The 60972-nt window shown below is 37.3% G+C and overlaps 1 protein-coding gene across 1 annotated transcript; it reads right to left on the bottom strand.

The window, feature by feature from the left end:
- Window positions 1–5535: 5535 nt before the first annotated feature.
- On the bottom strand, window positions 5536–56458 carry LOC106882507 (charged multivesicular body protein 3). Its single transcript, XM_089365958.1, has 6 exons — window positions 56279–56458; window positions 55544–55604; window positions 35691–35870; window positions 11051–11172; window positions 9472–9586; window positions 5536–7873 (listed from the first exon to the last, which is right to left on the bottom strand). The coding sequence occupies exons 2-6, from the start codon at window positions 55581–55583 to the stop codon at window positions 7716–7718; spliced, it is 615 nt and encodes a 204-aa protein (XP_089222084.1). The 5' UTR covers window positions 55584–55604; window positions 56279–56458; the 3' UTR covers window positions 5536–7715.
- Between the last annotated feature and the right edge of the window lie 4514 nt (window positions 56459–60972).

Raw genomic sequence — 60972 nt, forward strand, 5'->3', positions numbered from 1 at the left:
CTTTGCAAAAGCCTTTGACAAAGTTGATCATGGCTTGATATGTCACAAGCTGCGAAACCTTGGCATGGCTGGTAAATTAGGAGAATGGCTGCATGACTTCCTGAATGGTAGAAGTCAGACAGTTGCAGCCAATGGAGAACTATCTAGGGAAACGCAAATATTGAGCGGTGTTCCGCATGGAACTGTCTTGGGGACACTCCTGTTCATAGTGGCCCTTCTGGACATGCCCATTGTCACTAGCTACGCTGATGACACAAAACTATCTCAGGCAATAAAGAATCCTGATGATATCATAAGCGTGCAGAATGACCTAAATGCAATATACAAGTGGGCAGAGCAAAATAATATGCAGTTCAATGCAAACAAATTTCAAGTACTGCACTGCAAGGCCACAAGTGCCTCCCAACTGGCATACACAGGTCCTGGAGGTACTGCAATCCCAGAACCACAAACAGTAAGAGTCCACGGCATCAACATGTGTAGTGATGCATCATTTCACATGCACATTGTCATGTTGACAGCAAAGTGCAGACAACTGGCAGGGTGGATACTGAGGACATTCCGAACAAGGGATCAAAAAGTCATGTTGACTTTATGGAAGACATTTGTTCTGAGCCGCCTAGACTATTGCTCTCAGTTGTGGTCACCACACAGTGTCAAGCGGACAGCAGAACTCGAGGCAATTCAGCATCACTATACAAAAAAGATCGCCACAGTCCAACAGATGAACTGAAGGCACTAGGTCTCTACTCCCTGGAGTGCAGGCGAGAGAGATATGTAATAATATACATATGGAAAATACTGGAAGGACTGGTGCCAAACTTTGGTATCAAGTACTACAAGAATGCCCGCACAGGTCGCCACTGCATGGTACCAAAGGTGCCAACCACTGCATCTCACATAAGAATGAGGTACTGCAACGGCCTCGGTTTCAGAGGACCTTAGCTCTTTAATGCCCTGTCAAAACATTTGAGAGACTTGCAAGACATGGATATAGAGGTCTTCAAGACAAAACTTGACGCTTTCCTCTCCACGATACCAGACGAATCAATGGCTTGAAATGAGACACAGTTTAGGGCAGCGATGTCAAATTCTCTTATACACCAGATGTGCCATCAAAACTCCTGATTGGACTATATCAGGTGGAGGAGAAGAGCCATGCAAGGAACGTGAAGAGAGCACAGCATAAAGACGGAAAATCACGGTGGTGCTCTAGCATGACCGCAGCCACTTGGCTGAAACCCATAAATAAATATATTAATATATATATATATCCATATATATATATATATATATATATATATGTGTGTGTATATATGGATATATATATATATATATATATCTAGATATATATGGATATATATATATATATATATATATATATATATATATATATATATATATATATATATCTAGATATATCTGGATATATATATATATATATATATATATATCTAGATATATATATATATATATATATATATCTATATATATATATATATATATCTATATATATATATGTGTGTATATATGGATATATATATATATATATATATCTAGATATATATATATATATATATACATATCCATATATATATATACATATCCATATATATATCTATATATATATCCACATATATATATAAATATCTGACAATTATTCGGTAACCATGATAAAACCCCGAGTTTCGGGTGTTAGGAGGGAAACCTACGCCGGCATCTCTTCAGTTATCTGGCCAACAAAAAATGCTATGAAAATGACCGTTAAACAAAGGGAAATTACTGTCTGATTGACCGTTAGTAAGGGAGGTCCATTAGGGAAAAGAAACAGGCATGGGAGGACTGGAAAAATGGTGGTAGCAGGAAATTGTATCAGATTGCCAGAAGGGAAGCTAGGAGACAGGTTTACTTACCCAGAGGGGAAGCAGATTTGCCAATGTTCTGCGTCGTGAGGACCAAAGACTTGAAGTGTTTCGTGTTGCAAGACAGTATGGGAGAGAGAGGGTCATAGCCAAACTAATTAGGGAGAGAGTTAGTTTAGACAAGATGCCATTTGGGTTTGTGCCAGGGAAAAGCACTACTGATGCTATATTTCTGGTAAGACAGCTGTAGGAGAAATACCTAGCCAAGGATAAACCTCTGTACCTGGCTTTTGCCGACATGGAGAAAGCCTTTGACAGGGTCCCTGATCCCTTATCCAGTGGTCAATGCGGAAACTAGGGATAGATGAGTGGTGAGTGAGAACTGTACAAGCCATGTACAGGGATGCTATCAGTAAGGTGAGGGTTGGCAATTAGTGAAGAATTCCAGGTGGAGTAGGGGTCCACCAAGGATCAGTCCTCAGCCCCCTCTTACTCATCATAGTCCTCCAGGCAATAACAGAGGAATTCAAACAGGATGTCCCTGGGAGCTTCTCTATGCTGATGACCTTGCTCTAATAGCTGAGTCACTATTAGAACTAGAGAAGTTTCAGGTATGGAAGCAAGGTCTAGAATCGAAGGGCCTTAGAGTGAATCTAGCAAAAAACCAAAGTGTTAATAAGTAGGAAGACAGACAAATCACATATCCGTTCAGGTACATGGCCCTGCTCGATCTGTAGAAAAGGTGTAGGTAGAAACTCTATAAGATGTACTCGGTGTAAGCTATGGACACACAAGAGGTGCAGTAAAATCAAAGGAAGGCTCAGGGGCAATAAACACTGAAAATGTGCAGAAAACAGCTTCGGTCCAATGCCAGGGGGAAAACCTAGAAGTAGCTGATAGTTTTCATTACCTAGGTGATGAAGTCAGTAGCAGGGTGGATGCTCTGAAAGTGTAGCTGCTAGAGTAAGAATAGCCTGGGAAATTCAGAGAGCTCCTACCTCTACTGGTGACAAAAGGCCTCTCGCTCAGAGTAAAATGTAGACTATATGACGCATGTGTGTGAACAGCTATGCTACATGGCAGTGAGACATGGGCTGTGACTGCTGAGGACATGTGTAAGCTTCCAAGAAATGAAGTATGTTCTGCTAGATGTGTAATGTCAGTGTGCATACCTGATAGAGTGTAAGTGCTCTGAGCAAAAAGCTGGACTAAGAAGCATCAGATGGTGTGTGCAAGAGAGATGACTGTGCTGGTACGGTCATGTGTTGCATATGGATGAGGACAGCTGTGTGATAAAGTGTAACATCCTAGCAGTATGTAGAAGAGGTAAACCCAGGAAGACCTGGGATGAGGTGGTGAAGCACGACCTTCGAACTTTGGGCCTCACAGAGGTGATGACGAGTGACCGAGACCTTTGGAGATATGCTGTGCTTGAGAAGACCCATCAAGCCAAGTGAGATCGTAACTGTGACCTATGCTAGTGCAGCATAACTGGCTCATCTAAGAGTGCCCTTCAATCATTGGGCAATAAACTGTGCTTACAAAGAACTGTTGAGTCAAGTGAAGTAATTGTTGTGGTCGTTGCCAGTACTGCCTGATTGGCCCTCATGCCGGTGGCACGTAAAAAGCTCCCACTACACTCCTGGAGTGGTTGGCATTAGGAAGGGCTTCCAGCTGTAGAAACCTTGCCAGATCAAATTGGAAACTGATACAGCCTTCTTGCTTGCCAGTCCTCAGTCAAACTGCCCAAACCTTGCCAGCATGGAAAGTGGACATTAAACGATGATGATGATGTATCTGTAACAAAGCACATGTCACAACTAGATAAGGAAATTATGGACCTTGGAACCCTTTGCATTCAATAAAACAATGTGTTTGCAGTACTAGTACTCATACCAACATTTGGACACTTGATAAGATCTGAGCCAAATCAATCTTAAGCATTTACTTAACGCGAAAACAAGGAAGCAGAGGCTTAAGATTGATCCAGAAGTCACATCATATCCCTTCAGCAATACTCTTTAATCACCAAGTGTTGAAGTGCATCCCTTGACCAAGCTTGCATACATGAGGTAGATAATATCATGAAACTTGGAAAGCAGCTCCTCATGTAACATTCCTTGAATACGTGCCCAAAAATGTAGCATGACTCTACTGCAATACATCATCAAATGAAAGGATGAGTGTATATTAGCAGAAGATCATGCATGGATATGTTAGCAGAAAGCTCCAGGATGACAGTACCAAGCAGTCTATCATGGACCGAAAACCAAATTACTAACTCTCACTTTGAAGGGTATATGTTTGCAATTCAGGAACAGAAATGTAGAAAAAAAAAATGTGATAACTGATGAAGTCTTTGTGGAGTTAACATCAAAGATATCCCCCACATCATAAGTGTTGTTAAAAAATGTCAGCATGTTATTATATACCAATGAGACATGATGTAGCAAGATACTGTTCAATGAGATCTGTCAAAGAATAATCCTGGAATTTTGTAATATTATTTTATTCACTTAGTTTTACATGTTTACACTTTTATCGCATTCAAAGTATTCTCCATTTGAAGTAATGCATTGGTTCAGACGCATTTTCCACTGTTCAAAGCAGTCCTGGAACTCTTGCAAAGTGATGCCTTTTAACGCCGCCATTGTTTTTTATCTTCACCTCTTCCACATCTGCAAAACATTTCCCTTTAAGGATTTTTTTCATTCAGGGAAACAAAAAAAGTTGCAGGGTGGGTGGGTAAATGGAGCCATGCCATTTTTGGACAAAAACTATCCCACACTCAAGGCGATGTGCAAAGGTGCCTTGTTGCCACTAGTTGGGGCGTTTTTGTCTCACTGTGTCTCACAAATGCTTCAGAAATGCCAAGTAAAATGCCTGCTTACAATTTGACTAGGAGGACAATCCCTTTTGCATCAATGAAACAAATCAGCATCGTCTTGACATTGGACTTCACTTGATGCACTTTTGTGGGGGGCGTGGTGATATTGAATGCTTCCACTGACTTGACTGCTGCTTCATTTCCAGGTCGTAACCACAGCACCAGTTTTTGTCACCTGTGACAACCTTCGAAAAAAGGTTTGGGTCAACTTCCAACTGTTCTTTAAGTTCAGGACAAGCATTCAGTTGTAATTGCTTTTGATCTTCTGTGAGTAAGCGAGGCACAAATTTTGCTGCAACTCTTTTTGTTTGCAATTCCTCATTCAAATTTTGTTGTCAGGAGCTCCAGAATACACCAGTCATATCAACAAGTTCATCAAAATTCCTTAGATCAGTTCACGAATTTTCATGATGATTTCATTCATTCGGGAGGTCAATGGTTGTCTTGAAGGAGGTTGGTTTTCAAGCGACAAGTGACCATTCCTAAAGTGTGAAAACCACTCATAAACCTGTGTTTTATACAATATATACTCATGTGTGTATGTATGCACTGACATTGAATTTTTATTAAATACATTAATCAAAAAGTAGTGCCTGGTGAAATCAATGCAATTAATGTTCAGCTTGAACTTTTGTAAGTCAATATCTGCAACGAAAATGTGGGCATAGAGAAAATTCCAGGGAGTCACAGTTCTAGAGAAGTACTGGTTTGGTTAAGAAGATTGACACTTTTCACCAGTAATATTTTGTTTATATTCTGACAGAAGAAAAAATTAACAAGGCACAATTGCAATTAAAAGGTCTGACAGATTTTATTGCTTGGACTATATGTAGTAAAAGTAAACCAGAATACCCTGTTTTCAATGCTTTATATATAGATGTAAACACACATCCACCCAATAACCACACACACAAAGTTAAACTAGGTTACGAGTTCAAAGCTTGGTACAGCTACTATACTGTATCTCTGACAAGCAAGACATTATTCTGTCTCACCTCAATCTCACATAGCCAAATATTAGATGTCACTTGCTAGTAGGAGAAAAGCAAACATTCAGCTGTGAAGGCACATACTCCAATGATTCAAATGTAAATATAAACATTCTGAGAAATATTCCTACAAATGATAACAAAGAAAACTGAATGCAAAACAGTAAGAAAATAGATGTGTGCATGTGTGTCTATTAATATATTTTGTGTCGATTTGTTAAGTATATGAATGGAAAAAGTTTCCATAAATATGGAAAAGTGCTTAGCGCAAGGTCTAAACAAAGAAACATGCACTCTATGTAATACTAGGGAATAGGTCTCCAAGGGTTCTGGTTCTGGAAGATATACTAGTGATTGCTAAACTGAGAAAGTTCCAAGATGATATAGTAGATGATTTATTATAGTGTCCTGTACCTCAACTATGTTCAATGCAAGAACAATAGCCCAGTAGGAGTTATATGTTTTTGTATCTTGAGAAATAGATTGATTGATAGATAGATAGATAGATAGATAGAGAGAGAGAGAGACTTTGGTGATAATGGGATAAAGGAAGGATTCCAAAGTCTAAAGGTAAAGTGAGTGTGGAAGTAAAAGACAATACAATTGGAGGCTGTTCATGAAAAGTAGCAATTAAGTGAGCAACTCCACATGAGTATTACTTTAAAAAGCAGTTTGAGTTGGTTATATGTGCTATTGTTGTTTAGTCTTAACTGATCAGACCAATGATCAGTCATTCCCATTTTTATATTATATACATAATTTTCTATAAAAACATTATCCAATGTACACATTATTTTATTACAATAATATGTGAATTCAGAAAGATTTGGCTGCTGTTTTAACAGTCAAGCACCTACAAAGAGCTATATATGTGTGTGCATAATAAGAGTGTGTGTATCATGTATTGGTGACATGCTAAGGCCAAGTCACTCAATTATAGCTACTTTTCTTACAAAAGTTTAAACAAAATGCATCATATCAAATAGTTGTGTGAAATAAATTTTAAACAGAGTGGACCAAAATAATTAAAATGCTAATCCTTTCACAAAAGATAAAAATCCATAGCTTCAGTATTTAACTCTTCTTTGTTAAGAGTTCTTACACTTGATAATAAAATAACCACACTCTGGATAGCAAGCCAACATATCTCTGATGGTTTTTCTAGAAAAAAATTGGTATATTTTCCCTAAATTATGTCAACTGAGGTAATATAGAATTAAGTATCCTTCCTGGAAACAAAAAGTAATAATACATAACATCTGCAGCTGATTTTAAATCAGAAATTCTAAATTTTCAGTTCAATACCTAACATTTTCAATAGATACTGGATAAATGTGTATGTGTGACAGAAAATATATGTACAGCTACCAAGGTGTATAGATGTTTGTGTCACTGGATATGTATTTATATCATATGTAGATGAGGTAACCTCTAGGTAGAATCTTCACGCTGTTTCAGAGTTTATATAAGAAAGCAAGCCAGGCTGGATAATAAAATATCATTTCATCTATACACATGCACACTCTGCTATAACCATAACCAAATATTTTCTTAGTGATACTATTGCTGTTGTATGAAGTCCAGAGCAGTGATTGTAATTTTAGATTTGTCAGATAGATTAGGAATATTGTATGCAAAAAAAGTGAAGATGGATAGATAAATAATGGTGGACAATAAAAAAAGAACCCAACAGTCATAAATATTGAGGAAAGGAAATGGAAAGTGATTGAAAGAGTTAGAAAGAATGAGGAGAAAGAGAAATGAAAAGGACAAAAAGATGGAAAGAGCAACAGAGTAAAAGAAAGGTAGAAAAAGAGTATAAGTGAATGCACTTAGGCAATAATCAAGGAATGTGGGTTAAATTACCACATGACAGTTTTGTTATTCTTTTTCTTTTCTTCAACTTTGTGTTCTTATTGAACACATAGACACACTTGAAACTGTGTAGTTGAGGACAAGAGCATTTGCAATGTCTGCCTAGCTGCGAAGAGCTTCTAACCGAGCTCGCATCTCATCTTCCTCTTCATCATTTTCTTCTTCTTCCAACGCACTTGATGCTGTAGCTGCTGTGGCACCAGCAACATCAGTTAATGGCAAAGAATCTTTGACAGCAGAAGGCATTTTGCCCAGTTCACCTGAAACAAAGAGACACAAATCAAAAGTGGAGCATGTACATAAAAATAGACTGGAAGAAGGAACAAAATAGTGTGAATAATAGTCTCTCATATGCACACACACACACACACACACACACACATCTAAATTTCTTAGATAACTAGAAAAGTTGGAGTTAGAGAGTTAATTAGAGAATTAAGCAGTGTTAGAAGCACAGCTAGAACTCAATGGTATATTGCAATCAGGCAACATGCTGTCTGTATATAGGTTTAAGTACTGGCCTAATTGGTTTTGGAGAGTTTATGAAATATTAAATCCAATAGAAATATTTTCAAACTGTTGAAACAACTTTTCTATACTCTTTTAAAAACACATTTCAAATGATTTAGTATTCATCAAATGCCATATGTGTAGATGGGCTGCAATTAACCTTTACAAACATTTATTTTCTAAAGGATTCCAATCAGAAAATATGAAGTTAACAGAATAAACAATTTTACTCTCAATAACAAATTCATCTAAAAACTGATAGGGACAAATCACAAACATAATTACTTTTTTAAACAGTTACAATAGGTGCAGTATGACTGTGTGGCAAGAAGCTTGCTTCCAAACCACATGGTTCTGGGTTCAGTTCCACTGTGTGGCACCTTAAGCAAGTGTCTTTTACGTTAGCCTCGGGCTGACCAAAGCCTTGTGAGTGGATTTGGTAGACAGAAACTGAAAGAAGCCTGTCGTATATATATATATATATATATATATATATATATATGTATATATGTACATATTTGGCATTAGGAAGGGCATCCAGCTGTAGAAACTCTGCCAGATCAGATTGGAGCCTGGTGCAGCCTTCTGACTTGCCAGCCCTCAGTCAAACCGTCCAACCCATGCCAGCATGGAAAGCGGATGTTAAACGACGACGATAATTCGTGTGTGTGTGTGTGTCTGTGCTTGTCCCCCACCATCACTTGACAACTGATGTTGGTGTGTTTACATCCCTGTAACTTAGCAGTTCGGCAAAAGGATTGACAGAATAAGTACTAGGCTTACAAAGAATAAGTCCTGGGGTCGATTTGTTCAACTTAAGGTGGTGCTCCAGCATGGTTGCAGTCAAATGACTGAAACAAGTAAATGAAATGAATAAATTAATAACTGATGTGATGAACTTTTGAAAGAGTCACAAGTATTTAATCAGCTACTCTCTTCTGCCTTATGTTTTTCTACCTGGGAAATAAGTTTTCTACAGAATGTATCCATGTGAGCAGAGAGAGCTTTCGTCACTAGCCTATGGTTGTCTCATACTGAGGATGGGTAACCACCCAGAAACCTATGTCTGTGAGTATCACGTAAAGCTAGAGATGGGAGCGATGACCTCCCTTGCAAATGCTATACAAACACAAACTGTGTCAATAGCCAGCTGGAAAAGATGTTTTCCTGGAGCTAAAATAACAATAACATCATCCTTTATAGGACTGCCACATTCTGTTGGCATATAAACTTTACTATTTGGTACTGTTACTGTATATCTCTTGCTCAGAGATTTAAAACAAGTTGTTTTTGTCTGCATCCATCACTATTTGCTGAAAAAGTCACTGTAACATTTTTTTCACTTTACCTGCAGTTAATTCATAAAGAACTTTATCAACTTCTTTCTGAGATTCATCTTCAAGTTCTTCAGCATCTTCCAGCCCTTCAAATGTATCTTCCAACATTTCTTCAATAATTCCTGCCTGTAAAATGATAACAATAACAGAGTCATAATGTTCCACCTAAGAGCAGTATGTATTAGTTTTTAATTTGCTTCTCTGACAGTTGTAAAAACACCTGTACTAACAATGATAGACAAAAATTATAATTTTCATACTGGAAAAACAAAATATAAACTGCAAACATGATTGCAAGAACATATTTAATAATTGAAAGCAGGTAAATTCTACAGTTGAGTTGCTATTTCTAAACAGTGGTCATATGACATATGGACTTGGTATAATTAGAATCTTATTTCTACTTTAGAGGTTATTATCAGAAGTGTGCTATTTTCCTAGTCACATTACTAAACACTTTATGAAATAGTGGCTTTTCAGTTAATACCCACATATCAGTTAATACCGTCATGCATACTATTATGCAATAGTATAGATTCTTTTGTGCAAAGCTACTTCTATATACTGAAATATAAATGCCTCAAGAGAGCTCAATGCTTTGCTGTTGTTGTAGATCAAACCTGATAGAGCTGACTTACATCAGGTTAATAGGTATGATCTAGAGTTCCAACACTTCATCTGATTTTGTAATAGGTTATAGTATGGATGAAGTGTAAAATTCAAAGCATATCATGTTGTTTAGTTTTGTGTGCTTGTTGATGGCCACAGAGTTAAAAGAAAGGTCTTAGTCAAAATGTGATAGTTCCAGTTCCTCAGTATTTGTCTATAGTAGTGTGCATCCCAGTAGAGAGCTTGGGGTGAATGTTATTGATGCTAATGCTATTTTTGAGTGCATATGATTTTTTAATAATTTTCTTGGCTGAATGGGAAAGATAGTGTTTTGAAGTTTTATAATTACGCTTGGTGTTTAGCAGAAGACTGACCATGTAGTAGCAGGATGTAATTTACTGCAGTAAAAGCTGTGCTCATGCATATCCAGGTAGGTTCTTCCCTTTTGAGTGTCTATGTTTTACAGTATAAATAGCTGATGGGTGAGATCTATTTTGCAGCCTTTGATCATGTAAAGTGCATCATTTTGTATTCTTGTAGCTATATGTGGTAAGATTATGGACCTAGGCAGAACTAGCAAAAAAAATTCATGATGGAGTTAATGCAATTTTTGTATAACATATATGTATAACAATTGTTGTTCTTAGTCTTGAGCAAACTTATGTTTGTTTACTTTTTTTTATCTAATTCTGTCCCCTAATGAGATGTGGATGTTGAAGTTTCTGAGTGTTTGATCCAGGTTGAAACTATGTCAGGTGAAGAAATTGGGATGTCATAACAATTACATATGCAAAGAATAATGGCATGAGGCAGTGACTATATTATTGCCATTGTATATCTACAAGTCAGCTCAAACTGAGCACAGTGATGACATGCAAGTAGGCAGCCTAATGACTAAGTGTAATTTACAGATAGTACATGAGTGTCACTGCTAATATAAAATGATGGTGGCAGTGGTATATAATAATCAAGCAAGCTAACCTTCATCATTTCTTTAGACATCTCCATCATAGTAGAATTAATCTCAGGAATTTTAATCAAAGAATGCATTGCTTTCATCACATCAACACTCTTCTCCAAAGCACCAGCCATGCGTAACTTACCTACAGATAAAGAAAATTGTAAAGTGGGGTAGAAAGTTCATGGAAAGAAAAACTGGTTAGATATATCAAATTATTGCAAAACTTATCTTGAAATTGTAAACTACCGTAGACAGAACATGTAATGAATTATTATTAACATCTAGCATCATTACCACAACTGTCATCAACTTTAGTAGTCATGGATTACTAAAGTATTAACATTTTTAACTTTGATTACTTCTGGCCACCCAAAGTATGCATCAATAATAACAGGTGGCCACACCCTGAACACTTTTGATCATAAGTCTACTCAATCAGGGTTGACTGAGGGTAAATAAGGACAACACAGTCCTTAACATGCAAAATCTAGCAGGTAAATCTCTTCAAATTCTGTCATAGAATGTGATTTTAAGGAATTTGATAACTATTTCTAGCATGTTAAGTAACTGAGGACCCCTTATTGCTTTGTCTTTGTAGGTGGTGCAGTTGGTAAAGAGAAAAAGAGTATGTTTTATACCACTAGAATGATTATAACGCTTGGGCATTTAAAGAGCAAAGTTAAAGGCTGCTGCATTCTAAATACAAATATTCACACACATCAGAACCATTCCAGAAATCATAGACAATAGAGTGAAGCTTGAGAGGATTTGGTTGCTATATCTAACAGTCAAGCTAACATACTGAGGATTCCTTGTGTTCAGAGGTGTTCACTTTGTCTGCTCTCAACATGGTCACCATTGAATTTAAAGCGCCTCCATGTGGATGACAGACCTGCTAAAAATTAGCAAACAGATTTCTTCCATAGTATATCCTACATCTCAAAATGGACCCATTGGATAATATCATTCTAGATATATAATAAGACTAAATAGTCATAGCTGGAACATCTTTAATGATAGGTTACTCACACAGGCTAAACAACAAACATACAGAAATAGACTAAACAGTGAAAAGAACACATGTCAAGACAAAATGTGCATGTGCAAGGGACTTGCCGTCAGCGGAAGTACCCGGGCACGCATGCGCAATGCAACAGGTGGAGAGAGAGCAATAGCGTTCGTCCTCTTCTCTATCTAGCAGCGGTCGTGACAACACGTATCTTCCAGTGCTCTCTCAACTCGATACTGACATGTGGTCGAAGCTTCCTTGGTATTCTAGTGGCATGCCTGTTCACCCAGGAACGAAACGGCTCTACTCAACCTAGAATAAATTATTGATCTGTTGTTACCGTTATCCCTCGTGTTGTATTTCTGGATTTTAATGATTAATATAAGAACTGGGGAGAGATGGCCGAGCCGTCATATCTCATCCAATTCTTATAACTGGTGACCCCGACGTGATTCAGAAAAAACTTCCGGCTATGGGTCCCAGACAAGTCACCTCCCTCTCAAGTGCCAGCAGACATTGAATCTTGGTCTCACGTGTTTATTAGGGCTGATTCTGTCAAAGGATCCCTTGTTTCTCCCTATAAAGGACCCTTTCGTGTGCTTTCTCGCACTCCAAAGATCTTCAAGGTCGACGCTAATGGTCATACAGAGATTGTGTCTGTCGACCATCTGAAAAAGGCGTACCTTGACAAACCCTCAACTTCCGTGGACGACATGCCCGCTTTTCAAACACCGCACACACCACTGCCAACATCATTACCACCACACACACCACATTCAACATCTTTACCAATGCATACACCAACATCAACACCATCACAAACACACACGCAAGAAACCACTCCACCTTCGTCGTTGCGACAAAACTCAAGTGACCCTTATGTCACTAGGTCTGGCCAGACAGTGCATTGGCCAAAGAAACTTTCCAAAACAATATACATTTGACATTTTTTGTGCCGCCGGCATATCATTTCTCTGTACAAACAAACATTGTTTTTCTTCCATTTCTGTGCACAGTAACGTGCTAAAAGAAAATATATACACATTGCATATTGTTTCAACCTTTGCATACACATTTGCTCACGCCAACACCTTCACCACCACCTTCGTTGCAACTTTCTTTCACACAGACCCTTTATCTCTAGGTCTGGCTGAACTTTTCACATTGAACAGAACTTTTTTTTTCTTACTCATATCGTGTCGGATGCAAAAGTTTTGCTTCCGTTACTGCATCCGACACAGCATTGCTTTGCAAATTTATTGAGCTTGTCATTCTTTGTTTTAACAAAACAATTTTTGTTTTTTCATTGTATAATTTTAGCCGTGTTTTCTGGGTTTGGCGGCCATCTTGTTTCCGCACCCTCTACAATCTTTCCTTGTTTCGTGCTATGCATTCAGGGGAAGACATTGTAGTCGCGCGTGTGGCCGCCATCTTGGGAAGTGTCATTGCGCATGTGCAAGAGACTTGCTGTCAGCGGAAGTACCCGGGCATGCATGCGCAATGCAACAGGTGGAGAGAGAGCAATAGCGTTCGTCCTCTTCTCTATCTAGCAGCGGTCATGACAACACATATCTTCCAGTGCTCTCTCAACTCGATACTGACATGTGGTCGAAGCTTCCTTGGTATTCTAGCGGCATGCCTGTTCACCCAGGAACGAAACGGCTCTACACCAACCTAGAATAAATTATTGATCTGTTGTTACCGTTATCCTTTGTGTTGTTGTATTTCTGGATTTTAATGATTAATATAAGAACTGGGGAGAGATGGCTGAGCCGTCATATCTCATCCAATTCTTATAGTCTTAAACTAACTGGATAAATGTCTTAACCAGAACTATGGATCTGTGGATCAAACCTGGTGGTTATCTTTCTAATTTCATTTAAACAAATATACCAAAATAAAGGCACATCAGTTTCCTCACAGTCTGTTGTATTAAATGGTGCTTACTCAGAGAGAGTCATAGTTGTACATGATTTATGTTCAGAAGTTTTATTCAACTGATAGCCCACAGTGTTACATTGAACTAGTAGCCACCTTAAAGAAACCCATTTATGTGCATGCACTCAAAAAGCATGCAATAATATCTGCAGAACAATGACATCTGGAAATTAACTGATCATTTCATTATTCAAGAACTGCAGCTAACACTATTTATTATAGAAGCATCAGTACTAAGCTGTAACGAAGAATAAATGCACTTTAGATTAGTTAAAAATATGCTTGTGACATATTTTAACTTCTAAAGGTAAATTCACTGCAGTTACTGTGAAGAAAAAATTCTTTCTCATGGTAAAAGGTGTAAGAACATCATATCTAGCACATTTCTGGCTCTTTATCCTTCCTGAATGGGAAATACGGAAGAGAGATAACTCCGGACAGATTCAAAGCCATAGCTTTATCTAAATAACAGTCAACATCAGTGACTGAGTTGTGCTAGTCGACTGCCTGGTCAGAATAAAAATAGCTGCATTAGCGCCATGCAGTAGTGAAGAATAACAGAACTTTAGGTTAGTTAAAATAGCCACATGTTCATATGGATCTAATATTAAATTTTAAGGGTGCATACCACCAAGTTTAAACTGAAGATAATTTTAAGAATATCCCCACAACTAACACAATTACTGGTTTACTGTGGTGGATATAGCATTAAAACTGCATGCAACATAGCAAAAGTATATAAAGAATAAGATGTTTATCAGGATATGCACAACAATCTGATACGATCTGAATTAAAGTCAATATTGTGTTGGGTCACTTGAAAGAAACGGGAATGACTATAAATTTGGAAAATGCATGTGCTAATAACAAGATATCTTCTGGAGGATATTTTATTTCAAAGGTAAGTATTTCTGTAGATCAATGCTTAGTCCAGAAGATTTTATACGTTAAACCCTCATTTACAAGGAGTTACGTTCTTTTTAAGAATGTTTAATTTTTATGTTTGTTTCTTGTTAAAATACTCAAGAATGACCAAACTGTCTGCAAATTTATGGAAAAAAAAAAAAAAAATGAAAAAAGATGCTGAGTGTGGTAGGACAATCTTCAAACAGTATTTGATAATTTTAAAAAGTGCCTTAGTAGAGAATCTTGTTGAGCACACTGCTGATGTTAGGCATTTTATCACAAAACAACACCCAGTATTGTAGTTATCAAGAAAATTAGCCACTTCTGAATCTCTAATTATTCAACATCAAAAGGGAAGCTTTAGCAATTATCTAGATTACAAACTGCATTTATACTTTTTTACTTGTAAAGTTCTTGGTCAGATCTAATAATCCTCCACTTGAATTGATTCATGCAACAAACTTCCAATAGTCACATCTTCAAGAATACTGAGGTGTGTCATACGGCTGACAGCATTTAACTTTGGTATTTCATATATTAAGTGAAACTTAATTTCTCATTTTGAACTTGTGACTATATTTCATGATAAAAATTTTTTATTAGTAATCACTTTATTCACTGATGCATTATATCTTGATAGCTTAGATTGAAAAACATTATACCATCCTCTATTGAGTGAAATTATTTCTAGAATTAAAAAAATATCTGGAGTAACTGTTCCAATACAGAGAGACCTTTAAAGCAAGTCAATTATAGATTAATGTATAATGTGGTTTATTTTGTAATTGTAATCTCATTGGTGCATTTGAAATATTCAGAAAACGAATAATAAAAAGTAGTCATGATGATGTCTATAGTGAAAGTACTAATATATGCAGTTGTCTCAGACTTGAAGCAATGTTGTCTGGTTATTTACATGTTGAAGAGGAGTACATCTATAGATGTTATAAATGTGCTGAAATAAAAAAAATTGCAATCCAAAGAGTAACAACCATGGACTCAAATACATATAAATATTGCTAATAATCCATTGGACAGTTGCAGATAACAGTTAACTTATTTTCAAGGAGAATAAAGATTATTCCTGTTACTTATGGAAACAGGTTATGCATGTAATTTTCTTTCAAAAACAGATATACCATAGGTTTTGGTGCTCAGGAACTTCATAATGATGATTTTTGTTCTTGGTTAAAGAACAGCGTTGTTTTATAAGATCTTTTAAAGAACAACATTCTTTATAAGATATTTCCATGTCATCCATAAGTAGATGGAATTACTAACATGTGATATATACAGCTTTTTGCTTCAACTGTTACATAGTTACCATATTATTATACATATATTACAAAGTCCTGCATTGAAGGAACATCAGTGACTGTCATACACCATGAAGGTATAAGTGTAGTATAAGAAGAATAATGTTTCTACACCAAAAATGTGCAAAATTTGTGTTACAAACTGTAAACAGCACCAGAATAAATCTGAAACATCGGTTCATTCTGATCAAATTAGAAATACACAACCTGAAGCATGTGAATGCTATGACAGTGAAAATGAGAATAGTATAAATAGAACCCATAATAATAGTAGTACCTCACCAAAACTGAGGAATACTAATGCTGATATTAATGAGACAGAATGAATAAATGAGTAGTAAAACTGCATTAGAAAAACTGCTTGCTGCCCATGTAGTTTTAAGTTTTTACATTTCAGGGAGATGTGGAAGTTATGACTCTTGTAATTAAATGTTATATATTATATCGTATAACCAAACTTTTCAAAAAAGAAAAAAAACAAATTTATTGAATTATTTACAACTTACAGTTTAATCAGATTTATTCCCTCCACTGTTGTTACACTGCTCCCAACATTTTTCCAGTTTTGGAACACATTTTCAGGAATACTGCAAATTTCTCATGGAATTTTCTTCTATCACTCCTACCTTCCAAAATAGACAACCTTTGAAGGTGGATTTCAGCTTTGAGAACAAAAAAATGTCTGCAAGTACCAAAGCTAGAAAGTAGAGTGCATGGGGAACAAAAAAAGTCAGCTTGTGCTTTCCAAAATGTTATGAATAAGGAGTGGCACATGAACAGGCATGTTTTCATGGTGTATCTAGGTTTTATTTGTTCATGCCTTAGATGTTTTCCTTTGCACTGCCTCTCTCAAATGTTTCATGACATGCAAGTAAAACTTTTTATTGATTGGCTGACTATGTGGAACAAACTAATGAGGAGCAATACCCTTCTTATCTACAAAAGGATGATGAACATCACCTTCATATTTGTATGACTGACATGCTTTTTTTTTTTTGGTGACAGTGTTGATGACCCAACCTACTTTAACAAATTTTTGTTTCAATATTGTAGCTATATCCACTCCTTTCTTAACCTGTTATGACACTATTCAGAAAGGTTTTCTCAGCACTCAAATGATCAACCAGCTCCTAAATGTGACTCAGTTTTTTTTGTTCTTTCTTCTTTCACCACATATAGCACAAATGTTTGGCAACATGATACATTTTCAATTTTCCTTTTAAAAATCATGCTATATAAGCATCCACTTATGCCAATTTCTTTAGAAACTTCACAGACAATCAGGTGATGAGTTGCACAGACTACAACATGCACTTTCACAATGTGATAATTGCCTGTCATCATGGTAAGTTGTCTAGATTTGGAGTTGTCTTCAGTGGATGTTTGTATAAAATGCTGGTCCCACTCGTGGCATAAACAACTCTCCTTAGGCTTGTTATAATATCAGTATAGAGCACCATACAATGGAGACAAAGACAGCTGGAACACACACAAAAAAACACACTTTTTGCTTCATCCTTTTCAAGACAAAATAAATTTTTTTCATGGAAACTTATATATCATTTGAAAGTTCTGAATGTGAACTTTCTTCTCATACAGTTACATATCATGCCAGGTCCCTCAATTACCCTGGTATTTCCATGCATTTACAAAGTTTGTCCCTTTTTTTTTTTTTTTGGACTGCTGAACGGTAACCCTCATTCTAGTTCAATGCACTGGAGCGCTATAACTAGAGCTATGTTGAAAATCATAGTCATGAAGAGGAATGCTTTTGCTTTATTTTGATATAAAAATCGAATGTTAAAAGACATTGTTAATTTTCACTTAGAAAAGAACATATTTTCTTGAAGACTTTTATATCATAAGAAAAAAAAAGTTCCTCTCTATTTCAATATGGTCATTGTTAAATCTGGCCACGATATGGCAGAAAAGGGCAAAGTCAGTCAAACTGATGCATTTGTCCCTGGCAAGAGGTCAAGTGGAACATAAATCCAAAGCTTCAAATATTGATTTTGAGCCAGAATTTCAAGAAATGGACAAACTAATTACTAAGTAAACATATATTAAAAAAAAAAAAAAAAATGCACTAAACTGAGCCCAAACTTAGCATGAATTCATTGTATTGAGAATGTTGTTTATTCCCTCTTGCTGTTTTAACAATGTGTTGCTAGGTAAGCTTTGTGGATATGCTTGTACATGTAAATTTTGTTTTTCTCTGAGAAATATTAGTCAAATTTTGCCAATAATGATATTGTGTAATGGTTATAACTTTGTAGACTATTAGAGTTAGATGTGATGTCTTTTTTTCTTCCAATTTTATATACAGTTGGTGATGCTTACATATTTGTTTTGGGTTTCTTTTCTCTCTCTCACTCGCCTACTAATGAGTTTGCTGTAAGTTACAAATGTTTTTAATGTCTTTATGTTTTTAATGCTTAAAGTAAGGAATTAGTTTTCACAACTTGTTTGTCTTTTAATCTAGGTCTACATACAATTCTGAGAAAAGTATCAGGTGGTCATGGAATGTGTTAGAAACAATAGCTAAATCTCCCTTAAATTTCATTTGAAAATATTTTCGCATTCTTTGTCTTTTTCTACTGAGAAGGTTTTTCCCATCATTTTTAAGTGTTTAGAGCAAAAAAAAAAAAACTGGCCAAAATCAGTCTGAAAGGGAGAAAGGGAAAGGGTGTGTAGAAAAAAAATCATAAATTTTCCAAAAGTTTTTTCATAAAAAGCTTACCCCATTATTTCCAAGACTATGATTTTAAGAGTCACTTCGTGGGTCAGAGTATTGATTTTTTGTAGAACTTTAAAATACTGAATTGTCGCTAACTGAATAATAAATGGGGCAATTTGATTGGTTAAAATTAATATATCAAAAAAACCACACAGGTAGTCCAGATTTTGATTTACCTCACCCAATTGGCAGTTATGTAAGAATTATCATGTACTTGCAAAAAAGGTAGATGTATTAGTTGTCAAGGATGTTACAGATGTGGATGTACATGTCGTGGAGATAATGAACGCAAAGAAAATGTAAACACATGTAGTACAAAGAGAATGTGTTGGAACATGTAAAACAAATATGAATACAAGAAAACATATGTGTATATGGAACAAGAGGATTCTGAACCAGAAGTTAGCGATCCATCACAAATTGTTTCAACAGTGGGGGCATTGTATGAAGCATTTGGTTTAAAATCAGTATCATCATTAGCGGGAAAAGCTAAATGTGAAAGTACCCGAATGGAAGACTTTGACGAAGCAGCTAAAAAACAACTAATGAAACTAACCAGTACCATAATGAAAAAAGTATGCTCTATCATTAGACCGCATGATGCTGAAGGCCTTATGAAAGATGTTGTTAAAAACAAAGGAGACGGTGTCGTCAATGAAGGCAAGTTAGCAGAAAATATCATTAAAGTACGAGATGCATTGCAGAGAAATGTTGTACAAGCTGATGCTGTTACAGCTCCATTAGTGGTATCCTTAGTTTCAAGTGTTTTGAAAGATTGTTTTGGAATTGGTATCAAGAAAGTAGCTTCATAAAGACGAAAGTATAAACATATGGTAAGTGGAAAGCAGCTTACACCTTCCAATAGATCAATTATATGATATGATCACGATCAAATGGAAGCTGCAGTGGAGTTTGTTTTGTCGGATGCTAATGTATACCTAATCTCATGGGGTACCAAAACATTTACGATTAATGGCGAAGAAATACATCTCCCCAAGCTGATTAGGAAAAAAGAATACAACTATAATGCTATGTGATTACAAAGAAACCATAGCTCAAAATAAACAATTAGGCTCTACATCATTCCATAAGATAGTGAAAATGTTACTACCAAGGATCAAATAATTAAACAAGTAGTCGATTATGTGTCAGGAATATTAATGTATAGGTGCAGGAGTGGCTGTGTGGTAAGTAGCTTGCTTACCAACCACATGGTTCCGGGTTCAGTCTCACTGCGTGGCACCTTGGGCAAGTGTCTTCTACTATAGCCTCGGGCCGACCAAAGCCTTGTCAGTGGATTTGGTGGACAGAAACTGAAAGAAACCCGTCGTATATATGTATATTTATATGTATGTGTGTTTGTGTGTCTGTGTCTGTCCCCCCACCATCGCTTGACAACCGATGGTGGTGTGTTTACGTCCCCGTAACTTAGCGGTTCGGCAAAAGAGACTGATAGACTAAGTCCTGGGGTTGATTAGCTCGACTAAAGGCGGTGTTCCAGCATGGCTGCAGTCAAATGACTGAAACAAGTAAAAGAGTAAAAGAGAGTATGATAATTTTGCATGTTTGAAGACTGTTGTTGCTACCAGTGCCGAATCAGAATCTTTGAATGCTATTGTTAATGGTTTAGAAGCTTACATTAAGAAAACCTATGAGGGACAGATTTCTACATGTAATGTCACGGATAAAGAGTTTTCTTTATCTATCTCTGGAGCGGAAATGAAACAATGTAGTGTTTGTTGCTTCCCCAAGCATATAATACAATACATTAAATGGAATGTGAGCCCAGAACATGAAATTCTATTGATGCTATGGAAAAATTATATCTTTTATTTGGTCATTGTGTGAGAGTACTTAATTAACACAATAGGATTGATGAAATAATGTTCAATTTACGTTTAGAAGATGCTATGGTTGTTATGGATTTCAAAATGAAATTCGACACTATATACTATAGGGAAAAAACTACAGATTTTTATGGTAAGAAAGGGTCATTGTGGCATGGAACCATGATGTATACAAGATACACCGATGAAGAATGGTGTAATACTGAAAATATAAAGGATTATCGTATTACTTACTTTGATCACATTTCTACCGGGGATAGTAAGCAAGACTATGTGGCTGTTATGTCCTATTTTGATGCAGTATGTAGATAAATATTGACCAAATATCCATACATTTGAAATCTTTATGTACAATCTGACAACACAAGATGTTATAAGAAGGGAAACTTATTGTTTACATTATATAAAATTGCAGATAAATTCAACCTTAAATTTTGTACTGGTGTACAAGATGGTAAAGGCAGTATCGACGCTCATTTTGCTACAGCTATGAGGTATGTGTATATGCATTGTAATATGGGTTCAGATGTTATAACTCTTGTTGAATTAGTTGATGCTTTAAATGCTAATGGCAGTGTAAGTAATACAGGAGCAGAATTGGTTGGTATTAATGAGCCTGCTGTTGAACAGTTTGAACAGGAAAACTTGGAGATAATAGGAAAATTTCAAAACATAGGTAATCATATGGAAGTACAGTTTGATTCGACAAGAAATTCCGCTATAGTTTATGAAAATTCAAACTTACCATTGACAGCAACATGCAACCTTATCAATGGCACTACGAATGACGTAAACGAAGGAAATTGTTGAAGCGAATCCAATGAAGAAGATTGTGTTTCCAATGAAAATTAAATATTTGATACAGACACTGTTGAAGATATTGGTATTGTAGAGAAAGGTAGAGGCAGCTTAACAAAATGTATTGTTTATGGTGTTGAGCATCATATTGGACTTGCTGTAGCATCAAATATTAATGATTTGGATATGGAATCAGACGATGAAAATCCTCTTCAGTGTAATTTATGTTGTAGGGAATTTGCAACTGCCTACAAAATGGAAATCCATAATTGCAAGGGAGCTTTAAGATAACAAGATTTAATCAATCAAGCTATTGTTTATGCTAAAGATATATATGAACAGCATCAATTTCAGGTGATTAATACTAGTTCAAATGTTGAAGAACTTAAGATGTTTGATCCCATTCATGAAGCGATCCAGCATAATAATGAGTGTTGTGGATTTGAAACAGAATGGGCAAGAACAAGAAAGCACAATGATAAGTATGGTCGAAAGTATGTGGATCCATTTAAACAAGAAATTATTGATATTTTTAATTTGGGTAATGAAAACGAAGCTATGAAACGAGGTCCAGGTAAAATGTTGGTGGAATTTAAACATTGGAAACAGAAATTCGAACCATTATTTCATCCTTGATGGCAAAGAAAAGAAAGGGACAATCAACGTTGTATAATGATAGCCGTGGAATTCATGAGCCATTCAAGTCAACAGTGCTGGAAATATTGCACCACGCAGGGCATGGGAATTGTTCCAACAATATATCCTCCACACGATGATATATCCACGTATCAAACTGAAGCAAAGATAAAGAATAAAATATCTTCTTTAAAGGTTAAGTATAGGAAAACAGGTGAAATACCTTAGAGATTTAAAGAAAACATTGCAACTTTTAAAAAAATTGACATTTTCGAGAAAATAAAGTATTTTCGAGAATTTTATAAATATGCGACACAAAATATATAATACTGCAGCTATAGCACAATTTTACTGAATTTCGGTAGTTTAGATCTCTACAAAACTGGGTCAAACTTCCATACTCTGAGTCGTGTAATGATTCTTAAAAAATAAAAGGGAGAAAATCCCCGTTAAAATGGGGAAGCTTATGTGGGCATCCTGATCTAAAACTCCAACATTTACAGCCATTTTCAATAGTTCGTTGAAATTTTATTGCAATGGTGTCATGTCCCAAAATCTCAGGATTTATTTAGTTCTATACCTACTACAAATGTGCCAAAACTCAAGTTGCTGTGGCTTGTACTTTTGGATCTAGCTAGGTCTGAAGATACTGTGAAATTGACTGTTTGTAACGTGTAACAAAATAGGTTTTACATGAATATTTTTAAAAATTGCCCCAAAAAAGTTTTCTTCCCAAGGACCTGAAAAATAATAAGCAACTGCTATACCATGGTCACTATTAATTTGTGTAATTTGATGATTATCACCTCAGTTTCAAAGATATAACATCACACATATGGTTAATTATTCATTTAGGCCAATTAGGCAAGATTTCAACTGATTTGCTGATCATTCAAATTGTCACATTTCCTAAAATATTCATCCAAATTTCACAAATTACATATCAAAATGTTTCTTTTTGGATGCTCTCTAAGAAAAAGTGCAGTAGAAATTATCAGGTTGTAAGCAACATTTTGAACCATGAAGAATTTGTACTGGATTTTCACAGATTTTTGAATTTTTTTAAACACTTTTTAGAAATTATCTGATAATACAGACATCAATAAATGCATCAATAAATTAACATGAATATTTTTTTCACCATTGCTACAATCATCTGAAATGGAACTGTGAAAGCACAATATTTGAGCAATTTTGCTATTCAACTTCAAAAACGGATATAAAGGAGCTGAAACTGCTCGTGATATCAATGAAATGTTTGGTAAGGAAATGACCAGTGAGTAGTCAGCGTGAAAATGGTTTAAACAATTTTGCAGTGGAGACCTGAGCCTTGAAGATCATGAGCGTAGTGGATGCCCATCTGTCATTGATGATGGTCAATTAAAGACCATCATTGAGAAAGATCTACATAAAACTGCTTGAGAACTGGCAAAAGAACTTCAAGTTAGCCAGAAAACTGCCTGTAACCATTTGCATGTGATTGGAAAATCAAAAAAGCTTGGCAAATGGGTACCACACAATTTAAATGAAAATCAGAAAATGCACAGATATGAAATTTGCTTGTTGTTTCTTTTCTGTAACCAAACTGGTCCATTTCTCAACCGTATTGTAACTTATAATGAAAAGTGGATTCTGTACAATAATAAAAAAATGTTCTTTACAGTAGTTGGACCAAAATGAAGCACTGAAAACCTTCCCCTAAACCTGAGCTCTTTTAAAAGAAGGTTATGGTGACTGTTTGGTGGTGACTTGCTGGACTCATCCATTATAACTTCTTAAAACCCAGAAAAACCATTACTGCAGAAACATATTGTCATGAAATTGCCAAAATGAATGAAAAACTGATACTCCTCCATCCTAGACTGGTCAACAGAAGAGGGCCAATCATTCTTCATGACAATGCTTGACCACACATTTCACTAATGAAGCTCCAGAAGTTGAGAGAACTTGGCTACAAAGTTCTTCCCCACCCAGCTTATTCCCCAGACCTTTCTCCTACTGAATACCACTTTTCCAAGTACCTTGATTGTTTCCTGTGAGAGAAGTTCAAAAATCAAACCAATGCTAAAAGTGCGTTCAACGATTTCATCAGCTCCAGAAACTCCAGATTTTTATGTTAATGGAATAAACAAACTTGTAACTCGGCAAAAATGTATTGCTTGTAATGGTACTTACTTTGATGAATAAAGTTTCTGCATTGTTGAAATATATTGTGATAAATTTCATGTTTCAAAACGTTGATTATTTTTTACTCAGCCTGATACATTTAAATCCTAGGATTAGAAAAGTTTCTGTAAAACTTTTTCACAATTTTAAGCAGATTTCACACAAATGCATTGCTCTTCTACATTCTCCATTGTTTAACTTGCAACAAACTAACAAGTACACTAAAGATACCTTCATTCTTGCATTGTATTTAATGAATTGATGTGGTTATTATTAGAGTGAAGGTCAAAGTCACCTATACAGAGCGCAGTAGTTGTAAGCATGCTGTGCTGACTGGTTAGTGTACTGTTAAAAAAAAATCAGTTATGTTTTGGACAGATTTCATATTGATTGTTCTTTAGTTTGCATAACACCTACATTGGGTCATTAAAGAAATGAGTATGAAATTGGATAATAACATTAGATAATAGCTGCGAACAACATAGATCACAGGTTGTTAGAATGCATTCCTCCAGTATCATTGTGGAACACACACTGTAGTGACAAATGAGCATTCATAAGAAAAGAAAGGAGTATGGAGCTGATCTGAACAGCTCTTCATCAACAATGCCGTATTTAAGGAAGCAAAACAGCTCTGCCATAACTGGCCGACTGTATAGTTAGACTATAAGAGGGCATTTGGGTACATTCCTTATTCATGGATAACTGAGTCACACTATACCTTGCTAATATTCTAATTACTATAGTCCATATCAAAGAGACTGACAACAATATGGTCCACAGAGCTATTGATACAAACTGAAGCCACCACTATAGTCATAATTAGGCTATCAACAGGGATATTTCTGAGTGATAGCTCATCTGTAATGCTTTACATTATGGAAATACAAATGCTACATGATAAAACCTACAGATGAAAGAAAAATTAATGTTACCTATACTGTTTTTATTTTTATGACCTTAAAGAGACAGAACTGATCACACATAGGTCAGGATAAATTTGGTAGTTAAACAAGGAAATATTCTCAGCTAGGTTTGTCTATCTTCCCTATCACTAGTGATGAATATTACAAATACAATGGAATCAACAAGAATATTACTATGTTGTGTTGTGAATAAAGCTACAGTGACAAAAGAATACTTCAGCAAACTTTGGAAGATATAGAAGTCAGAGTTTTCGATGTTCAATATCAAATTCCACAATTCTTTTGCAATGCCAGTGCAATATCTGGAATACCAAACACTTGAAGAAATCTGCTACTTAGATATCAAGACTAGGAAGATAGTAACAATGATACTGACAGGATTTATGTTAAATGGAGGGATAGAGGAAATGACTTATCATCAGTTTAGACAACCTTTGAAAGATGTAGAGTGTCACTAAGGCAACACCTACAGAACAGGAGAGAGAGAAATTAGTACATTAAGTGCATAGTCAACAGTGAAGGAAATAACATCACGAGGTTGGGATAAGAACTCTTGAACAGGAACCTGAGTGTACAGCTGTTCCATGTAAACCAATAGCAGCTGGACTGATCTACTTAAACAGAGACTTGGAAGAGAAATACTCATTATACCAGCATAAAGTTACGCATGGGTACAAATCCCACAAACTGGAAAATACCAACAGTACTGACAGGAGGAGCCTCTCCTGGACCTGCACTAAACAACTCATCTTGAAGGCTACACATTTGATTTTCAAGAAAAGGGGAGAGCTACTAAATAGCTGATCAATAAGAGAGATAAGGGTGCTTTTAGATACCCACATTGTGATAAAAACATGTCATATATTCCATACTAGTGTGAAAGAAATCACCACATAATCAGCAGCTGTCCAAAAATGTCTCAAGATACAACCTTCCCATGAGACATGACAGTCACTAAAACCATCTGCAATGCCGAACACAGAAAGGATTGTTCTGATAGTCACAGCAAAGGAACACCAGAATCAGAAAGTATCTAGATCTTTAAAAATAAAGAATACTGGTGGAATATTCCAATAAAACTACAGTCTAATATAAGTAAAATAGGCCAATTATTGTTGAATAGGATAGGGAGAAAAATTCATGATATGAAGGCAGGGAAAGCCCCGGGCCCATTAGGATTCACCATTGAGATGCTCAAAATATTTGGCAGAGTGGAATATGGCCTTGTCACCTGTATAGTTAATCAGGTTGTCCTTGAGGGGGTAACACCCAGCAACTTGTATAGGAGCATTATAGTCAACTGCTACAAAGGTAAAAGTGATGCCTTAGAAATAATTACAGAGGTATCAAATTGCTGGACCAAGTAATAAAAGTTATAGAGAGGGTTATAGCTCAACTAATTAGGAAGAGAGTTATTGTAGATAAGATGCAGTTTGGTTTTGTGATGGGGAGAAGCACTACTAACACTATATTACTGGTAAGGCAGCAGTAGAAATACTTAGCCAAAAATAAATCTCTGTACTTGGCTTTTGTTAACACGGAGAAAGCCTTTAACAGGGTCTCCCACTCCCTTATCTGGTAGTCAAAGCAAAAGCTAGGAATAGATGAGTGGTTGATGAGAGCTATAGAAGCCATTTACAGGGATACTGTCAGTAAGGTGAAAGTTGGCAACAAGTTCAGCAATGAATTCAACGTACATGTAGGAGTTCACCAGGGACTGGTTTTCAGTCTCCTCTTGTTCATCATAGTCCTCCAGGCCTTAACAGGAATTTAAGATGAGCTACCCTTGCGAGCTCCTCTATGCTGATGACCTTGTTCTTATAGCTAAATTACTACCAGAACTAGAGAAAAAAATTCAGGCATGGAAGCAAGGTCTGGAATCAAAGGGTATTATAGTTAATTTAGCAAAGATCAAAGTCTAAGTCCTAATAAGTAGGAAGGTAGACAAAACACAAACCCCTTCAGGGAGATGGCCCTGCTTGATGTGTAGAAATGGTGTAGGTAGAAACTCCATAAGGTGTACCCAGTGCTAGCTATGGGCACATAAGAAGTGCAGCAGTATCAAAGGAAGGCTAACAGAGAAAGTAGTTTTTGTGTGTGGCAGATGTATAAGTACAATAAACACTTGGAATGTACAAAGAATAGATTTTGTCAAATGCCCGAGAAATATTTAGAAGTAGTAGATAGCTTCCATTACCTAGATGACCAAATCAACAGTGGAGAAGGATGCTCTGAGAATGTAGATACTAGAATATGAATGGACTGGGCAGAGTTCAGAGAGCTGCTGCCTTTGTTGGTAATAAAGGGTCTCTCCCTCAGAATGAAAAGCAGATTGTATGATGCCTGTGTGGGAAAAGCCATGTTACATGGCAGTGAAACATAGGCTGTATCTTCAGAGGACATGCGAAAGCTTGAAAGAAAGGAAGCTAGTATGCTCTGCTAGATGTGCAATGTCAGTATGCACATACAATAGAGCGTGAGTGCCTTAAGAGAAAAATTGGGTATAAGAAGCATCAGATGTTGAGTGTAAGAGAGAAGACTGACCTGGTATGGCCATGTGATGCATATAGACGAAGACAGCTGCATAAAGAAGTACTGATCTCAAACTGTAGAAGGAACCTGTGGAAAAGGTAGACCCAGGAAGACATGGGACGAGGTGGTGAAATATGATCTTCAGATGTTGAGTCTCATGGAGGTGATGATAAGTGACAGACTTTTGGTGCAGACTGGAGCCAGTTTATTAGTTCCAGTCAAACCATCTAACCCATGCCGGCATAGAAAACATGCTAAATGATGATGACTAATGTTATAGAGATCAACTGCCCAGTAGATGTAAAAAGCCTTGTCAAAAATTGGAGAAAAGGAATATATTTTGGGAGAACTAATGAGAAACCTACAACTCTAATATCCAGGTTAAAGGTTTTCCTTTCTCAGACTTCTGATTGAGCAGTACTACCCTAGAGAGAGCTGCTCAGATGCTTGCAACCTTGTAGGAACCTGCTGCTGTTCTATCAACAATGCAGTGATGTTAGTTAGGCCTTGAGCTCTCTACATGAAGATTTGTGACTATGTGCTTCCAGCTTGTTAAGCGTGCACATGTTGCCACTACTCCATTGCTATGTGACTTGAAGAGATATCTACATGTTGATGGCAATGCTACATGCTTACATGACATGGATAACACCCTCTCTTCCTCCAAATCTGATATACATAATCATTCAGTCATCTTACTTTGGCTTTCATGTGTATGTGTGTGTGTGTGTGGGGGGGGGGAGATTAACTCTGTAAGAATACCAACATGCCCTTCTCGTTTTTCACCCTTTGGCTTATCCTTCCAGCACCTGCTTCTGTCAATTGATCTTCATTGCTGAACTGGGTGTCTGAGAGTGCAGCAATGTCAATAATGTATTAAGTCAACTTTGTTATTATGCCGGTTCATTGTTCGGGGTTACTTGACCCTTTGTGATCAAAAAGTGTTCTAACATTTCATGTTCTCATGCTTAACCTGTATTTCTTGCTTGCATGTTTTCTAAGTGTTTTTTCTGTGTGCTTCCTCTTAATGTGAACAGCTGTCAGTTGCAGGTTGCTGACCAACTTGATGGTTGAATAGGCAATTGTTTGGTTTGGGCCACCTTTTCTAGACGTTTTCCAGACTTCTACTATCCAAGAGAGAGCTGCTCAGATGCTTGCAACCTCACAAGAGCCTACTGCTGTTCTATCAACAATGCAGTGATGTTATCTGCATTTGGAAAAGCATTCAGTCCACACTGTAAAGTGGTTGGCATTTAGAAGGGCATCCAGCTGTAAAAAAGCATGCCAAGACAAACCTCACTTGTGCTGGTGCCACGTAAAAAAACACTCAGTTCACTCTGCAGGGTGGGTGGTGTTAGGAAGAGCATCCAACCATAAAAACCATGCTGAAACATACACAGAAGTCTGGTGCAGTCTTCTGTCTAGCTGACTCCTGTCAAACCATCCAACCTATGCCAGCATGGAAGGTGGACATTAAACAATGATGATGATGATATATCATCATCATCATTAGTGATTATTATATATATGTATGTACATACATACATAATCCTTTAGTAAAAGGCACAAGGCCTGAAATTTTGGGGGAAGGGACTAGTTGATCACGTTGACCCCAGTGTATCACTGGTTCTTAATTTATTGACCCCAAAAGGATGAAAGGCAAAGTTGACCTCGGTGGAATTTGAACTCAGAACATAAAGATGAATGAAATACTGCTAGGCATTTCACCTGGCATGCAAATGATTCTGCCAGCTTGCTGCCTTAATACATATATAATGAGAGAAATATGAAGAACATAGGCTTGAACTTGGGATTCCTTATTTCATCTGTTACATATATTTCAGCATTTGGTAACACATGATGTTACAATATAGATGCTATCTGCAGATGCACCTCATAAAGGCAGCATGCATAAGCAAACATGTCTTCAGACAGAGAAGCTAGAAATGAAGCTAGAAATACAAGTCAAATATGTAGTAATTAAATTTAAATACCCAAATGGGACAAGGTTAGAGAGGGGATAAGAATGGAAGGATAGGATAATGACCGCACAAATGTAGACTGGTGTCAGTAAGAATGAGGGTGAACCACTGACCAAAGTTTGTGGAAATAGGTCACAATTAATGTAGCCTTACAAGAGGGGAGACAGGTAAGCATATAGATAACAAATCAGGTGGCTGGTATTCTGGGTGTAATAAACAAATACTGCTAGGGTTTGTGACATCTTTATTGAAAGACATCAAGTCACATACCCACATACACATGTACATACGTACAGATACATATTAATATGCTCACACCCACACCTGTTTACACACAGTGACATACCCAAACAGGCTCAGACATGTAGACACATCTATTATGTTTTTTTTATTAGCTTGTCCACTGTTGTTAACACTAACGAAGGACATCACATGGGAGAAGATGAGGCACAATCTGTCCAGCTGTGGCCAATCAGTCTGATACATGCTGGTACTTATTTTTAGACTCCGAAAGGATGAGAGGTAAGGTCAGCCTTGGCGCAATTTGAACTCAGAATATAAAGCTGGACAAAATGCCACTAATCATTTTGCCTGGCGTGCTAATGATTCTGCCAGCTCGCCACCTTATGCTACTACTAATAATAATCCTTTCTACTGTAGGCACAAAACCTGAAATTTGGGAGAGGGGACTAGTTGATTAAAGTAACCCCTCATCTGGTACTTATTTCATTGACCCTGAAAGGATGAAAAGCAAAGTTGACCTTGGTGGAATTTGAACTCCGAACGTAAAGACACAAAATACTGCTAAGCATTTTGCTGAGTGTGCTAACAATTCTGCCAGCTTGCCACCTTATGCAAGTAATAATAATAATAATAAAGAAATAACAATAGTGATAAAAATGATTACAATAACAAGCACCCTAATGCACCCAGAGTGGGTTCTACATTATGGCACAACAATAAATGACAAAAAGTTCATTTAACATGCAATAAAGGTTTACTGAGTACATAGTTGGGATGGGAGGAGGAGAGTGAGGGGAAGGATACCAATACAAAGGTATGGACTACCTTGAGTAGATGTTATGTAGGCACCTCAGGCAATGTTTACCAGCTCATTATGCTTATTGATTAGGGAAAGGCCATCAGCTGTGATTATGGTGATGACCTCATGTAGGCAAGGTCTGCACTAATGTCTAGGAGGTTAGTAGAGAAGCCACATTGATAACAGACCAGTCGGTTTTACATTTGACTTCCTTTGCCTTCAGATTGAATATGTGTTCAACTAGGGATGTAGACAGCTGGTGTTTGACATTGTTAAATGAGTGTTGGTGTGTGGAAATCATCCTCCTAATAAGTCTGACCATGGATTTGAAATAGTAACAAGTGGCATTATGAGTTACTACTTTCTTATTATTGATGTGCTCTTATATTACATTGAAACCCACCTCAAACTGTACAGGACACTGTGTGGATATGCAATAATGAGTGTTTAATGTGATTAACAATCAGAGCCAAAATTTCTATGGAATAAATATCATATAATGAGCACATCCAATCAAAGTGTGTGTGTGTGTGTGTGTGTGTGCGTGCGTGTGTGTGTGTACAGCAGTGGCCAAAATTATAGAATGAAAATAAAATTTAAAGATATTTACATTTCTACTTCATTTTCATAGAAAATGATTAATAACTAAATATTTTATAATAGAAAAAATGTTTATTTGAGAAATACAAGACGGACAAAATTAGAGAACATATGGTGTAAAATTCAAAAAGTAAAAATCTGGCAACACTCCAATCAATGAAAACTAAGTTGACCTAACAGTGTGAAAATTTATATTGAATGGTAGTAAATTAACAACCATGGAAAGCTGACATAAAGTTGATGAAACCCTCAGGGAGCAAGTGGTCATACTGGAAAAAGAAGGAATGGCAATTTCTGCTATCACTAGAGACATTAACAGATCAAAGAGTGCTGTTTCAAGAATACTCAAGCTTTATGAAGAAACAAGCTTGTTTGTGTCATTAGAAAAACAAGGGAGACCATGGAAAACAAGTGTTCAGCAAGACTGTGTGATTCAGAGGCTGTCATTAAGAGACTGTTTCGATACTGCTGCAGGAATTTCTTGCCAAGTAAATTGTGACTACAGAATGAATGTGTCTCAGAAGAATGTGACTTGTTGTTTGAAGGAAGTTGAACTTCATGCCCATTCCCCTGCCACTAAACCTCTCATCAGTAGGAAGAACTGAAAAGCGAGGTTAATCTTTGCCAATGAGCACATATTTTGGACAGATGACAACTGGTTGCATGTGTTCTTCAGTGATGAAAGTAAGCTTGATTTGGTTGGCTCCAATGGTGGTCAATATGTGAAATGTAAAAGTGAAAGATTGCTCCCTAAATGCATGAAAAATCAGTGAAGTTTGGAGGTGGGTGTTTAATAGTGTGGGGAATGATTTCCACAGCAGGTCTTGGGCCTTTGATCCACATCCATGATAATGTGAATGCAGCCATATACAAAAACATCATTCTGCAACATGTGCCAGCTACGAAGTCATCTCCAACTCAGCCAATCTTTATGCAGGATAATGCCCCATGTCACAGTGCTAAAATAGTTAAGGAGGTGTTTGAAGCTGAAAACCTTACTGTGATGCATTGGCCAGCTCAAAGCCCTGACCTTAATCCCATTGGAAACTTATGAAGGATACTTGTCGATAAAATCAGAGAGCACTGACCTGTGAATGTTACAATTTTGTGAGAAAAACTTCAGGAAGGATGGAATAAAATTATGTCAGAACAATGTGAGAAATTGGTCAAATTTTGTGCATGGAAATGTACTAAAGTCATTAAATATAAAGAAACATATACATCTAATTAATATATTGATATGGATTGTAAAAGATTCTGGCAAAATTTTGATTTCTTGAATTTTACATCATCATCATCAATTAACGTCCATGTTCCATGCTAGCATTGGTGGGACAGTACCACAAGAGCTGACTAGGCTGAAGCCTGCACCAGACTTCTGTGATTGTTTTGACAGGATTTTTACAGCAGGCTGGATTTAGTGCTTTTTATGTGGCACAAGCACAAGCAAGGACAGTTTTGGTAAGGTTTTTACAGCTGGATGCCCTTCCAAACAACAACCACTTTACAGTGTGGACTGGGTGCTTTGAAGTGGTACCTGCACTAACAGGGTCACCAAATACTTGCAAGACAAAAACTTTTAAGAAGGGAGGAGGCATTGGAGGAGGTGATGATGAAAAGATTATAGTGAGACAGATACAGGTGTCTTGCGGTAGAAGAATAATAAAGTTGCCCAGATGGAGAGAGAAAGATCAGGAATGAAGACAGAAACAGATGTGCTACTGCAATGAAAATACACAGTTGCCCAACCTGAGGGAAGTGCAGGAGAAAGAGAGAGCAAGAGTGGGAGACTGCAGGATGGAGATGGTGGCAAAATGCCAGACATATTCACTAGTCCAGGGTTGAAGAAGCTTAAATCAAGAAAGATCTCTTTAGTACCATGATAAAATCCTCTATGTAACTTTTATTCTACTGGTGAGGAGGTAAACTTAACACGTTGCATAGTTTGATATACTATCTGGATTTTGGGTGCCTTCAACCAGAAGATTACACAATTTCTTGATATATTAATTCCTACTGCCCTTTCCTTCCACAAATACAGGATTTCAAAAAACCCACTTGCAGGGAGTGAAGCAGTGATTAGTAACAATTGAGAAGTTCTGATCTTTTTTCTCTCCACCACAAAAACTACATGAAATAATCAATAAAATATAAATAATACTCAATTCATTGAATAATTTTACTTCCTACGTATAAACAATTATATATTTAGCTCAATCTGGACAATCACTATCGTGTTAGTGGTGACAAAGGGATCAAAGATATTTTGGGGGTTTATACTACTATCCCAAAGTTTAAGATCACCTAAACTTATTTTGAAAAAACATCTACAAAATGGAAATAACTAGAGGTTCTGGTGGAATATTTTATTAATGTACAGTTACATTCATTAGATGACATAATTAACTCAGTAAGTAAACAAAGCTCTGAAAAATCAGAGAAAAACTCTGAATCTTAGATTTATCGAAATATCAGCCCTTAGCCTTGATCATTGCTGAGCATACTCTGGGCATTCTTTTGACCAATGAAAGCAAATGTTCGCCACTCTTCTTGTAAGAGTGTCCAAAGGTTTCTGCACTACTTGGTTGTTGACTTTTGACTCTGCAATCCAATTCATCCCCCACACTTTCAATGGGATTGTAATCAGGGAATTGGGCTGGCCATTCTATTATAGTCAACTATTTTTTCATCCATTTTCTTCTCTAAATAATTTCTGCATAGCTTATAAGTATGTTTAAGAGTGTTATCTTGAATGAACATGAAATTATCACCAATCAGCCTCATCCCAGATGGAATAGCATGATGCTGGAGGATAGAGTGATACCCATTTTGATTCAATATTGCTGTTACCCAATGAGTACCCTCAACACTATTGCCTGCAAAACACACCCAGTTCATCACACTTCCCCACCATCCATTCACCAATTCCTTGTCTCACATAAACTCTATGCTAGGATCTGAAGATTTCAATCTTTAAGTCATCAGTTCAGAGGACTCTTTCCCGTTGATCAATGGTCTAAGTTTGGTATTTTCTGGCGCATATGAGTCGCTTACCTTTATTCACAGGTTAAAGCAGTGGTCTTCTGGCAGCACAATGGCCATTTAGACTGGCAGCAATGACTCTTCTCCACATGGTTGTAGGAGACACATTAGCTTCGCCAACTTCACTTACTTGTGCAGCAATTTCATTTGCTGTCAGGCACCTATTTCAAAGACTGGTGACTCCAATGAACTTATCCTGTGATTAAGAAGTCACTTTTGGACGATCTAACTGAGCTCTGTTGTTATTTTTACCTGTCATTATACCTTACAATGGTGGAGTGGATGGCAGTGTAGTAAACTTTAACTTTCTTGGCTACATCTCGAAAACTATAGCCTTCACTATGTATGTGACAATGTCTTGTCTCTTTTCAGGTGATAAATAACTGAGTTTGCCTATATTCAGGTTGATTTTTAGGAATTTCATTAATTTAACTTATTTTAAATAATTGAACCTGAAAGAAACAATAATACATTTAATGCAGTCATTAAGTGATGTTATCTCATCCACAGCACATGAGGAGTGTAAATAATCAAAATGTATTGCAATGTTGCCAAAAAGTGGATGCTAAAATGATTTTGACAACATTGCCAAATAGGCTTGCTGTCAAGAAATATAAAATATGTATAAAATATAAAATATGTATAAATAGTGTTATTCCATATTGAATAAACCCCAAACTTTATGCAATATGTTATTCCATATTTTTATACCAAAAAATTATCTAAATTGATGACACTGAAATTAACTTTTGTAGGTGATCTTAACTTTTGGATAGTAGAGTATCAGTCATGAATATATGTAGAGGTTGATACTAAATGCTGTGCTTGTGCTTGCTCCCTCCTCTCCCTGTTACCTGACAATTGGTGTTGGTTTGTTTACATTGCATAACTTAGTGGCTTTACAAAAGAGACCAATAGCATAAATACTAAACTTTAAAAAAATAAATAGTGGGGGCAATTTGATGAATTAAATCCTTCAAAGCAGTACCCCAGCATGGTTACAGTCCAATGACTAAAACAGATAAAAGATAAGAGAATCAGATTGATATGGCATGTGAAGAAAAATACAATTACTGTTTGAACTACATCAAAATGATTGGAACAATATATTTTCTTACAAAAGTAAGTTAACTATGGTCTTTTGATAATTTCTTATTATTAAAGCAAAAGTTCACTCTCTTACCTAGTTGTTGCTTCATGTTTAACTGAACTGAATTTAAGTGAGCTTTAGCAGCATACAACTTGCAAACTGCCTTTTTAGAATGGACCAGCTCCTTAGCAAGAATCACACAAGCATCCTTTTCACCTTTCTTGGCAGATTCTTTTAGAGAGCGTTTAGTTTTTTCTTCTTCTCTTTTGATAGCTGTTAAAAAATTGAAAAGTAATGTTAATGAAAGTCAGAATAACAGTAATAATAATTATTTCTAACATAGGCACAAGGCCAAAAATATTAAGTTGATTAGATTGAATTAGTACTTGACTACTAGTTCATTTTATCAACTAGCAAGATTTGAGCTCTAAATGTAAAGAACCAGAACAAGTAATGCAAAACGTTTTATCTAACACTAATAAATTTGCCAATCCACTACACTAAAGAATGGGAATAATGTTTCTAATATACACACAAGGCCAGAAATTTGAAGGGAGAGGGCCAGTCAATTATACCAACCACAACACTCGACTGGTTCTTTATCGATCTTAAAAGAATGCAAGGCAAAGTTGACCTCAGCAAGCTTTGATCTCAGAGCTTAAAAATGCCAGATCAGCAATGTCCTAATGGTTTGCCAACCCACTGCTCCAAACAATGATAGTAGTAGCAGTAATAACAATTGCTACTGAATGATTTTTTCATTTTACATCACTACAAATTGATTTCAGTATACACCTAGCACTTATTTTACTAACTTGAGAGGAATAAAAGGCAGTCATAGTCTCCAATTATACGTGGGGTTGTTGAAGTTTTCATTTCACACATCCTCAATATCTCAAGATGTACATTTGTGAACTTACATCTTTCAAGTCCCTTTTTATGTGTGTGTGCTACATCTACAAATTGACAGAATCTGTTTGCCTTATTGTTATATTGGGTAAAGTCATAACTGATAAAGCCTATAAACTAGTTGCATTTTGCTTATATTTCATTTCTCTTTGTTTTCCAAAGCAGTTCATGTTTGTCAATGTTCCACAAAATTTTTTGCAACACCAATCTGTAGTTTTTCAACAGGTATATATATATTTTTTTGAATGCATAGTTTTCATTTTATAACTGATGTTTTTGCTGTTGTTAAACCTCCATGGTAGAAAGCATGTGAACAGATGATATTTTTGCTTACTTAAGACTTTATTTTTATTTGCAAGCATCACCTGTTTGCATGTCAGGTGGACATTATTGTTCTTGGGACTTATTTAAACTTTATTATTGTATTATTTTGGTCTTGTGTTGTTAACCCAGTCATTCTTCATATTCTATTTGTGTGGGTGAGGGCCTGCCTCCTGTATTTGTATAGCTTCTTTATTTTGAATGCTTGTTTACTCTCATTGTACTCTCTCTCCAATGTGCTGAAATTCTTTCACATAGGCTACATGATGTTACTCCTATGTAAGTTGCGGTGCTATTTCTACATTGTCATTTCATGCATTTTGTATGGGACACAATGTCTCTAATTTTGCAGTTTATTTTTAGGTCTGTTGCACATACTTTGCAGTCATTAGTGCAAAATGTTTTCTTAAATGCTTTTTTATACAGCAATGATTTGTTGGATCTACCTGATTTTCTACAACTTTGATTGTAAAGTTTTGTGTCATACAGTGCTGTTTTTTAAATTTTCAGGCTAATTAACCTTTGGGTATAGCATTGATGAACATCACACCTTGTATTTTTTTGTTATACCAGATTTTCTTGTCCCGTTTTCTTCTTTTCCTTTCAAGTCTGTTCCAGAATTTGTCATGGTACATGGGGCACATTCTATTAGCATTATTACTATGATGGTTTCAAACTTTTTCTGCCTCCTTTATATACTCTGAGTCAATCTTGTTGGCTGTATCTGAAGAATTGTATGTGGTAGATGCATAGGAGATATGTTTCTTATGATCCTTACTAGGTTTGTTAATATTTGCACTTGTTGACATTGTAGAGCTCTGGAAGATCTGGTGCTTACTGGCAATAGATTTCATATATTAAGTGAGTAAAAGTTTGTCTTATCATCTATAATTTCTGGCCACAGTTAAAATACCAGTAGCCTTTTATTGGGGTGTTGAATGGGGTGTTTAATGTTATGGATAGTATTTGCTTTGTTGGATCTATTCCACAGTATGGTTTTTTCTGTTTCCTGGGTGCCATCTTAGTGAGTGGTCTTAATTGCAATGTTTACGTCATTTACATAATGGGAGTACAACATTATTATTAAAACTACGATCAAATAAGAAAGATGACGGCACATGCAGCTGTGCTGGCATAAAAGCATCACTAAAAGAACATATATTTAAATTTAATAATATATCATATAATCAAGAAAAGGATGTAACCATTGCTGGAGATGTAACCAACATCTTTGTGGTATGATGGTACCTAATAGAGAAATCCATACCTCTAGTAATGTTCTCGTTACTCAAAAAATAAAGCCATAAGTAAATAAAAATGTCATTAGGTTGCATGTTTACTACCATAGTGATTTGACAAATAAAAATGTAAAATCAAAAAACTAAATATTTAAAAGAAATAATGTAGGATCTAGTTCAAAACGGGGGCACCAGTATTTTCTTAACGAAACACTTTGAAACTTGGGACACTGGTAGAATGTGTCATATAAAACATCTTTTTCTCTTAGTCTTCTTAACAAAAAAACATACATCGCAAGTTATTTCATGTTAAAGTTGTCGTATTTCTGTAATTTCAACCAATGACTGACGTCCATTCAGTCGAATACAGTAAGTGCTGACTACGTAAACAAATGATTCTCAAACGATTCTGGCAGTGATAAAATTATTATTTCCTTGTCAAAAAATGGCTGAAGCATATTGGCAGTAGGGTTAGGGTTAGGGTTAGGCAGTAGCTAATAAACCTTTCATACAGTTCAAGCAGATGTTAACGAAATAAACACGCGTGAAAGAAAATGAAAAAAGCAAATGTTGTACACATACAGTTCAGGTAGATGTTAACGAAATTATAAATGGAGATTAAATACGCTTTACACTGCTTAAACTGCCAAAGGAGTAAGTGTAAACAGCTGAATACTTGTCAGTGATTGGTTGAAATTATCGAAATAAGACAATTTTTTACATGAAAATTTTTTCTGTTCTATAACACAAAGTAGATAAGTATACGAAGTTTGAAAGTCTTTCGGTACCAAAAACACTACATAAAACATAAATGAAAACTGGTGCCCCCGTTTTGAACTAGATCCATAATGTATACTTATTGAAAAAGCTTCAAACTGATGTAGGGAAAAGTATTTTTCAGGTCATAAACAAATATAAGTGGCTTTGAAAAAGTGAGAAGTGAAATATAGACAAGAAGCTTGCTTCCCAACCACATGGTTCTGGGTTCAGTCCCACTGTGTAGCACCTTGGGCAAGTGTCTTCTACTATAGCCTTGAGTCAATCAAAGCCTTGTGAGTGGATTTGGTAGACAAAAACTAAAAGAAGCCCGTTGTGTGTGCGTGTGTGTGTGTATATATATATATATATATATATATAAAATCAAATGAATAATAAGAAACAATGGATAGATGTCAGCTCATTACAGCTGTTTCTTATGCATTTTTAAATAGAAGAATGAGAACATTACTCTATTACAAAAAACCATAATCTTCAGATGAAACGTAATTTTACAAAAGAATATCTTAAGAATATAGCAGGGATGTGGCTGAAGTCTGTCGAGGCTAACTATGAAATGGGAGAATGACCAACAAGGTTGGCTGTTGTGGGCATTAGGGGGTGGGGTTAGGTTAAGAATATAGTTTGTGAAAATGTGTAATATGATATTTAAGGTCAGTGACCCGGGTGAGATTGGAGTCTGCTAAACTGGTTCTTTAGTAGGCTAGAGTGGGGTGTAGGTGATATTTTATTATAGTAGGCTTAAAGAAGTGGGTAGCTGGGAGAGGACCGAAGATATAGTAAGGATAAAGAATAAAGAAAGCAAAAAGTAAAAGTGAGGAAGAATAAATGCATAAATAAAGCCAATTAGGCATAGGATTGAGGTTTAGGATTTGCTAGCTAAGGCTAAAGAGCAAAAAGAGGAGGGTAGAGATACACAGAATTTAGAGGCATTCTGTGGATATAGGTTGAATGTTAGGGGAAGGTATGAAGGCAATCAAATGTTAAGTTCTAACTTTTAAGGAATTGTAGTGTTATGCATAATTGATTTATCTGGTAAAATGAAACGGTGTAGGGTGTTGTTTTAGATATGATTATGTTATAAGGGTTAGTGGAGACCACTAGTAGTTTTAGGACATGTTTACTTGGAGAGGAAAAACCTGGTAGTAAATCATTAAGGAGTTCAAAGAAAAAGGGGATTATATAATAAACTACATCTAGCACTGAGTTAGAGGAAATACCAAATCAGATATCAAAGAAAACCAGCAGTAGGAAGTAGTCTAATGGTTAACAATTTGGAATGTTATATAGGTGGTACTGATATTATTTAATTAGTATAATCACCATTGTGTGAATCAGGTAATGCATCTCAGGACAATAGTTACAGGTAAGAAGTTTAGATAGTGTGTTCCATCTATTATTTAACATGTACAACACAAATAACTATCTTGGTATAAGGGTTACTTACTTAGTGGAATTGGGAAAAAAAACTGGGGATCTTTGTGATTTGACGACCAACACTTGTTTTCTTAACGAAACACTTTCAAACTTGGGACACTGGTGGAATGTGTCATACGAAACAACTTTTTCTCTTAGCCTTCTTAACAAAAAATTGTACATCGCAAGTTATTTCATGTTAAAGTTGTCGTATTTCTGTAATTTCAACCAATCACTGACATCTATTCAGCTGAATACAGTCAGTGCTCTTTTGTAAACAATAAATTTCTGCCGGTGTTAAGTGTGTTATTCCCTGTGACATATTTCATCTGGTTTAATCATAATTTATACGCATATATTGTTTATATAATAAATTACGCTGTGAGTATCTGGGTGTGTATATTTTTGCCATAACCTCACTCATAACCCTAACCCTAACCCTAACTCTAAAACCCGAACCCTAAACCTAAACTAGAGTTTGATTTGAAGAAGATTTGGCTGCTATTTCTAGGAATTGAAGCACTTGGTGGAGGTGCATTAATAATTCTGGTAGCTCCAATAACAAGTGCAGGCAATATTTAAGTATTTTGATGGCTTTTTCCCCTTTGTTTACGAACAGTCTAGTTAATCGGAAATATCAGAACTAACGGGGATTAACACCATATACACCGTCACAGCACTAACTGTATTCAACTGAATAGACGTCAGTGATTAGTTGAAATTATCGAAATAAGACAATTTTTAACATGAAATAACATCGAATACAAAATTTCTTATCTGTTCTATACCACAAAATATACAAGTATACGAAGTTTGCAAGTATTTCGGTACCAAAAACACTACATAAAAAAATGTTGCCCGTCAAATCATAAAGGTCCAAAACTGGCTAGGGTTTGCAGGCTGCTACTTCTGGGTTAGATATCTTTGCTTTGCTAATGCATAATGATGAGTACATCACAAATAGAATGTTTAGTTCCTTCAATATAGCATACCATGCAAGTATAGTAAGAGTGGTTAAGAAGTAATGGTAAAGAAGAACAAGACTAAAAGGACTCAAACAATTAAGCAGATCAATCGACTTTTGGGTCAACAATAGAGAGAGTAAATTAGATTGGCCCTAGGTTAGGAGCTATTATAGAGGTTGTTTAATGTCCTTATAATATTTAAAAGTGCAGGTAGCTTTATGTATACAGGAAAGACGAAGGTCTAGTTTATTATATATTTAATTTTCACTATCTGTGCGTGTCTTTGTGTCTGTCCCCCACCACCACTTGACAACCGGTGTTGGTGCCTGTAACTTAGTAGTTCAGCAAAAGATCGGACACAATAAGTACTAGGCTTAAAAAATAAGTCCTGGGGTCGGTTTGTTTGACTAAAACCGTTCAAGGTAGTGCTCCAGCATGGCCAGAGTCGCATGACTGAAACGAGTAAAAGAGTAAGCTACAGCCAATGTGTGTTTATAGGCTTTATCAATTATAGCTCTTCCCAAATATATCAATATTGATTTCAACACAAGGTTTCAGTCCAAAATTCTTAAAAAGCAAATTCAAAATCTATCTGCTTTGTCTTTAGTGAATTAACAATCATATTTCTATCAATGATGATGAGACTATTTAAGAAGATAATATATAGGTCATGGCTGATTGCTTCCTTTGCAATTTAATGCTGTCTAGCCTGATTAAGTTGGTTTACATATTTAATATTGGACATCCAGTACTGAAGTGACCTACTGGTAACATGTGATCCAGTGCAACCTGTCGCATGGTTGGGTCATCAGCGACTAAACTGGCAACCCCAACAGGCTTGCTTGGTGAGGAGGGTGACTGTTGGACACCGTGTGGGATGAAAAATAAGACCTGCCAAAGGGTGAATGAACTCCTGAACAGTCAATGGCCATCCAACAAAATGTCTGTAAATATGTATATACCATTTTGTTTATATGTATATATGTATATTTTTACTCTCTCTCTCCCTCTCTCTCTCTCTCTCTCTCTCTCTCTCTCTCTCTCTCTCTCTCTCTCTCTCTCTCTCTCTCTCTCTATATATATATATATATATATATATATATATATATATATATATTATTTTATGTCTTTTAATTGCATATCTTTTACTTTTCTTTATACAATATTATTTATATGTAATTCTTATTCACACATTGTACCTTTTTTTATTTCTTATCTTTTTTATTTGCATTTTTTTATAAGTATGTATGTATATATATATATATATTTAGAGCCTGAATCCTGAAAACATGGCTAACGGGGCTATGGTATGGCAGATCTGTTCTTAGTGAAGTTGGATGAGGGCAATACCATGCAAGCTGGCTATAAAGGTGGACTATGACAAACTGGAGTTCTAGCAGCTTGCCGCAAGAAGCCTTCAAACAGGACCAGATGGGCTGGTCCTAAGGCAGAGCATAGGATCTTATCCACCAACTTTGGCAGCTTGTTGCAGGAGAAGATAAGGGTCAATCATCTCAAAACTCCTCTTGCCATTGAACACCCACTTCGCCTTCTGTCAAGTGCGTGCAGCTGAGAACTGTGCATCCTCTCTGGCACCTTAAACTTTTCACAGCACAAGCTTCGCCTTTCATCCTTCCTTCTCTTTCATCCTCTCAGCAAGTCCTGCGGCGATGGGGGTTATCTGGCGATGGGGGAAGACTAGGATGAAGTTGGAAGCCTCTAGTTGGAGTCCTGCACACAGGTGGCATAAGTAAGATAGTCATTGTTGGATGGATCCATGGACGAACATCCACCTTGGTCCTGTTTGTGCGTCCAGGCAACCCTTTTCAGGGATAGCACAGCCTGCCTCACATGGGGAAGGGCCTAGAAAATGTGACTCAGAAAAAGTTTGTCCTCACTTGTTCGACTGGGTAACCGCTCCCAGTGAGTCATCCCCAAACATGCAGTCGAAACCAAGCATCAAAACTGAAAAAGAAAAAGAAACCCTCGAACCTCATCTTTGCATGTTGGAATGTTCGTACGCTCCTTGATGATGTTTCACATGATGAGCTGGACACTTGACGACCCCTGCAACGCACTGCTTTTGTAGCCACCAAACTCAAGCGCTACAACATTGACATTGCTGCACTCAGTGAGACTCGTTTCTCCAATGAGGATTCCCTCACTGAAGAAGCTGGTGGATACACCTTCTTCTGGAAAGGACATCCCTCTCGGATGCCCTGTTTGCATGGGGTTTGTTTCGCAATCAAGAACAGCCTATTGTAGAAAATTCCTGGAGTACCCTCCTGTATCAGCAAGTGTCTGATGACAATCAAAATTCCACTTTCAAACAAATGTTTTCTGACAATTCTCAGTGTTTATGGACCAACTCTCGACTCTGATGAAGAGATAAAAGACGCCTTCTATGATTCTCTGCATACTGTGTTTCAGAACATTTCCCAATCGGACAAGATTGTACTCATGGGTGACTTCAACTCCCGTGTCGGATGTGACAATACCACCTGGCAAAGAATCCTCAGTCCTCACAACACAGGGAAAATAAACGCTAATGGACAGAGACTACTCACCTTCTGCTCTGAGTATGACCTGTGCATCACTAACACCCTCTTTTAACAGTGGGACATTTACAAGACGTCATGGATGCCCCCACATTCCAAAAAGTGGCATCTCCTATACTACATCATTGTCCGTCATCAATACATGGGCGATGTCCTCCATACTCACGCAATGCGTGGAACAGATTGCTGGACGGATCACAACCTTATCCACGCCAAGCTTAGAATCAACATTTAACCCCCTAGCCGAAAGTTGACAGCATCAAAACGACTGAACGCCATGAAACTGTATGATCCTGAGAATCGTGGCCTCTTTCAAGATCAGCTTGCCATCAAATTGGATACTCTCCCACTCCCCGATCCTACCTCGGTAAACCAAGAGGATCTAGATGATATATGGGACAAACATATCTCCCTGATCTCCTTGGTCACAACCGAACAACTAGGACACACTAGACATCATAATCCTGACTGGTTTGATGAATCTGCTGATGAGATCCTCCCTCTTCTCAGAAGTAAAAACCAGGCTCATGATGCCTACCTCTCAAGCAGGTCCAACACACATCACCAGAATTGGAAAGATCTTCGCTTGGAATGCCAGAGCAGACTTAGGCAGATTCAGAACACTTGGTGGAAGAACAAAGCTACAGAAATTCAACATTTTGCAGATGAAAATAAGATCCACAAATTCTACACTGCAACCAAATCCATGTATGGTCCGTCCTCCAATCATATCAATCCAATACGATCTTCAGACGGCAACACTCTCTACAAGGAAAAAACTCAGATCCGTGACAGATGGACAGAACACTTCAACTCCTTGTTGAACAAGATAAATCCTACAGACACAATACTGACTGACGAGCTCCCTCATCTCCCTGAGCTGGATATGGAACCCTCCCTCGTGGAAATCTGTACAGCTCTCTCCTACTTAAAAAACAGGAAATCACCTGGATCAGATGGTGTGTCGGGGGAGATCTATAAATATGGTGGTCCTGCTCTTGTCCAGCGTCATCAGATTATCCTCTACTGTTGGAAAAGTGTCTTGATCCCTCAATGCTGGAAACACGCTGACATAATCATTATCTTCAAGAAGGGAGATTGCTCAGACTGCAACAGTAGCAGAGGTATTTCACTTCTGGATGTTGCAGGAAAGGTCTTGGCACACGTCCTGCTCTCTCGATGTCTTGGCCACTTCGTTGAAGTAATCCTCCCAGAGTCTCAATGCAGTTTTAGAGCTAACTGTAGCACTATTGACATGGTCTTTGTCTCCCGCCTCCTGTTAGAGAAGTGCGGAGAACAACAGCATGATGCCTTGATTGCCTTTATTGACCTAATTAAGGCTTTTGATATTATTAGCTACCCACTACTATGGAATGCCCTCCTAAGCTTCTTGCCATGCTACACCAGTCCCATGACGGCATGCAAGCAGGTGTGACATTGGGTAGTGATCAGTCTGACTACTTCAACATTCAAGTTGGTGTTAAACAAGGCTGTGTCCTGGCCCCTGCCCTCTTCAAGGTGTTCCTTGCCATGCTACACCAGTTCCATGATGGCATGCAATCACGTGTGATATTGGGTGGTGATCAGTCTGGCTACTTCAACGTTCAAGTTGGTGTTAAACAAGGCTGTATCCTGGCTCCTCTCCTCTACAATGTGAACCTATCTTGCTATGACCTCAACCCCGAAGATGGCATCCCAATTCGATATCGCCATGATGGGAGTCTCTTCAACTTGAGGAGACTAAAATCACTAACAAAGACTCAGTCAACCACTCTCTTTGAATTACAGTATGCCAATGACTGCAAAGCTCTTGCCCATGAACCAGCCAGCCTTCAGCAGAACCTAGATGTTGTGTGCAATGTCTACTGTCGGGCTGGACTCCAGGTCAACATCAAGCAAACAGAGATCCTTCAACGTTCCAAAAATGATTCACTCCCTGTGACTCTTTCGATCCAAGACAACCAGTTAAAAAACACAGAGAAATTCACCTATTTGGGTCGCATCATCTCAAGCAATGGGGTCATTGACCATGAAATTCAGAATTGCATCCACCTTGCCTCCTCCGCTTTTGGATGTCTCAAGAATAGGGTCTTCCTTAATTGTGATCTGAATCTCTCCACAAAAATTGAGGTTTATCGTGCTGTTGTGGTTCCCACGCTTCTGTATGCCTCAGAAACCGGGACACTTTATCACCATGATGTCAAACTCCTCAAATTTTTTCATATCTGCTGTCCCCAGAGCATTCTTCATCTGACCTGGAAAGACAAGATCCCACATACGGAAAGCCTGAGACAAGCGAAACTGACCAGCATCGAATGCATGATCCTTTAACGTCAACTGCGCTGGGTGGGGCATGTTATCAGGACGCTGGAAAACCATATACCCAAGATTGTCCCTTTTGGGGAGTTAGCAGAGGGTAACCAACCGTCTGGAGGTCCAAAGAAGCGATATAAAGATTATCTCAAGAAATCCCTGAAGCTCTGCAGCATACCCTTAGTGAACTTGAAACACTGGCCACAGACCGTACTACCTGGAGGGGTATGGTAAAAACTGGTACACAGCAATTTGAGGATGAGCGGACTAGACTTCGCAAAGAAAAGCAGCGACAGCTCAAGGAACGTCAGCAAAATCCTGGATGAGCTCATCTTCGTCGGAGCCCTCTTCGCTGCTCTCAGTGTAATTGGACATGTGCCTCCAGAATCAGCCTTTTCAGCCACGTGAAGGCCTACCAATGCCATCAAGACAACCTCTAAGGATCAAAGATGACGTCGTCATCTGTCAAGACAGAGTGATTTAAGCAAGTAAAACTGATCACAAAGCCTAGTTCTGTGTTTTTCACTGGTTTCAAAGATTTTTATGGTAGTATGTTTAGTAAAAGTTTAATGCTGTTATGTAAATATAAGATTTTCTGATTCATTCATATGATGTACACTTCTCTGCAGTTTCCACAGATTTGAAAAAACTCATCTATTCTTGCTTTGAAGATGAAGAATGAATCATGTTCATGTGTAGTTGAGTGAGTTTGGCAGTTGTAATTAATGAGATGTAGAACAAGGTCACCATTATCATCCTTATTTATCAAGTAATTCTGATAAATAAAGATGATGATGACGAGTGTGTTTTTGCAAATATTCTCAAAATATCTTAAAGGACAACTTTGTGATCACTTATTTTTAAGGAAAACAAATAAACAGAGATAGTGAAGAGAGCAAGAGAGAGAATGTCTACTCACATGACTGGGACCCACACCCAATTTGTACCTGTTAAACGTCCACGTAAAAGCACCCATTACACTCTCAGTGTGGTTGGCGTTAGGAAGGGTATCCAGCTGTAGAAACCATGCCAAATGAGACTGGAGACTGGTGCAGCCTTCCAGCTTGCCAACCCTAGTCAAACCATCCAATCCATGCCAGCATGGACAACAAACATTAAATGATGATGATGATGATGATGATGATGAGTACAAAGTGGAGGAGGTTGACTGCAACTTCTGTTTTTGTTTCTGATTATCACTCAATAGTTTTTCTCATAAGGAATAAAACTTAGACCCACTTATGCAATGCGATACTTCATAGATCCACTGACTCCGTTATGCCCAAGGATTCACATCCTATTGTAGCTGGTGAGTAGCTTTCTTATTTGTATGATAAATATGGTATTGATTTTTGCTCATTCTATTCCAAAGCTTCTGAGTAAGACAAATTACAAAACCTAATCACTTAATTTTGTCTAGTGAATACATTTGTATTGAACATTAACTCATCACTTCTTTTGTAATCCTTTTTGAAGTTTTCTTTCATAAGTTTTTTCTATACATCCTGTTTCCTGGGGTGACCGGGTGTTTCAGGTTTTTCAGCAATCATATACCTTCACTCATGTGATGAAACCCAAGCTTATGTCCAGTTAGCAACACCCAAGATAGTACTACTCCTTGAATATCTGTTCTAAGTTACTTCAAGGTATTTAGAAAACACAGTCCACTAAATGTCAAGTCTTGACATTCTCATACAATCAAACTGAACTGACCTGCAATCCTTTGCAGTGGTGTGCTCACCTTTCTCAAAACTCACTGAGTTCCTGCTTGGAGCTGATAATAAAATTTCAAGTCATCCAGATAATACAAATGGCTAATCTTGAAAATAATTAACTGTGATCTTCATATTTAATCCTAATGGACTGCTATTAAAGACAAATAAATGATTTTGTAACAGAGCAGCAGTGAGAGTGAATTATAGCATATTCTGTATCAGAAGTTATTCATATTCATTTGTATACTTTCAAAAGTCAATAGTGCAGAAGAGAGATGTCATTTCTTTTGTTATTTCAATTATCATTTTGCTTACCATTTAGCTGGTTCTTATACTCATCAGCCTTTCAGCTTAAATAGTATTATTTCGTGACTGTCTAGGTTCATATATGTGATTTTTGCAAAAATTGATGTGATCCTTGTACAAGCGTCACTTGTAGGTATGTCTTTTGATTTGGTAGAGTGCTGGACTAAATACATTATAGTATTCAGATGCATTCTATGATAGTGAGTACATCTCCAACTAAGGTTTACTTTTCCTTTAACTTTTCTTGTATCAGTAAAATATAAGCAGTCGATTACAAGATCATTCAGTTGACTGTATCTCTAATAAAATGTGGGGTATTGTGCCAGAGTTAGAAATCACTATCATAATCAATATTATTGTTATTACCCTAAGCATTAGTAGTAATAGTTTCTTTTTCTAGTTAGTAATTCCTCTACACTATTTTATAAGGAAGCTTCTGCAAGCATATATAATGTAGTAGGATGTGCCTGACATGATGGTATCAACTCAACAGTTTCTAACTAATTTTTCTTTTCCATGATAATCCTGTTAATATTTATTTCAAGAAGAACCTTTCCCAAGGTCTTCGTCATCGTCATCGTTTAACGTCTACCTTCCATGCTAGCATGGGTTGGACGATTTGACTGAGGACTGGTGAAACCGGGTGGCAACACCAGGCTCCAATCTAATTTGGCAGAGTTTCTACAGCTGGATGCCCTTCCTAATGCCAACCACTGAGAGAGTGTAGTGAGTGCTTTTACGTGTCACCCACACGAAAACGGCCACGCTCGAAATGGTGTCTTTTATGTGCCACCCGCACAAGAGCCAGTCCAGGGGCACCGGCAGCGATCTCGCTCAAAAGATATCATGTGTCGCCCGCACATGAGCCAGTCCGGGGGCACTGTCAAACGATCCCGCTCGAAAAAAAAAATAAAAAAGCCTCATGTGTCACCCGCACACGAGCCAGCCCGTGGGTACCGGCAACGACCTCGCTCGAAAAACCTCATGTGTCACCCGCAAGCCGACCCAGGGGCACCGGCAACGATCTCGCTCGAAAGATTTCATGTGTCGCCCGCACATGAGCCAGTCCAGGGGCACTGGCATCGATCCCGCTCGAAAGATTTCATGTGTCTACCGCACATGAGCCAGTCCAGGGGCACTGGCAACGATCCCGCTCGAAAGATTTCATGTGTCGCCCGCACACGAGCCAGTCCAGGGGCACTGGCAACGATCCCGCTCGAAAGATTTCATGTGTCGCCCGCACATGAGCCAGTCCGGGGGCACTGGCAAACGATCCCGCTTGAAACATTTCATGTGTCACCCGCACATGAGCCAGTCTAGGGGCACTGGCAACGAACTCGCTCGAAAGATATCATGTGTCGCCCGCACATGAGCCAGTCCAGGGGCACTGGCAACGAACTCGCTCGAAAGATTTCATGTGTCGCCCACACATGAGCCAGTCCGGGGGCACCGGCAACGACCTCGCTCGAAAAACCTCATGTGTCACCTGCAAGCCGGCCCAGGGGCACCGGCAACGATCTCGCTCGAAAGATTTCATGTGTCTCCCGCACATGAGCCAGTCCCGGGGCACTGGCATCGATCCCGCTCGAAAGATTTCATGTGTCTCCCGCACATGAGCCAGTCCATGGGCACTGGCAACGATCCCGCTCGAAACATTTCATGTGTCACCCGCACATGAGCCAGTCCAAGGGGACTGGCAACGATCCCGCTCAAACAAGATTTCATGTGTCTCCCGCACATGAGCCAGTCCCGGGGCACTGGCATCGATCCCGCTCGAAAGATTTCATGTGTCTCCCGCACATGAGCCAGTCCATGGGCACTGGCAACGATCCCGCTCGAAACATTTCATGTGTCACCCGCACATGAGCCAGTCCAAGGGGACTGGCAACGATCCCGCTCAAACAATTTCATGTGTTACCCGCACATGAGCCAGTCCAGGGGCACCGGCAACGATCTCGCTCGAAAAACCTCATGTGTCACTCGCACAAGAGCCAGTCCATGGGCACTGGCAACGATCCTGCTCGAAAGATTTCATGTGTCGCCCGCACATGAGCCAGTCCTACGCATGTCCTCAGCAGTCACGGCCCATGTTTCACTGCCATGAAGCATGGCTGTTCGTACACATGCGTCATACAATCTGCCTTTTACTCTGAGAGAGAGACCCTTTGTCGCCAGCAGAGGTAAGAGCTCTCTGAACTTTGCCCAGGCTATTCTAATTCTAGCAGCTACGCTTTCAGCGCACCCACCTCCACTGCTAATTTGGTCACCAAGATAGCGGAAGCTATCAACCACTTCTAGTTTTTCTCCCTGGAATGTGGCAGAAGTTGTTTTCTGCACATTTCCAGTATTTATAGCGCCAGAACATCTGCTGCAAACAAAAACTAACTTCCTAGTTAACTTTCCTTTGATATTGCTGCACCTCTTATGTGTCCATAGCTTGCACTGGGTGCATCTTATAGAGTTACTTCCCACTCCTTTTCTACAGATCGAGCAGGGCCCTTTGATTCTAGTCCTTGCTTCCATACCTGAAACTTCTCTAATTGTGATAGTGACTCAGCAATTAGTGCAAGGTCATCAGCATAGAGGAGCTCCCAGGGGCATCCTGTCTTGAATTCCTCTGTTATAGCCTGGAGAACTATGATAAATAGGAGGGGGCTGAGGACAGAACCTTGGTGGACCCCTACCTCCACCCGGAATTCTTCACTGTACTCTCTGCCAATCCTCACCTTACTGACAGAGTTTCTGTACATGGCTCGCACAGCTCTCACTAACCATTCTTCTATCCCTAGTTTCCTCATTGACCACCAGATGAGAGATCGGGGGACCTTGTCAAAGGCTTTCTCCATATCAACGAAAGCCAGGAACAGAGGTTTATCCTTGGCTAGGTATTTCTCCTGAAGCTGTCTTACCAGAAATATAGCATCAGTGGTGCTTTTCCCAGGCACAAAACCAAACTGCATCTCATCTAAGCTGACTCGCTCCCTAAGCAGTTGAGCTATGACCCTCTCCGTGACTTTCATTACCTGATCTAAAAGCTTGATAACTCTGTAATTATTTGTATCTAAAGCGTCACCTTTACCTTTGTAGCAGTTGATTATGGTGCTGCTACACCAGTCGTGTATCACCCGTCGTGTATCACCTGGTTCGTAATACGGGTGACTAGGCTATAGCCGACACTGCCAGATATTTTGAGCATCTCTGCAGTGATTCCTGATGGGCCGGGGGCTTTCCCTGTCTTCATACTCTTAATTGCTTTATCTACCATGGTACTGTCAACTCGGGTAGCTGGTCCCTCTGTTGGGTCAACATACGGCAGACTCTCTTTCTCCCATTCATTCTCTTTATTAAGCAATCTATCGTAGTGGCTTCTCCAGACCTCTTTCTTTGCAGCCTCATTTACAGCAAGCGTACCATCATCCATGCGAACACATTTCTCTCCTACTACATCACTATTCTCTCTCCTACACTGTCTTGCGACACGAAATACCTCAAGTCTTTGGTCCTCACGGCGCAGAACATTGGCAAATCTTTTCTTATCTGCCTCCCCTCTGGCTAGATAAACCTGTCGCCTAGCTTCCCTTCTGGCAGATTGGTACAATTCCCTGCTACCACCGTTCTTCCAGTCCTTCCAAGCCTGTTTCTTTTGTCTAAATAGACCTGTCTACCTCCTTGTTCCACCACCATGTTATTTTGGGTCGAGAAGGGACCTTGCACCAACCACAGATCTTGTCGGTGGCCCTCAGCAGGTTGTCCTGTAGAAAAGTCCAGTTGTCCTCTACATTGTGTGAAGCTACATCCCCCTCTATTTCGTCAAAGGCTTCGAGTAATAGGTCTCTAAATCTCTGTCCATTTGCAGGATCTTTGAGCTTCCATACCCTTCTCCTCCAAGCTGGTCGTCTTCTGGGCAGCCACTTAGCTCTGATCCTAAAGTCACTAACTACTAGTCTATGTTGTGGTGTACATTCTTCGCCTGGGAATGTTTTGGCATTTCTGAGCAGCCGTCTTTCCCTTTTCCTGGAATAAAGAATACATATTTTGATTGTTAACTTTGTTTTACTTCCTTCATTACAATCTTCTTGAAATAAATATTATGGATAAACTTTTATGTCCTGAATGCTTTGATGCCATACCGAGTGCTAGAGGGTCTGACAAGGCATGAGTACACTGGAAGAGAACTTTCACAAACTTCCTTACTTCGTTAAGTGCAAATCATGATGCTGTTAACAAACTTGATATCCTTATTAATTTTGTGTTGCCAACAGTATTCCAATCCATTTCTGATTGCACTGATTATGACACAGCAATTGCAAATCTTGAGAAATTATATATTACACCGAGGAATGATATGTGCCTGACATGATGGTATCAACTCAATAGTTTCTAACTAACTTTTTTTTTTGCATGATAATCCTGTTAATATTTATTTCAAGAAAAACCTTTCCCAAGGTTATATGTTGGAATAAAGAACACATGTTTTAATTGTTAACTTTGTTTTATTTCCTTCATTACAATTAGATTATTATAATCAATCATATGTATTAGTAATGTTCCCTTAGTATGCAAATATGTAATAATGGTAAGCTATTTCTTTTGTATGTGCACATGTGTATATAGTGAGTAATCAGTGAGGATGTTGTTTGTGCAAGTGTGCAATTTATCTTATTCTTCTATGAACAAAATGAGAGTGCTTACAAGTGCTTATACACTTTCTTGGGATGAGAAGCCTAGAAAATGTTTGTCATTAATTTAATTTATCATTATTCCTAAAGTTTCTGTAACTACAGGTATCACTATTGTAGCCAATTCTCCATCTTTGTATCTTTTATTGATAAATCTTTATATTTTGATTATTTTTCTGGCTATTTCATAATGCCATTGTTATATTTAGGAAGAATCATAATTGATAAACTTTATACATACATTCACCAGTTGGCTTTTATCTATATTTCACATTTATTTTTTTCCAAAAGCTGCTTATGTTTCCAAAATATTTTTCACTACTGATCTGTAGCTTTCTCAATGGGTGTGCATTATGTTCTTGAGTTCAAAGCCTAAAAGTTAAAAATAGCACAATCCAAAGATTTATCCATCTACTTTTAAAGAAATTCCCTTGACCAATAAGTAGGAACTCAATGCCATGTGCTTAATGCAGGCAATGGATATACAAGAAATGTAACAGGCACTCTGAGAGGCAGACAAAGAACTGTGACTTCAGTAGTAAATGCATTTATAAAATGAAATTCATGATAGATCATTTTTGTAGTTAGATGACATAAGCAATGGTGATGATGGTGGTTATATCAAAAATATAGTAGCTCCATTTCAGTTTACAAACATATTAGGTAGCTGTAATATTTTCTCTCATAAGGCTAGTATGGGAAAACAGATGTTAAACAAACAAATGGACAATGTGAGTGTATGAAACACGTGTGTGATGTAAAGTAATAATACTAGCAAAAGATGAATATTGAATGTAGAGAATTCATGGAAGTGAGAAGGAAATAAATTCAGTATGATCTGTTGGATGTGCCAAGCTTATTCACAGGAAGGATGGAGCTTGAGCTGTGAAAGAACAGCCTTGCATTAAAGGCTTCAATTGATGTATGTAGAAAAGATATTGCTAATGTGAAAATGTGATATAAACAGATGAGAGTTCATTAAAAAGTTCCATATAATGACAAGGGAAGGTATTTGTGAAGTTACACCTCACAATGTTGAACTTTATGGATGAAATAATAAAACTGTACAACAAATAGCAACAAGTTGTACAAAAAATTCATCCAGCCTGTGATAGCTTTATTATCAGCATTGAAAAATAAACAGTGAAGTGATAATGATCATTATCACCAATATTATAACAATTATTGACTTAATATCCACAACTTGCTGAATTGATTGGATAACAGACAACTAAACTAAGACTAGCATTTCATACCTATTCAGTAGTGTCAAAATAATTAGCTCTTAATGACTTAGTCTACCAAACTGTTATGTACATGGAATAGTCTATCAATGTAAGCAGCAGCAATACTGAAACAGTGCTTCATAAATTTGCAGTGTTATGTTTTAACCCTTCCTAATACTATATGCAAAAAAGCAGCTAGTTCACACTGTTATCATTTATAGATCAATAATGATGAGCTATTGATTGAGACTTCTGACCACATAAAGTTTGCTCAGTCAGTGAACAATAGATGAATTGTCTAAGGATGGTGAAAGTGATAGAGGATTTACTATCTATTTATGCCAGTTTCTTTAGTATTTGAGTTCCATTTTTCCAGTTCCTCCAGAAAAATCTGAAGACAGTAACAAAACTACCAGTGATATATAATATAATAAGGTTAGTTCAATGACTTATTCTTTGTTTTTCAAACAAAGATGGCTGTGTTCATAAAGAGAAGTGTAAAGGTAAGTCTCTTCTGAGTAAAAGCCATGAACGATTTTCAGTTGAAATTTAAGCTGTAACACAACTTGTAATATTCATGTCTCTGCAAAAGACATGAACAACACAATTCCCCAGTCCCTTAAAATTCAATATTAAGAAATTTTTATTGTTGCTATTATCATGTCCCAGTACACTAAGATGTGGGGTACAAAAAAAAAAACAGACTCCATTTCACAAGATAAGGGCCAAATAGCAACCTGAGTCTTAAAGAAAACTAGTATGTTAAGAGTAAAAAAAAAAGGGTAATGACCCTCTTTAGTCATGAATGATCATGGAATTGCACCTAGAAAGTTCCTCTCCGAGGCACAAGTCCGGGCAAGGTTGTTTATAGAAGACCAGCAATCACCCATGCATACCAGCCTTTCCTCTCCATGCCACTGATGTGATCCAAGGGAAAGGCAAAGGCCATACAGCTTGGCACCAGTGACATCGCAACTCATTTCTACAGTTGAGTGAACTGGAGCAACATGAAATAAAGTGTCTTGCTCTAGAACACAATACACAGCCCAATCCAGGAATCAAACTCACAACCTTATGATTGTGAGCTTGACACTCTAACCACTGAGCTATGTTTAAGAGTATTGTTCCTATTAAACAAGAACTGAGTTCCTGTAAGATAGCATCAATACAGTGAAGCAATCTTATGTTGTTGTCACATTTGAATTATTGAGTAGCTCTGCCCCATAGAAGGCAAATAAATGCATAATACTCTTGACACGGGTTATAACTGGGCTATTGATTAAAGCTAAACATCATCATTTGATAATCTATCTAGTGGTCTTTTCAGTCTTACTGTGGGCATAGTACCCTATGATTTAGGATTTTAGACAACAGAAAATTTGTTGATGATTAATGATTGGACAGAATCATAACAATAAATGTATTTGGTTTGACTTATTAATTCTTATTCGATGATAAAAATAATTTCTGAAAAGAAAATTAATTAGATTTTTTTCTTTTTTTTTTTGATATATTTTATTTACCTCTGATTTGTCGGTCTATCACATATCCTTCTTTACGCATCTTAGAACACCACTCCTGAACCTAAAAATGGAAAATCAAAAGACACTTAGGACACAGTTTTCCTTTTCTTTTTACATTTGCTTTTACCCCCTTTTCAAATGTATTTTAGCCACAGAGCACAACAGAATGTTATTGAACCAGACAGAGCACTTGTAAGACATCATTTAAGATGTTTGCTGGAGCATATCTCCTTCAGCAAACTATCTACAACACAATGTCAGTAACACTTTTGGTGTAAAAGGTTGGTGCAGTTAAATGCAAGATATGAATGACTAACAATGTAACAAGAGACTTGATAAAAGGAAGTATATCTTTAACAGTAAAATTTCATCATCATAAAGATTAGAGAAATTGAAATATGAGTGTACATACTTTACTCCAATCAACTTATGATATTTATTGACTGAATTTACATCTCCAGGAGTTAGTTCAAAGAGAACCTGCTAATCTGAGATTAACAGCAACAGAACACCTTGCTGGAATTCTTGTTGCATTTTGCACATCTTCCAGAATGTACAAGGAGTGTATTTGTGATGAGAAGGATCCAGATACTCAGATGTGGAGTTCTTATAGAGGCAATACAAACACAATTATAGAGACAATTCAGTAAGTAGGCAACATTTGTTACAAAGCTAAGTGGATTATAGCAGAATGGCTGCATTCACTTCTGCTTGAACAAGATTAAGGTTACTCACTTTTGTTGGTTGTTGTTGGGTTTACTTTGACTAATACTTCAATTAATAAGTGTGCATCATAAGTTAATTTATTTTAACAGGGAGGTTGAACCAATTCACCACCTGTTTACAACAGCAGATCTAATTCTTGCCATTCCACCAGTTTTCGGTCACAGATAGGATGTGAACATACTGCAAGACTGAAATTTAAGGACATTTAAGGACCATAAATGGTACTTTTGCCATGTGAGTGTAATGTAGCCGACAAATTATATTATTCAGAAAAGTGTACATGAAATCAATAAAAATTTTTTTTTTTCAACAGTATAATCTTTTCATATTGAATAAAAAAAAAATAGTAATCTTAATATTAGATGAAAGATACCACTAAGTGAAGAACCTTGGACTTCAGTATTAAAATGTGAATTCCAGGTAACTACAATTCTCGGTGGGAAGGATTGAATAACGTGTTCTGTACAGTGTTTCAAAGGAATGATACAAGAAAGGGTGGATGCAATGGAAGGATTTAGTGAGATGTGGTATGCAGTTTCTAAGATGTGTTAGTTGTAATTGTACTAGAAAAGACAAAAAAAAAAGAAGGAAAAACCCCCCAGCACATCTGTAAGTCTGTAGTTGTAGTATGTTGGTGACATTGTCAATCAGCTACAGGACCTATTTTTGATGATACAGTCTAGGTAATGCAACATTGTCCCAGATATATAAGCAATAGTATTTGAATGTCAGCTGTACTTTATAGGAAGTGTTTTCAGGTCCTGAAGAGAAAGTTTAGTTTTTTATATGTAGTTGGCATTATTTCACATGTGATATCATCATGAAAAGTCCTCATGGATTGTGAGGTCTGTATGCTCTTCATACACAGAGTGTTGTAACAACAAGAAAATTAGCTAGAGATGCTCATATCAAAAACAGTTGGATACTTAATTGTTATTATAGACAATAACCTTGCTGTCACCAAAGACCTCCAGGAATAGAGATTACAGGTGCTGAACAAAGAATAGTTCTCAAGCAATAATGGTGGAGAACAGCTGTAATCTGCAACAACAGCACAGTTCATTGCAACTATATGTCAAAGCCTTGACACTTATTAAACACACAAATTACAATACCCTTATGGTCTCTCTATCTCTGCCTCTCACAAAATAAACTACAAGGAATTCTAAGGGGACAAAATGATTACACAATGTTCAACTTCATTATTTGTCATAGATGTCACCTGATTATTTACATTATATGAATAGACAAAGCAACAAAGAATGCAATATTACTTCAGTGCACATCCACATAACCAACCACTTAAGATCCCAGACTAAACACTGAAAGTTAGAATGCAGGACCAATAAGTCGTTAAACTAGTTTTTATGTGGTTATAAACTTGAATTTTCAGCAGTTACTCTCAACACTAAATTATATTAAATTATCTTAGCTTACAGAGGAGTTTCAACTTACAAAGTGTATAATCTAAGTAGTTCTTTAAATACATTGATTGTAAGACACTAGGAAAGACTAGATCAACAGGCTATATGGGCTGGTTCCCCTCCTTGTCTTTCTTCAACTTGCTATGAGTTCCACAGATCAAAGATACACTTAGGATTCCCCCAAAAGACAGAGAGAATGATGAATCCATTGGCACCAACTCATCTGTGACAGAAATACATACTGTGCTTTCAGTAAAGAGCAAATGGAATTACTATGTGCCTGTAGAATGATATTTGCTGAGTGTGGTATGAAGATCTGTACAAAGTAAAAGAGTTGTAAGCAGACTTTCATGAAAGGGCAACAAAGGCTAAGAATTACAACACAGTGCCTATGACATCCATGTTGTTGATTTAAGCGAGGAAAATGTTCAGGTTTGGTGACCCAAGTGGTTTCACTGATGTTTCTCTGAAGCTAGTGCTAAAGACCATTGTGGAGGAGCATAACTTTGTAAATTAAGATTCTAAAGAATGCTTCAGGACTTAGGAGACATGGTTGTGAGATCAATGGAAAGTTTGAGAGACAGTGGATGCAACAAAAGAGAGTGGTTGAAAGCAAAAGGAAAAACAAAGAAATACAAGAAGTAAAGGAGGAAAAGGATGCCAAAAGAATCCAGAAGGTAGTATAGCAGGCCAACAAGAACAATGGATGATGTAGAAAATGCATTCCAAAGAAGTCTCAGCTGGAATGACACCTTCATATTTCTATTTATCTTCTACCCTCAAATATAAACTTAGTGAAATGGGGGAAATCAGATAACCATGCATGCCAACAATGCTAGAGCAAACAAACAGTGGAACATGTGAGTTCATTAAAAGCATACTAGCTCAAGAGAGGCACACATGGAGGCACAACCAGGAGTTTACAGACATCATATACATGATTTATACATTGACATTGAGGAGGAAGATGTGATAGCTGCCATAAATGAAATGAGCTCAAATTCGGCAACTGGCCCCGATGGTTTCCCAGCTGTCCTCTTAAAGTCGTGAAAACAAGAATTAGCAGGACCACTCCGGATACTCTTCCAGAGTTTCCTTGCAAATGGAAAACTTCCCAAAAAGCTGAAGGAAGGCACCATATGTCCTATCCATAAAAGTGGAAGCAGAGCAGAGGCTGGGAACTACAGGCCCATCTCTCTGACTTCACATATTAGCAAAGTCATGGAACGAATTGTCAGAAGGAGATTGATTGCGTTCCTAGAAGAAAATGACTTGCTGAATGAGACCCAGCATGGTTTCTGTCCAGGTAGAAGCTGCCTCACGCAGCTCTTGCAGCATTATGACTGGGTCCTGAAGCAGCTACTTGACCATTCAAATGTTGATGTGATATATCTCGACTTTGCAAAAGCCTTTGACAAAGTAGATCATGGCTTGATATGTCACAAGCTGCGAAACCTTGGCATAGCTGGTAAATTAGGAGAGTGGCTGCATGACTTCCTGAATGGTAGAAGTCAGACAGTTGCAGCCAATGGAGAACTATCTAGGGAAACACAAATATTGAGCGGTGTTCCACAAGGAACTGTTCTGGGGCCACTACTGTTCATAGTGGCCCTTCTGGACATGCCCACGGTCACTCGGAGAGCCACTGTCACTAGCTATGCTGATGACACAAAGATATCACAGGCAATAAAGAATCCTGATGATATTGTAAGCCTGGAGAATGACCTAAGTGCAATATATGAGTGGGCAGAGCAAAATAATATGCAGTTCAATGCAAAAAAATTTCAAGTACTGCGCTACAAGACCACAAGTACCTCCCAACTGGCATACACAGGGCCTGGAGGTACTGCAATCCCAGAACCACAAACAGTAAGAGATCTGGGCATCAACATGTGTAGTGATGCATCATTTCACATGCACATTGTCAAGTTGACAGCAAAGTGCAGACAACTGGCAGGGTGGATACTGAGGACTTTCCGTACAAGGGATCAAAAAGTCATGTTGATTCTATGGAAGACATTTGTTCTGAGCCGCCTAGACTATTGCTCTCAGTTGTGGTCACCACACAGTGTTAAGCAGACAGCAGAAATCGAGGCAATTCAGCGGCAGTATACAAAAAAGATCGCCACAGTCCAAGAGATGAACTACAGGGAGCGACTGAAGGCACTAGGTCTCTACTCCCTGGAGAGCAGACGGGAGAGATATGTAATAATATACATATGGAAAATACTGGAAGGACTGGTGCCAAACTTTGGTATCAAGTACTACAGGAATGCCCACACGGGTCGCCACTGCATGGTGCCAAAGGTACCGTCCACTGCATCTCACATAAGAACGAGATACTGCAGCAGCCTCGGTTTCAGAGGACCTCAGCTCTTCAATGCCCTGCCAAAACATTTGAGAGACATGCAAGACATGGATGCGGAGGTCTTCAAGACAAAACTTGACGCTTTCCTCTCCACGATACCAGACGAACCAAAGGCTCGTAATGAGATGCAGTTTAGGGCAGCTGTGTCAAATTCTCTTATACACCAGATGTGCCATCAAAACTCTTGATTGGACTATGTCAGGTGGGGGAGAAGAGCCATGCAAGGAACGTGAAAATCTCAGTGGTGCACCAGCATGACCGCAGCCACTTGGCTGAAACACATAAATAAATAAATAAATATATATATATATATATATATATACATATATATTTATACATATACATATATATATATATATATATACATATATATATATATACACATATATATATATACATATATATACATATATATATATACATATACATATATATATACATATATATATATATATACATATATATATACATATATATATACATATATATATATATATACTTATATATATACATATATATATATATATATTTTTATACATATACATATATATATATTTATACATATACATATATATATATATATTTATACATATACATATATATATATATATATATATATATTTATACATATACATATATATATATATATATATTTATACATATACACACATATATATATATATATATATATATATATATATATATTTATACATATACATATATATATATATATATATATATTTATACATATACATATATATATATATATATTTATACATATACATATATATATATATATATTTATACATATACATATATATATATATATTTATACATATACATATATATATATATATATATATATATATATATATATATATTTATACTTATATAAATATATATATATATAT

Source organism: Octopus bimaculoides, chromosome 18, assembly GCF_046866305.1.
Source record: "Octopus bimaculoides isolate indiv1 chromosome 18, ASM4686630v1, whole genome shotgun sequence".
Classification (NCBI taxonomy): Eukaryota; Metazoa; Mollusca; class Cephalopoda; order Octopoda; family Octopodidae; genus Octopus; species Octopus bimaculoides.

What these genes read in the sequence shown, in the direction of transcription:
- LOC106882507 (XM_089365958.1), bottom strand. Translation starts at nt 55,583, where the DNA reads ATGCGTAAAGAAGGATATGTGATAGACCGACAAATCAGAG. An exon ending in TGTCTAAAGAAATGATGAAG is followed by an intron (nt 9,587 to 11,050) that starts GTTAGCTTGCTT and finishes ATCATTTTACAG; the next exon opens with GCAGGAATTATTGAAGAAAT. An exon ending in TCTTTATGAATTAACTGCAG is followed by an intron (nt 7,874 to 9,471) that starts GTAAAGTGAAAA and finishes TCTTTGTTTCAG; the next exon opens with GTGAACTGGGCAAAATGCCT.